At 38.9% G+C, this 72,089-nt stretch overlaps 1 protein-coding gene across 1 annotated transcript; it reads right to left on the reverse strand.

Moving 5' to 3' along the window:
* Window positions 1-2,666: 2,666 nt before the first annotated feature.
* Window positions 2,667-60,426, reverse strand: CYP2C282 (cytochrome P450 family 2 subfamily C member 282). The gene is made up of 9 exons (XM_024985947.2): window positions 60,244-60,426; window positions 45,539-45,701; window positions 42,100-42,252; window positions 34,645-34,805; window positions 21,148-21,324; window positions 20,062-20,203; window positions 16,970-17,157; window positions 5,142-5,283; window positions 2,667-3,072 (listed from the first exon to the last, which is right to left on the reverse strand). The coding sequence occupies exons 1-9, from the start codon at window positions 60,409-60,411 to the stop codon at window positions 2,891-2,893; spliced, it is 1,476 nt and encodes a 491-aa protein (XP_024841715.1). The 5' UTR covers window positions 60,412-60,426; the 3' UTR covers window positions 2,667-2,890.
* Window positions 60,427-72,089: the final 11,663 nt, after the last annotated feature.

Here is a 72,089-nt window from a genome sequence, read left to right on the forward strand (position 1 = left end):
CTCAGGAGGGTATCCCAGGTGTTGCTAGTGGTAAGAACCTGCCTGACAGTGCAGGAGACATAAGAGATGAGGGTTCAATCCCTCCATCAGAAAGATCCCCTGGAGGAGAGCATGGCAATCCAGTCCAGTATTCTTGCCTGGAGAATCCCATAGACAGAGGAGCCTGGCTGGTTATAGTCCTTAGGGTTGCACAGAGTCAGACACAACTGAAGTGACTTAGTACACACACACACGCAGTGTCTTGGGAATTCATCAGGTTTCCAAAGCCTTCCATGAGTATCTCATTCCTCAACTTTTCCTTTTAAGCTTTTTGGTTAGCGTATTGATTTCTATAGCTTCAGGCATCTACAATATTCAAAAATTGCCCCTGATTGTTTTCAACAAATGTGTCTGTGGAAAGGCTGTTCATACTGGGAAACTTCTGAGATCAATCCTGAATGTAGTCTTCCACAGTGACCACAGGCAGGTTAAATAATAATGATTCTCTGGGAACAGGGTTTTGAAGGAGTTCCAGCTCCACTCACTGCCTCCTACTTGAGGCTGATATATTGTTGATGCTTTTCACCATGATTATACCCTGTAGCTTTTCAAGGCTACCTCAAAGCTGGGAAGATAGAAGGGAATAAGGCAAAACATGACAAACCTCACTGTTATTACTGAGGTTTATCCATTTTCTTGAAGAACTCTGCAAATTGATGCACTTCTTGGCTAATGGTCAAAGATGTGAAAAAGCATATCTGATAAGTTTTACTTGTGCTTTCATTGTTTTATATCAGAGAGAATTATTAGAAGTCATTACTCTATACCACATTTGCTGACATCCTTCAGTCTAAGTTTGAAAGGAAGTAATGAAAAGTGGATACTCTTACTTTTTCAAACTTATGGGGTTCAATATTTCACCAACAATGAAAATAGTTTCTAGGATTTTGGAGACATCTTTTTTTCAGAATTTTTCTCAACTTACAGAGAATGTTTATCATTAAAAAATGTTAACCATTATCAAACTTTTACATTTACAGAGAAAGTCACTTGTTCCCTCAGCTAGGTTTGTGTCTATGCTACACATTGTACATCAAATAATGCAATGATAATCTGGGGCTCGGGGTGACATTAGTTTTCTCCAGCAAAAAGTATGTTCCAGTAAGCAGAAAATGTTTAGGGGTGAATCAATGTAATTTAAGCAATGTTTAAAATTACTTAAAGATGAACTCTAGTCTTATGACTACTCTTCAACCTCAGGTTTATTCTTAAGGCTTGTTTACAGATCTTCATAATCTTCAGGCTTCAGCTGAAGTTGGAACATTTACTTGATCCTTTTTACTTGGCAAGCTCTAGACTCCAGTTTTTTTTTTTTTCTTTGAGCCCTCAGAACATTTCAATTTTTTTGTTTGTTTCTAAAGCTCCTACACAATATTTTATAGTCAGCCATTCAGACTCTCAGCTCCTGATTTCAAATCAACAATCACTTCAAAGGTAAAATCACATCAAATAACAGGCTTCCTGATATGGATTTCCCAAACCCTCTGCTTTCTTGTCCCCAGAAATCCTCACAACTTTTAACACTCTTCCCTGATGACAAATACGTATGTACATAGGCATATGTTTGTGTGTCTGTGATGAGCCAGACAGAGGAAGAAAATACAGACATAAATATAGATGTTATATCAAGAAGTTTCTGGTCATTGCAATTATATATTATTTGTAGATGATAAAATGTCCTACTTGAAAAATCCATGAAAGGAAACTAAAGTTACTAAATCTACCAAAGAATTCTGTTCTCAGCATATAAGTGGGTTTGGTCAAATAGTCTCTATTACAGTCATGACAGAAAAGTTAAGAGATACATACTTTTTAGGGCATTATTCTTCAGTATTGATGAAAAACAAAAATGCACATACATGTGCAGACACTTCACTGCCAGCAAACTATCTCAAAGAGATAGTACAGGAATAATAAAAGATGTATGCAGGTAGGAGCATTTCTATATTAACAAAAGTTCAAAATAATCTGAATATCCTTGAACACTAAGATAATTTTTAAGATTATTATAGGCATGAAATATGGTATTATGAGAGACATTTATTTATATAGATTGTGAAAGTACCTGTTGCTATTATCTGATGTCACCAAGAAGTCAGAGATATATTATAAATAATACATACATACACACATATCCACAGAAATACACATGCATATTTCTCTGTGTGTTCAAATATAACCATAAATACATATTATTTTCCTTCTTTTTTGCTTTAATATGTCTGTATATCAGTAACTGGGTCTATGTGTGGGTCTGTGTCTAATAACTAGGGGAAAAGAGAAAGGACAGCCTTGAAAATAACCAGCAAATGTAATTTTGGTCTCATGTTATTCCCTCTAGCTGGAGCAATCTTCCTCTGCTTTCTTCCTGCATGTGTGTATGTATATATACATATATAAAAACATATACATCACACATATAATTACACTTTAATGAACATTGAAAAAAACAGAAATTATACATGCCAAACTGTCAAGAGATAATAGCAGTAAGAGATGAGTACATTATATATATATATTTTTTAACACATGTGATAATTTTCTACTCTAATTTTTTTAAAAATCAAAATATGACATTTATAAGGTACCTTTTCACTGTAGATAAGATACAGTTTAAGATCTCAGGATAGAATTACGAAAAAACATTTTATTGAAGACAAAACAGTGAGCTGTAGTTCATGAAGCAAAACTTGAACTGAATCTTAAAGAAAATCAGAAGAGACAGGGCTCAGGAAAGTCACTCCTGACTCTAAGGGAGAGGTGGACCATAGCTAACAGCAAGGGCAAAGAGCATCAGCTTGTGTAGACAGAGCTGGAGAGGCTCATCTGCGATCTGGCAGCAGCCCTTTCTTCAGACTGGAATGAAACAGACCTCGTAGAAGTGTGGTATAGATCCCACTCCTTTCAGAAGTGGTGCAGTATCAATGTTCTTCGGATCAACCAGAGGTTTCAAGGTAAATTTCTGTAAAATGCTGACCAGGAGTAAAAACAGTTCCATGCGGGCCAGGCCTTCTCCAACACAAACTCTTTTTCCTAGAAATGAGACATAAATGAAATATCCATATAATTCTCATTTGACCTAGTGCACAGGGAGGTGTAGATAAATATGAAATGAAAGAATAGAGTAAATAAATAGATAAACTAAGGAAAGACCAAATAACCAATGGCTTCTCCTATTTACACCAAAATCTGGTCTGCTTCATTCCCTCAGAACATATTTCTGTGTACATTCTATTTAATATATTTTTTTTAATCCCTTCTGTACACCCATGTGGGAATTGCTTTCCTGAGGGTGGCCAGTGACATTTTTCTACACTCACACACACACACAGATATACACAAACACACAGACATATACACACAAACAGACGTATATACACACACTTACTCATCCCAATCGGCATGAGACACACTATATGTTCTCCATCTACCTCCAACCCAAGTCTCAACAACAGGTTTATTTCTCCTCATCTGATTTCTAAAAATAATCTTGACCTTGCCATGTCCCTGTTTTAACACTATTTTAAGAGTTTACCACTATCAGCTATAAAAAGAAATGTCACAAACTAGACAAAAGTATGACTACATGTTCACCAATCCCGGACACATAAGCTATTTGAGGTGTTAGGAATTTCCAGTCATTCCTCCAACTGAAATACTCATCTCCTCAACTCTGCCAGCTGAGATTCTCTACATCCTTCTAGATCCACTGCATCTGTCATTTACTCTATACAAACTTCTTTGATCTATTCAGGTAGATATAATTTACTCCCTCATTGGTATTCCACAAGACTTATTAGTGCTTCTAATACAGAATATTTCACATGAAATTATAATTATTCCTCTGTCCCACACACTGGAATATAAGCTCATAAGGTAAAGCCTTAGATCTTGTAATGGTAGCACAGTGTCAGGACAAAAGCAATCCCACAAACTCTGTAAACTGAACAGAAATCTCGAGCAGGCTCATTATGTAACAATGGACCCAAAATTCAGGAAGAATATAAGATTAGCATTGTCTGTCCATGCGGTCACCTCTGGGCACTGTTCATAGTCTGGGGGTGTTTCTCCATCTTCCCAGATCCATTCTGTTTGTTTTTCTTTTGCACCTACTCTGTGTTTAGGAAGTTGATTTCTTTGGAACGCACAACCCCAATAGTTAGTTACCTTCTTTACTGTGAGTAAACTCAGAGGATTAAACATTGAGAAGGTTAGAGTATGCCCTCCCTCAGTCCCAGCCTGTCAGGCCACAGTTTCAGCAGTGGCTATATTCTCCAACCTACAGACCCATCTCCTGCTGAGGCAGCCATTCTCTTTGCTAAAAGTCTGCTTGAGTTTCAGCAACACCCTCCTTCTCCTGACTCTTCGACACAGGATGGTAACATCGTCCTGCTGATGCTCATCCCTGAGTACTTGACCACTCCTTGCCATGTCCCTTAATCGTGTCCACACCTCTGAAAACAGTCTCTTCATTAAACTGTCTAAAGTATCCTACCTCTTTCTTTCAAGGACCCTGACAAATTAAAGGAAGATACTAAATATAAAATGTTTCTTCCTGCAAGAAAACTTCCTTTATCTTCCAACTACTCTGCCCTCTGCTGTGTCCCTCAAAACGCAAGATTCAGGAGCTTCTCTCTCTGGATGCCCACTGAAAGAGTGGAAACACTCTGAAGAGTATTTTCTCTCTGGAGTATCCTTGCCTTTAACCTGCATTTCTCTTTCTTAGAGGAAGGATGCATCTGTTACTCACATTTGTATCTCTGGACCTGAGTGAGCATGAGTCTACTACATATAAGGTATGCAGACTACATTAAGTGAATTGACTTCATTGAGTGAATTGACTTCTCAGGGCAGAGGAGAAAAGCCGCAGTGTCTAGAAACCTAGGTATCTAGGAGGAGCTCTTAGGAGACTCAGCAGTGGGTAAGACAGCAGAAGTCAGGAAATACAGTCTCCAATCCAATGAAAAATTATCTGCACTTTGGGAGTAGTGCCTCTGGCCTCATGCAAATGACAATTTGTCCAGCCCAGACTAGCCTCCATGCAAAGCCCTTCCTTCTCTCATTTTACCACTGATGTACAGACAAAAATGAAGCATGCTTGCCTGCTGAAAAAGCCATGAAGTAGTCACTCTTCTTAAAGTTACCACTTTTATCCAGGAAGTGACCAGGATCAAACTGCTCTGGGTTGGGAAACTCCTTGCCATCGTGCAGGACAGAAGTCAGAGATGTTAATATGGTTGTGCCCTGAGATAAAGAGAAACAGATTAACTGGATTGCAAAAATGGTCACGGAGCTTGAAAAAAAAAAATACCTTGTCTAATCCTTTCCTTTTGTAGATGAGATGACTGAAGCACACATACAAAAAAAAAAAATTTATTCTTTCCATGTCAGAGAACAAGTTAATGACCAAGCCTGTGCTGTGCTTAGACACTCAAGTCATGTCCGACTCTTTGCAACCCCATGGACTGTAGCCCACCAGGCTCCTCTGTCCATGGGAATTCTCCAGGCAAGAATACTGGAGTGCCATGCCCTCCTCCAGGGGACCTTTCCAACCCAGGGGTCAAACCTAGGTCTCCCTCATTGCAGGCAGATTCTTTACTGTCTGAGCCACCAGGGAAGCCCAGTGACCAAGCCTAACAGATCTTAAATCCTACAATGCCGGTTCAGGGCACTGTTAAAACCTGACTCCAAGATAATCGTCTTCAGCTTGTAGTCTACCTACTGCACTTGCTTTCCAGTAAATTAAAGGAGCTGCGTTTTTCTTGACAAAAAACGTTAAACGTGCTGATGTCACTGAAAATCTAGCTCTTTCTCTTTGGAATCAAATATGACATCTTCTTCAAAACTACATGAGTGGCCATATTTTTGAAAACTATTTTCTTCTCCTACTAAGATGAGTAACTAGTAAGCATACCCTCCTCCTCCTATGTTTTTTCAATGTATTTGTTGAATATTCTTCTTGAAGTAGGGTGGCATTTCTGGTTTCTTGTAAGGTTTTCCTAAACTCAGAGATACCATGTAACATAACAATTTAGAGTTTAGTTTTTAGAATCAGTTGAACATTTTTCTCTACTAAATTAATCTCTGTGACTATAGGAAAGTTTTTTGCCTTTTTTTTTTTTTAACAGTTGCATGCTTCATTTTCATCACAAGTAAAATATAAACAGGGAGTTCCCTGGTGGCTAGGGTTCAATCTATCCCTGGTGGGAGAACTAAGATCCCACAAGTGGCTAAGCACACCAAAAAAAAAAAAAAACTAAACTAAAAACAAGCAAACAAAAAAAAAAATAAACAATTATTTTATTATGTAATGAGATAATATAAGAAATACTTTTTAAACAGAGGTTATTACCACAAGCTAAAACACTCAATAAATAGAAATTTTGCTGCTATTATGATAACAATAATTTTATTCACAATATCTTGGGATCACAATAATACAGAGACAAAATTTAAATTCAGATTCATCTGAATGCCTTCTGGTATACTGTATAGCCTTTCCAAATACATGATATAGTTCTCACTCCAAAACATCATGAATTGAAAGACAATCATTTCCAAGTGTGCAAATAAATAAAAGAATCAAGATTGCCTGGAGAAATATCAAAAACCTCAGATATGCAGATGACACCACCCTTCTGGCAGAAAATGAAGAGGAACTAAAGAGCCTCTTGACGAAAGTGAAAGGTGAAAAAAACTGACATAAAACTCAACATTTAAAAAACTAACATCAGGGCATCCAGTTCGATCACTTCATGGCAAATAGATGGGAAAACAATGGAAACAGTGACAGACTTTGTTTTCTTGGGCTCCAAAATCACTGCAGATGGTGACTGCAGCCATGAAATTAAGATGCTTAGCCCTTGGAAGAAGAGCTATGATCAACCTAAACAACATATTAAAAAGCAGAGACATTGCTGACAAAGGTCCATCTAGTTCAAGCTATGGTTTTTCCAGTAGTCAAGTATAGAGTTGGACCATAAGGAACATTGAGCACTGAAGAATTGATGCTCTTGAACTGTGGTTTTGGAGAAGACTCTTGAGAGTCCCTTATAATGCAAGGAGGTCAAACCAGTCGATTCTGAAGGAAATCAGTCCTGAAAGTTCATTGGAAGGACTGATGTTGAAGCTCCAATACTTTGACCACCTGATGCAAAGAACTGACTCATTCGAAAAGACCCTGATGCTGGGAAAATTGAAGGCAGTAGGAGAAGGGGATGACAGAGGGTGAGATGGTTGGATGGCATCACCGACTCCATGGACATGAGTTTGAGCAAGCTCTAGGAGATGGTGATGGACAGGGAGGGCTGGCGTGCTACAGTCCATGGGGTCGCAAAGAGTTGGTCATGAATGAGTAACTGAACTGATTGGAATAAAGGGGAAACTGAAGTTTCAGTCTTTCCTAAACCTCTTCCTTATGACACAGCAACTCCTGTGATTCATTTTCTGACCTGGGTGGGCATAGAGATGTGCCCTGCGCATGAAGTACAGGAAGATAGTATGGCCACAGTACAAAGGCTTTCATATAAAGCTAATTAATGACCAAAAAATTTATCCTGGATGATGGGACCATCTGTTGCAGTTTAGTCACTGAGTTGTGTCTGACTCTTTGTGACCTCAAGGACTGCAGCCTGCCAAGCCACTCTGTCCATGAGATTTCCCAGGCAAGAATACTGGAGTGGGTTGCCATTTCCTTCTCCAGGGGATCTTCCCAACTGAGGAAGATGGGACCGTATACTTCAAGGTATAACAGAGTAACTGCTTTTGAGTTGCCCTCACAAACCTGAAATATATATAAAAACAGACAGGAGGACTTCCCTGGTGATCCAGTGGTGAAGAATCTGCCTGCCACAGGACATGGGTTTGATCCCTGATCCGAGAACATCCCACATGCCTCGGGGCAACAAAGTCCGTGCACTGCAACTACTGAGCCCACATGCTCTACAGCCTGCATGATGCAAGAAGACAATCATTGCCATGAGAAGCCCAGGCACTGCACTAGAGACTAGCCTCTGCTCATCACAGCTAGAGAAACCCACAAGCAGCAATGAAGACCCAGTGCAGCCAAATTAAATAATACTTTCTGAAATCCTCAGGGGAAAAAACACGAAGTAACAGCTTTCCAGCATTGAACAAGAAGCAATCCAGGATTGTGATTCTTTAATAAAGAGGAATTAGGTAGGTCCTATATTCACTCCTAATATACTTCTGAAAACACTTTCCTCCTAGAGTGCAGGGAGGTGGCAGCCGAGCAAAGTGGGACCCTTTCTGAGCTAAGGAGACAGAAATCAAAACCTGATGCCTGCAACTCATGAGGAAGGACACAAGTCAGGAATAATCTATAAACAGGGAAGATCTCAAAAGTATACAAGACTATTCTCTGTACATTCATGTCTGTGGGTTGGGCAGCTTCAGGACCCCAATTAGAGTATGATTCCTGGGGAGGTGAGAATTGAAAGTGGATACCAGATGCTGTACAGTGATAGAGAAGTTGAGGTTCCAACCCAGTGAGAGTGGAAAGAACTTTCCTGTCAACTCAGATTTACTGTTATGATTGATCCCCCAAATTCTAAGTTGTTGGATTAATGAACCCACCCTGGACTAAGGGTCATGCCCTAAGATTAAATCAAAAATTGAAATTAAATCACAATGACAAACAATTATAGTAAGCTTAAGACACTAAAGGACATCTGTCAGTAACTTAGCTGCTTATCAAAATAAAATTCAGTGCCCTTAAAGAAAGGGTAATCCAGATTCCCCATAAGACATCATTCAAAACATTCACTATACAACAGAAAATTAAAAATAAATGTGAAATGAAGTAAATGTGACCCAAATTTGAAGGAAAAAGAGCCAATAGAATCCATATTAGAACCCATATTAGAACCGATATTATCCTAGATATTAGAATTATCTAAGAACTACACAAGTACTACAAACCATCCATCATAAGTATATCTAAGTTCTTAAAGGAATAATTAATAACAAAAAAAGAATAAATGAGAAATCTCAACAGAGATTCAAAACAGTAAAAATAGGAATTCAAGAAATGAAATTTTTACTGGATTGAATTAAAAACATTAGAGACTGCAAAAGAAAAGGTTAGTGAATTTAGAGACATACCAACAGAGTAACGGCTGAGAAGCCCCTATTGGAAGAACTTTCCAACACACAGTAATTATAAACTGTGAAATACACACAAACACACACATTCTGCAAGGCAGCCAAAAGCATGAAGTGTAGAAAACACTTGAGAAGACAAAAAGATACTGGGTGAGTTTTCCATTTTAATGATGTTATCATGAGGACAGGTCTCAGACAACAAAATATTGAGTGACTAAAACATGGCCATAAGCCAAGTCTCACTGCTTTAAAGAATCAATGACAATATTCAGCTGTACCCACTGCACAGAAACAAACAAACAAAAAAAAACAGGGCTGGGGGTGGGGGGGGCGGCGGATAATTCCATAAAAGAAAGAGCCAGAGAAGAGGACCCTTAAATTCCCTATATGAAATATCCCAAATCTCTGAAAATCCTATAAGCCCTGAATTACATGTGGAATAAATTCCAGATAACTACCCTAAAGTTAAAAAAAAACTAAATTTAAAACTCAGAATTTTGAGTTGAGAACAGCATAGTTAATGACCTGCTAAAACAAGCAAATGAACAAAGCTTCATGTTCCTCAAAGGATATAAATGAATCACGAGTCCCTATGATATATCATTAAAAATATGTAGACAAAAAATCCAAAATAATTAGACACACATACATACACACACACACACCAAGAAAATGTGACCCATACAGAAGAGAAACAGAAGAACAACAGTAACACTAAAATAACAATAGTGATAATGGAATAAACAAGAATTTTGAATCACAATCAAATTTTGAATTTATAATCATAGCTATTATAGTCAAGGAAATGAAAAAATGTCTCAACATTAAGTAAAATGTTAATGAATGAATGATCAAAATATAAATTGTAAAGAGAACCCAAATGGAAATTCCAAAACTAAAATTTATGGTTGATTGTATTAATTATTAAATAGACTTTACAATAGTTTGAAAGAAAAAGTTGGTGAAATAGAAGATAAATCAATAAAACTTTTTTCAGTCTGTAGAAAAGGAAAAAATTGAAAACAAATAAGCAACCAGAACCTAAGGAACCTTTTCAACAACACAATAAGGTGATTGGAGTACCAAAAAAAAAAAAAAGAAAATAATTGAGAGAGGATGGGCAAAAAAAATTGAGAAAATAATGAAGAAAATGTAGACATCTACAATGTAGACTGAGCGACTTCACTTTCACTTTTCACTTTCATGCATTGGAGAAGGAAATGGCAACCCACTCCAATGTTCTTGCCTGGAGAATCCCAGGGACGGGCGAGCCTGGTGGGCTGCCATCTATGGGGTCGCACAGAGTCGGACACGACTGAAGTGACTTAGCAGCAGCAGCAGCACAATGTAGACAAATAGAATAAATAAAAACAAAACCAGACTTAAACATAAATATATTGTAGTTAAAATATAGTCAAATACACAGAGAAAACTTGAAGGCAGTCGAAGAAAAATGGCCCATTACCTACATAAGAACAAGAATTCAAATGACTGCTGAATACTCATCAATAAAATGGAAATCAGAAAATAGTAAAATGAAATATTTAAAGTGCTAAAGGGAAAAACTTATACCCAGTTAACATAGTAATCTATATCCAGATATCCACCTGTTGTAAACAAAGTTTTATTGGAATATTTCCCTGCCTATTTCTTAAAGTATTAACTATGGCTGCCTTTATTCTACAATGGCAGATTAAGACTACATGGTCCACAAAATCTGTATCACTACGTGGCCTCTTAAAGAGATGTTTGCCTGTTTAAAGCAAAAATTATAACACTGATGGTAGCTTTATAATATACATAGATATTATACATGTGATTGCCATTTCCTTCTCCAATGCATGAAAGTGAAAAATGAAAAGTGAAGTCGCTCAGAAGTGTCTGACCCTCAGCGACCCCAGGACTGCAGCCTTCCAGGCTCCTCCATCCATGGGATTTCCCAGGCAAGAGTACTGGAGTGGGGTCCCATTGCCTTCTCTGATAAAGGAAGAGGAACAGGTTAAATTGTCATATATGATTGCAATGTTCTTGTATTTTTTAAATTTAATAGTTTAATTTTAAGAAGACTGTAAAAATTTAAGAATACATATTGTAATCTCAAGAGAAATCATTTAAAAAATAGTTCAATGACAACAGATATTTATACTCCTGGAAAAAATCTACTAATCCATAGAAAGGCAGGAAATGAGCAGCAGAGAGATATAAAAAAGAGGGACAAACAAAAAAAACAATTATTTAAAAGTACAGTTATTCCCAATAGAAGACAGTAAAGGAGGAAGAGTAGAATTATGAACTTGGTGGATAAGCAGAACACAAATGATGAATTTTCAAATATAAACCCACCATATCAGTAATTATATTGAATTGCAATAAACTAAACATTCCAATTGAAAAAGCAGAATGCACTTAATAGATCTATAAGGACAATCCATCCAAAAGCAATAGAACATGTTCTCCCCAAACACACATGAAACATTATCTAGAATAGATCATATGTTATGGCCAAAACAAGTATTAAGAAGTTTTAGAAGACTGAAATCATATCAAGTATATTTCCAAACGAAATGTTATAAATTGAGAACTCAATTATAAGAAAACTGGAAAATACACAGACATGTGGATATTAAAAAGTTTTAGAAGACTGAAATCATATCAAGTATATTTCCAAACAAAATGTTATAAATTGAGAACTCAATTATAAGAAAACTGGAAAATACACAGACATGTGGATATTAAACAATATGCTACTGAACAATCAAAGGATCACAGAATAAATCAAAAGAGAACCAAAAAGTACCTTGAGACAAAAAAAAAAAAAAGTAAACATGGCATACCAAAACTCGTGATGTCAGGAAAAGCAGTTCTAAGAGAAAAGTTCAGTGATAAATGCCTACATCAAGAAAAGAGAATGTGTATGGTGTTAGAAAGTGGTCTAGTTTCATTCTTTTACAAGTGGTTGACCAGTTTTCCCAGCACCACTTGTTAAAGAGATTGTCTTTAATCCATTGTATATTCTTGCCTCCTTTGTCAAAGATAAGGTGTCCATATGTGCATGGATTTATCTCTGGGCTTTCTATTTTATTCCATTGATCTATATTTCTGTCTTTGTGCCAGTACCATACTGTCTTGATGACTGTGGCTTTGTAGTAGAGCCTGAAGTCAGGCAGGTTGATTCCTCCAGTTCCATTCTTCTTTCTCAAGATAGCTTTGGCTATTCGAGGTTTTTTGTTTTTCCATACAAATTGTGAAATTATTTGTTCTAGCTCTGTGAAGAATACTGTTGGTAGCTTGATAGGGATTGCGTTGAATCTATAAATTGCTTTGGGTAGTATACTCATTTTCACTATATGGAGTATTACTCAGCCATTAAAAAGAATACATTTGAATCAGTTCTAATGAGATGGATGAAACTGGAGCCTATTATACAGAGTGAAGTAAGCCAGAAGGAAAAACATAAATACAGTATACTAACGCATATATATGGAATTTAGGAAGATGGTAACAATAACCCGGTGTACGAGACAGCAAAAGAGACACTGATGTATAGAACAGTCTTATGGACTCTGTGGGAGAGGGAGAGGGTGGGAAGATTTGGGAGAATGACATTGAAACATGTAAAATATCATGTAAGAAACGAGTTGCCAGTCCAGGTTCGATACACGATACTGGATGCTTGGGGCTAGTGCACTGGGACGACCAAGAGGGATGGTATGGGGAGGGAGGAGGGAGGAGGGTTCAGGATGGGGAACACATGTATACCTGTGGCGGATTCATTTTGATATTTGGCAAAACTAATACAATATTGTAAAGTTTAAAAATAAAATTAAAAAAAAGAAAGAAAGAAAAGAGAATGATATCAAACAAGCAACCTAACTTGACACCTTAAAGAGCTAGAAAAAGAAGAAAAAAACAAAGCTCAAAGTCGGCAGAAGGAAGGAAATAGAGATCATAAAGTAAATAAAAGAAACAGAGACCAATAAGAAAAACAAAACAAACAAACAAACAAACAAAAAAAAACCAATGAGACTAACAGCTGGCTTTTTAAAGCCATAAACAAAACTGAAAAATCTTTAGCTAGACTTACCAAGAAAAGAAGAAATAAGACTAAAATAAGCAGAAATAAAAGAGAAAACATTACAACTGATACTGGACAAATACATACAATCATAACAAACTATTAATACAATGAACCATACCGGAACAAATTGGAGAACTTAGAAAAAATAGATTCTTAGAAACCTACAACCTATCAGGAAAGAATCATGAAGAATTAGAAATCTGAATACATGAATCATGAGTAAGCAGATTGAACTGGCAATCCCAAAACACACAATACACTCCCAAAACACAAAGTACAGGGCCAGACAGTTTCACTGATTAATACTAACAAATATATAAAGAGAAATGGATACCAATTCTCAAACTCTTCCAAAAAATACAAGAGGAAAGGCCACTTGCAAACTAACTTTGAAAAGCCAACATTACCCTTCTATTATAACCAAAAAGAATATTACGTGAAATGAAAATTATAGGCCAATATCCTTGATATCTGGTCCCATCACTGCATGGCTAAAAGAAGGGGGAAAAGTGGAAACAGTGACAGATTTTGTTTTCTTGGGCTCCAAAGTAACTCACTGCAGACAGTGACCACAGCCATGAAATTAAAAAACGCTTGCTCCTTGGAAGAAAAGCTACAATAAACCTAGGCAGCATATTAAAGAGCAGAGACATCACATTGCCAACAAAGGTCCATACAGTCAAAGCTATGGTTTTTCCAGTTAATTATGTATGGATGTGAGAGTTGGACCATAAAGAAGGCTGAGTGCCAAAAAATTGATGCCTCCAAATTGTGCTGCTGGAGAAGATTCTTGAAGAGTCCCTTGGACTGCAAGATCAAACCAGTCAATCCTTAAGGAAGTCAGCCCTGAACATTCATTGGAAAGACTGATGTTGAAGCTGAAGCTCCAATACTTTGGCCACGTAATTCAAAGAATCAACTCATTGGAAAAGAAACTGATGCTCGGAAAGACTGAAGGCAAAAGGAGAAGAGGGCAGCAAAGGATGAGATGGTTAGACAGTATCACCAACTTAATGGACATGAATTTGAGCAAATTCTGGGAGATGGTGAAAATCAAGGAAGCCTGACGTACTGCAGTCCATGGGGATGAAAAGAGTCAGACACGACTTAGGGACTGAAAAACGACAATCCCTGATAAACATAGATGCAAAAATCCTCAACAAAATATTAGCAAACTGAACTGAAGAATACAGTAACAGGTGGATTTATGAGCAAGCTGGATTTATTCCAGGGATGCAAGGATGGTTCAACATGTGTAAATCAACTGGTGTGATAGAACTCGTTAACAAAATGGGGAATAAAAATCATAGAATCCTCTCAGTTGATTCAGAAAAAAAAAGCATTTGATAAAATTCAACATTCATTTATCATAAAAATTATCAACAAAGTGGTATAGAGAGAAGGTACCTCAATGTAATACAAGCTATATATGACAACCCAACAGTCAATATGATACTCAACAGTGAAAAGGTGAAAACTTTTCCTTTAAGATCAGTAACAAGACCAGAATCACCACTTATATTGAACAGAAGGAGTCAGGGTTTGGGAAAATTTTTCTTAAGACGCAAGAGAATTGGGTATGTTTAAATGCTAATGGAAAGGAGCCAACAGAGAAGGAGAGAATTTAAAAAAAAGAAGAAGAAGAAGAAGAAATGATTATTTGAAGAGGAACCCTGAAAAAGTGAGAGGAAAGGGATCCATGACACAAGTGGAAAGATTTACTTTAAATAAAAGGAAAGCCCTTCTTCCACAACAACAAAATGAAAAGGAAAATAAAGGGGTGTGAATGTAGATAACTTGTAAATCTAGTGGAAGGGAGTTGAGGGAGTTCCCTAAAATGGATTCTGAATTTCTCTGTGGAAGACTAGATCATTTGGGGAAAAGTCCATGGTGAAGAACTGGAAGGGAAGAATTCAGAGCTGAAAATAGTTGGTGTGCTTGTAGGAGCAAGATGAGTTCAGTTATGAAACAAGAACATTGAATAAAGTCCCTAAGAAAGACAATGCCAAAGAATGCTCAAACTACCACACAATTGCACTCATCTCACATGCTAATAAAGTAATGCTCAAAATTCTCTAAGCCAGGCTTCAGCAATATGTGAACTGTGAACTTCCAGTCATTCAAGCTGGTTTTAGGAAAGGCAGAGGAATCAGAGATCAAATTGCCAACATCTGCCAGATCATCAAAAAAGCAAGAGAGTTCCAGAAAAACATCTATTTCTGCTTTATTGACTATGCCAAAGACTTTGACTGTGCAGATCACAATAAGCTGTGGAAAATTCTGAAAAAGATGCAAATACCAGACCACCTTACCTGCATCTTGAGAAACGTGTATGCAGGTCAGGAAGCAACAGTTAGAACTGGACATGGAACAACAGACTGGTTTCAAATAGGAAAAGGAGTACATCAAGGCTGTATATTGTCACCCTGCTTATTTAACTTCTATGCAGAGTACATCATGAGAAATGCCAGGCTGGATAAAGCCTAGCAATCCAAGATTGCCATGAGAAATATCAATAACCTCAGATATGCAGATGACACCACCCTTATGGCAGAAAGTGAAAAAGAACTAAAGAGCCTCTTGGTGAAAGTGAAACAGGAGAGTGAAAAAGTTGGCTTAAAACTCAACATTCAGAAAACTAAGATCATGGCATCCGGTCCCATCACTTCATGGCAAATAGATGGGGACTTTATTTTTCTGGGCTCCAAAATCACTGCAGATGGTGACTGCAGCCATGAAATAAAAAAACGTTTACTCCTTGGAAGGAAAGTTATGACCAACCTAGACAGCATATTAAAAAGTAGAGACATTACTTTGCCAACAAAGGTCCGTCTAGTCAAGGCTATGGTTTTTCCAGTAGTCATGTATGGATGTAAGAGTTGGACTATAAAGAAAGCTGAGTGCTGAAGAAATGATGATTTTGAATTCTGTTGTTGGAGAAGACTCTTGAGGGTCACCTGGATAGCAAGGAGATCCAACCAGTCCATTCTAAAGGAGATCAGTCCTGAATATTCATTGGAAGGACTGATGTTGAAGCTGAAACTCCAATACTTTGGCCACCTGATGCGAAGAACCGACTCATTCGAGAAGACCCTGATGCTAGGAAAGATTGAAGGCAGGAGGAGAAGGGGACAATAGAGGATGAAATGGTTGAATGGCTTCACCTACTCGATGGACATGGGTTTGAGTGGATTCCAGGACTTGGTGAGGGACAGGGAGGCCTGGCATGCTGCAGTCCATGGAATCGCAAAGAGTCGGACATAACTGAGTGACTGAACTGAACTGAACTGATTGAGTTGGTCACAATAATATGATCCTGATGGGCTGCATGGTCTTCCAGAAGAGATCAGTAGCTCAAATGCAGGTAGGGAGGAAGAAAACTGTTGCATTGGACTTTTGACAAGTGAAACAGATAGAGAGGCACTTACTGGTTAAGTGGTAACAGTAATAAAACATACACTGGAAAATAGGGAGTGGACAGAAGAGTAGCCTAATGAACAGGCAGAATATGGGACTAACAATGTACTAAGAATCCTGTGGGAGTCTAAGCACTATTATATTTATTAAATTCTATCTACAAATTAAAAGGAAAGGAGTATGTGGTCTGAGGGTGAAATATCTGAGACATGACTTTGTAATACTGTAGACAATTAGGCAATCTATACATCTACTTCTGTGATAGTTGAACCTAAGAGTCTTAATGAGGAGTATAGATGAAATACCTCTCACCTTGGGAATGAGATATTCTCTGAATTTAATGTCCTGAGCTGCAGCATGGGGTAGGTTGTTGGGGACAAGGTCAATGAATCTCTGGATCTCGTGGATCACAGCATCTGTGTAGGGCATGCGGCTCCTGTCCTCCATGCATGGACTCCGGTTTCTGCCAACCACATGGTTAATTTCTTCCTGGACTTTAGCTGGCAAGGTAGAAATCAGAATTTGTGTCAAGTGATAAAGATATTTTATCTTCTTAATCATGATTACATTGTGGTAGGATATGGAGAGAAGGAAAAATTACACGTGTTTCTCTACAAGGGAAAAAATGAAAAAGAATTTCAGTGTCATGGACAAATTGGAATTTCATTAGAGACTTAAATACACATACATATAAAGCACAGTTACATCATGAAATTCATTTCTCAATTCTGATTCTCTCCTTCGTGTATTTTTTTAAAACAAACTCAGGGATGTGGGATCTCAAAGGCTCACATCGTACAGTTTAACCATTTTGTTTATGTCAGTTTTATTTTATGAAAGTTCTAAGAGAGTAGAAGTACTCCATGCAGTAAATACTTAATAAATGGACCAACTGAACAAGATGCTTGGTTGACTCAACACATAGGAATAATAAGTAAGTTAAGGGAGAATACTCAAGATGACCGAGTAGAAAGACTCTGAGATCACCTCCTCCCACAAGCATTACAAAACGATTAATACAATGATTTACAGAGCAACTATCAATAAGAACAACCTGAAGTCTAAGAGAAAGTTCTTCAACAACTAAAGATCTAAGGATGGAATCATGAATGCATAGGAGAAGCAGAAACATAGCACAGTTAAGACCTTACCCTCAGGTAGGAGACCCATGAACAGGATAATTACAATTACAGAGGTTCTCCTCAAGGAGTGAGGGGTCTGAACCCATCACTGGGCTCCCTAACTCAGGAATGCTGCACCAGGAAGATGAGCCCCCAGAGCACTTGGCTTTGCAGGCCAACAGGGCTTATTTCAGATGATCTAGTGAGCTGTGGGAAGTAGAGACTCCACTCTTAAAGAGTGTATACAAAATCTCACCCACTCTGGGACCCAGAAGCAGGAGCAGTAATTTGAAAGGAGCCTGGGTCAGACCCATTTATTGATCTTGGACAGGCTCCCAGAGAGGCACAGGACAGTTGGGGCTCACCTCCAGAACACATATGCTGGTAGCAGCTACTTTGGAGAGCTCATCCCAACACATGGACACAGATGATAGTAAGTGCAATTTTAGAATCTTCCCTGTGGCTTATTAGTGCCAGACCTTGGCCCTTCTCATCAGCCAGTTATCACCCGTTCTTGGATGTGGGAGCCCAAGTAGCTAGCTGGGCTGGGACACAGTCCTACCCACCAGCATGCCAGTTACTATAGCAGCCCTGACCCCCAGCTGTCCCTGGACCCAACTCCTCTCAACCATTGGGAGACACCAACCCCTGGTCTCCCTGGGCCCCCATCTAGACAACGCGCAGGCCAACTCCAATTCCAGGACACCTAAGGTCTTACAGCCAGAGAACACAGGATCTGGCTCTCCCCAACAAGATACCCCAGACCCTGCAGCCAGAGAAGCCAGGATGTGGCCTCATATACCAGAAGGCAGGTACTATCCTCAAGACTCCTGGGGCCTGATCCACCAACTAGCAGGCCAACCTCAGCCCCAGGACCACAGCAGTCCTGCAGCCAACCATGTCAAGATCCAGCCTACTCAATAGCAGGTCAGCACTACTAGAAGACATCTTGGGTCTCAGGCTCACCCAACAGCAAACTGACACCCAATTCTAGGAAGCCCCAGAACTCTCTGCCAGCCATCTCAGGAAGAGGCCCTGGACCCAGCTCTAACCACCAGAGGGCCAGCACTAGACTGGACCCCATGGGCTTTCATAACCAGCTGCCACATGACTCAACCCCACCCACCATCGCCCAGCAGCTGCTCCACAAGAAAAATGTATTGAATACAAATGGAAGAATAAGAAAGTTGAGGAAACAATTCTTAGACAAAATAGACTTTAAAACAAAGACTGTATGGAACAAGAGAAAAAAGAAGGACATTACATAATGATGAAAGAATCAACCAACAAAAAGATATAACAGTTACAAATCTATATGCATACGTGCTAAGTTGCTTTAGTCAACTTATGACAGCATGGAAAGTCCTAGAAGATATTATGCGACCCTTTGGACTGTGCCCACCAGGCTCCTCTGTCCATGAGATTCTCCAGGCAAGAATAATGGAGTGGGTTGCCATGCCCTGTTCCAGGGGATCTTCTCAACCTAGGGAATGAACCCACATCTCTTATGTCTCACATGCACATTGGCAGGTGAGTTCTTTACCACTAACACCCCCTGGGAAGCCCGTAAATATATATACATATAACTAGTTCACTTTTTTGTACAGCAGAAACTAATACAACATTATAAGACAATTAAACTCAAAAAAAATAAAAATAAAAGTGTCTTAATAGGTCAAAGCACAAAGCATGATAGAGTAAAGGAAATATTCTCTTAGATGAGGACTGAATAAAGAAAAAAAGGAGGATGAGAAATTACATTTTTCAGGAAATTTTGTTTGGCCAAAAGGGTGTATTTGAACATAATTTTTGTGTATAACTTTTTAATTTAAAGAGTGAGGTTTTTTGATGAAGAAAGATTGTGATTTTGTTGTGTCAATCCTTCCATTGCAAATGCATCTGAGTAGAATTAACTTTTGACAAAAGTACATTTATGTGGACTTGGAAGGCTTATCAAGCAATGTCATTGTAGAGAAGATTCTTCACCGTCTGAGGCACCATGGCAGCCCTACTGCACCTGACCTGATGCAAATCAAGGATACTCCACCACAGTAGGGAGGACAGTGACCTCTGCCCTCCATAATTCTGCTACTGGTTAAACATTTTATTCTCCTGTTTTATTATACTCTAATTTGAATGCAATTCATACAATGATAGGAATATGTACTAAGGATAGAAGTTTTTCTTGTACATCTTCTAGGCAGATGAAGAGTAGAAAAGTCATCAGTGTTGCCTGCCAATTTCTAACCAGAATTTCATCCTGTCCATCATCTGTGATACTACCTGTGACCTCTGGGTGCTTCAGCAGGAGCAGCAGTCCATATCTCAGAGTGAGGCTTGTTGTCTCTATTCCAGCAGTAAGCACATCCCATATAGTGGTGATCAAGTTGTCCATGGTAAACTCAGACTGTTTATTGTGTTTCTCCTGGCAATGATGTATTAGGATTACATGATAAGTAAAAGCAACTTACAAGTAACTTACAATAATTCCATAAAACAACATAATTGTTTAAGTTTACTTATTTGACAAATTAAGCCAAACATTAGAGAATGTTACAGATGAAGGTAAAGTTAGATGTATTGTTAGAATTTCTTCAATTAAAATATAACCAGAGTTAAACTTCCAAGTCCTTTCTGATTCCTCACTTTCTCACCCACTGGAGTATATCAGTTCTTCAGTAATTTCTGTCTAACCTGACTCTTATCAAGTCATCACTGCTACTCACCATCAGTTCAGGCATCTATTGTCAATTTCATCATATCTGAATTTCTCACTCAGGCCTTCAGAACCACCTATCCTCAAACTGAAACACTATTCCCAAATTCATCAGTCATTAAACCCACAACAGTTCCTCAGTTTCTATCAAGACAATCTCTTTAAAAATTCCACACACTTCATCACTGCACTTATCTTTCCCTGAACCAGTTTTGTCATCTCTGCTAATCCTCAAAACCTACTTCATCTGTTTTCTACTGTCTTTCCAAGAGTAAGCCTTTCTAGATTCCCATCCATTTCTGCCTTCTCTCATTTCTTACATCACCCATTCATGGAATTTATTTAATGAAAGAGAATATACCATCTATCACTTATCTTGAATGTGTGTGTGTGTTTCAATCTGTTCTCAAATAAAGAACCAGCTTTAACATGGTAAATATAAACACTTCCAAGCAATTTTCAGTGACAATGCAGAAATAATTCAAGACATCCAGTATGGTTTGCACAACAATAGGTTGCACAAGCAATGAATATATCCTTAAGAAGGAGCATTTGTTTTAATAAACCAATTCCACTGATAAGAACAAAGCTATTCCATGTATTACATCACTCCACCTACAAAGATGAAGTAGCAAGTCTGGATCCCATTTTACCTTTTCCATTTTAATCAGGAAGTAATCAATAAAGTCTTGAGGATTATTGAGGTCCAGGGATTCTTGGTGTTCCTTTATTTTCTCCAAAATAAACTTTCTTTGCTCAGTCATGTTTTTAAATAATGTGTTATGACTCCCTGGGAGATAATGTAGTAAAGAGGGGAAAGCATTGTAGAGCTGAAAAAGAAAAGAAACAGTCAATTCATTCAGCAAACATTTACAAGCCCATATTATGGCGCAGACATATTGCTATAAAATAAGTAAATAAAGATGACTAAGATATGCTCCTTGCACTGAAACCCATTTGGGATTTGAAGGAGAGGGAACTGATAAAATGGCCTGAGTGACAGTATGCACAGATTACCAACTAATTTCAAAACCATTCGAATTATTTTCATAACCACAACTCTGAAGAAATTCAGGGTCATACCACATCTTTCCAAATGAGGGCACTGGGGTTCGGAAAGGTTAGTCAACCAGTCTAAGTCACAAAACTAGTGACAGAGGTAGATTCCAGTGTTCATCCCAGTTCACACTACACACGTGTCTACAGAGAGTCACCTAAACAGGGTGTGCAGAGATCGTACACTTTTTCTACATTTATCTTTATGAAAATATATTAACTGTTGACACGTATTATATTAGTTTCAGGCGTACAAAATGGTGATTCACCATTTACATGCATTACAAATTGATTGCCATAATAAACCTAGGAATCATCTGTCATCATACAGTTATTGAAATGTTATTGACTCTATTCCTTATGCTGTATATTATATCCTTGTGACTTATTACATTTATATCTGAAGTTTATATTTCTTAATCCCTTTTACTATTTCATTCATCCTTTTACTTCTTCCTCCCTGAGGACCACCAATTTCTTCTCTGTATCTATGAATTTGTTTCTGTTTTACTTTGTTTGCTCTAAAATTGTTTTAATTCTAAATATGAAGTAAATTATATAATATTTGTCTTTGTCTGACATTCTTCTCTTAGCATAATATCTTCTAGGACTATCCATGCTGTCATAAATGGCACAATTTCATTCTTTTATACGGCAAAGTAATATTTCATTGTGTGTGTGTGTGTATTCCACTTCTTTTTTATGCTTTCGTCTATCAGTGGACACTTAGGTGGTTTTCATATCTTACCTTTTGTAAACAACGCTACAATGAACATAAGGGTGCATATATCTTTTTGAATAAGTTTCTTTTCTTCAGATAAACACCCAGAAGTTTTCTAGAGAGAATTACCGAGTTAAGTCCCAGATCATATAGTAGTTCTATTTTTAACTTTTTGAGGAACCTCTATACTGTTTGCCACTGGAGAAGGCGATGGCACCCCACTCCAGTGCTCTTGCCTGGAAAATCCCATGGATGGAGGAGCCTGGTAGGCAGCAATCCATGGGGTCGCACGGAGTTGGACACGACTAAGCCACTTCACTTTCCCTTTTCACTTTCATGTATTGGAGAAGGAAATGGCAACCCACTCCAGTGTTCTTGCCTGGAGAATCCCAGGGATGGGGAAGCCTGGTGGGCTGTCATCTATGGGGTCGCACAGAGTCGGACACGACTGAAGTGACTTAGCAGCTATACTGTTTGCCATAGCGACCATTTCAATTTACATTCCTACCAACAGTGCATATGTGTTCCCTTATTTCCACATCCTCCCAAAACTTGTTTTCTTCTCTTTCTTATAATAGCCATTCTAACTGGTGTGAGGTAAAACCCTTTAGTGTTTTTATTTGTATTTTCCTGATAATTAGTGTTTTGACCATCTTTCCATGTGCCTATTGGCCAACTTTTGTCTTCTTTGGAAAAATATCTATTTGAACCTCCTGTCCATTTTTTAATTAGGGTTTTCTTTTGGTTATTGAAGTGTATGAGTTCTTTGTGTATTTTGAACACTAACTCCTTGTCAGATGCATCATTTGCAAATATATTCTATTCAGCAGGCAGGCATTTTGTTTTGTTGATAGTTACCTTCACTGTGCAAAAGCTTTTACATTTGATCAGGTCACATTCCTTTATTTTTGCTTTTGTTTCCCTTGCCTAACAATGCATAACCAAAAAAATATCAACAAGACTAATGTCAAAGAGCACACATCCATGATTACTTCTAGAATTTTTATAGTTCTGGTTCTTACATTTAAATCCTTAATCCATGTTGAATTTATTTTATATGTGGTGTGATAAAGGCATCCAGTTTGATTCTTTTGTATGTAACTGTCCAGTTTTCCCAATACCATTGATTGAAGAGGGTGTCTTTTCTACATTTTGTATTCTAGCTTCTTTTGTTGTATATTAATTACCTACTAAGTGTGGTAAGTATCTAAGCTGTCTCTTCAGTTCCATTGATCTATGTCTGCTTTTGTGCCAGTACCACGCTTCTTTTTCTTTGCTTGTGTGGCTGGAACTTCCAGTACTATGCTGAATAAAAGTGGAGAGAGTGGGAATCCTTGTGTTGTTCCTGATTTGAGAGGAAATACTTTAAGGGTTTCACCATTGAGAATGATGACAGCTTCTCCTGTAGGGGCTTTATTACAATTAAGTGTGTTCCCTCTATATTCACTCTGAGTTTTTATCATAAATGGATGTTGAATTCAGTCAAAACATTTTTTTTTATAACTTAAAAAAATCATATGATTTTTATTTTTAATTTGTTAATGCCATGTATCACATAGATGGATTTGCAGACACTGAACCAGCTTTGCATCCCCAGAATAAATTTGGCTTATTCATAGATTATAATTGTTATAATGTATTACTGAATTCAATTTCATGCAAAGATGGGCACAATAAAGGACAGAAATCGTATGGACCTAACAAAAGCAGAAGATATGAATAAGAGGTGGCAAGAATACACAGAAGAACTATACAAAAAAGATCTTAATGACCCAGATAATCACGATGACATGATTACTCACCTAGAACCAGACATCCTGGAATGTGAAGTCAAATGGGCCTTAGGAAGCATCACTACAAATAAAACTAGTGGAAGTGATGGAATTCCAGCTGAGCAATTTCAAATCCAAAAAGATGATGCTGTTAAAGTGCCAAACTCAACATACCAGCAAATTTGGAAAACTCTGCAGTGGCCACAGGACTGGAAAAAGTCAGTTTTCATTCCAATCCCAAGAAAGGCGATGCCAAAGAATGTTCAAACTACCATACAACTGCACTCTTCTCACATGCTAGCAAAGTAATGCTCAAAGTTTTCCAAGCCAGGCTTTGACAGTACATGAACTGCGAACTTCCAGATGTTCAAGCTGGATTTAGAAAAGGCAGAGGGACCAGAGATCAAATTGCCAACATCTGTTGGATCATAGAAAAAGCAAGAGAATTCCAGAAAAACATCTACTTCTGTTTCATTGACTACACCAAAGCCTTTGACTGTGTGTATCACCACAAACTGTGGAAAATTCTGAAACAGATGGGAATACCAGACCACCTTACCTGTCTCCTGAGAAACCTGTAGGCAGGTCAAGAAGCAACAGTTAGAACTGGACATGGAACAAGAGACTGGTTCCAAATTGGGAAAGGAATACATCAAGGCTGTATGTCCCACTACTTATTTAGCTTATATGCAGAGTACATCATGGGAAATTCCCAGTTGGATGAAGCTCAAGCTGGAGTCAAGATTGCCAGGAGAAATATTAATAACCTCAGATATGCAGATGACACCACCCTGATGGCAGAAAGCCAAGAAGAACTAAAGAGCCTCTTGATGAATGTGAAAGAGGAGAGTGAAAAAGCATCTCAAAACAAACATTTAAAAAACAAAGATCATGGCATCTACTCCCATCACTTCATAGTGAATAGATGGGGAAGCAATGGAAACAGTGACAGACTTTGTTTTCATGGGCTCCAAAATCACTGCAGATGGTGACTGCAGCCATGAAATTAAAAGACACTTGCTCCTTGGAAAAAAAGCTATGACCCCCTACACAGCATTATTAAAAAGCAGTGACATTACTTGGCCAACAAAGGTCTGTCCAGTCAAAGCTGTGATTTTTCCAGTAGTCATGTATGGATGTGAGAGTTGGCAAAGAAAGATGAGCACCAAAGAACTGATGCTTTTGAATTGTGGTGTTGGAGAAGACTCTTGAGAGTCCTTTGGACTACAAGGAGATCCAACCAGTCCATCCTAAAGGAAATCAGTCCTGAAAATTCATTGGAAGGGCTGATGCTGAAGTGGAGGCTCAAATACTTTGGTCACCTGATGCGAACAACTGACTCATTAGAAAAGACCCTGAAGCTGGGTAAGATTGAAGGCAGGAGGAGAAGGGGATGACAGAGGATGAGATGGTGGGATGGCAGCATCACCAACTCAATGGACATGAGTTTGAGCAAGCTCCAGGCATTGGTGATGGACAGGGAATCGTGGCATGCTGCAGTCCATGGGGTCAGAAAGAGTTGGACATGACTGAGCAACTGAACTGAACTGAATATTCTGTTGAGGATTTTTGCAGCTAGGCTCATCAAAAATATTGACCTTAATTATTCTTTTCTTTTGAATTTTTTTTTCTAATTTGGGTATAAGGGTAATGCATCATAGAATAAGTTTGAAAGTGTTCCTTTAGACATGTTTGGAAAGGCCAGGCATTAGTTCTTTTTTAAATATTTGGTAGAATTCACTTGTGAGGCCATCTGGTCCAGGATTTTTGGTTTTGCGGAGTTTTGATTCCTGGTTCTATTTCACTACTAGCGTTCCATCTTCAGATTATCTGTTTCTTCCTGATTCAATCTTGGTATGTGTGTTTCTATGAATTTATCCATTTCCCACTAGGTGTTTAATTTATGGGTGTATGATTAGTCACTGTAGTCTCTCATGATTCTTTGAAATTCTGTGATATCAATTGTAATGTGCCTCTTCCATTTCTGATTTTATTTATTTGCACTTTCTTTTTTTCTGATGAGTCTGGCTAGAGTTTATCAAATCTGATTATCTTTTCAAAGAACTAGCTTTTATGTTCACTAATCTTTTCTATTGCCCTTTTAGCCTCTATTGTTTATTTAGTCTCTGATCTTTATTATTTCCTTCCTTCTGCTAACTTTGGGCTTTGTTTGTTCTTCTTTTTCTAGTTTTTTTTTTCTTTGTTGTTGTTTTGTTTTTTGATGTGTGTGTGTGTGTGTGTGTGTAGCAGTTTTATTAAAGTAAGAAAAGGGACAGAGAAAGCTTCTGACATAGACATCGGAAGGGGGACAGAGAGTACTCCCCTCGCTAGTCTAAGCAAGGGAGTTATATAATTTTTTAATTAGTTATGATAAATCAAAAGAATGTCTCAAGGTTGTAAAGATCTTACTAGATCCACTCCCATAATTTACATTTTAAGATAACAGGATTAGCCACAAGTTTTTCACGAAGGAGAAACTGTCCTCAAGAAGGATGTATTGTTGTTATATAATCTTTAGTACACAGTTTAAAATGAGTTGTTTGTGTGTAATCATCAGTACCAGGCTTAAGGAAAAAAACATTTTCTGTGACGAAGACTAAAGAATGTAGAGGGAAAAAAATACATTTGTCCTTTCCTCCTCCTTGAGAATTCCAGAACCCTATCTCTGCTTCATGAGCCCAGATCCCTTTCTCCTCCTTAGGGATCCCAGACTTCTTATCAACCTACCTAGGAATTGACTCTCTCATCCCCTCCTTTTCTTTTGGAGAATTATGTTGCCAAGGGAAAGGGGCATCCTTTTCATTCTATAATTACTTCCTGCTGTTGAGGGGTGTCATCCCTAAACTGTTGAGGCAACATATTCTCCTAACCCTCATATTGAGGGTCTCTGATCCATGGGCCCCAAGTAATAGTTGGGGAAGGCTCTGGCACTTGTAGGAGCCTGGACAACCATTTGTAACCTAAAAGCTTTCAGAAAGTTAGAAACAAACCCTGTTATACAGTTACAGATGTAAGGCAAAATAGTCATTAAACCAAGCTAAAACATAATCAAAATTAAAAGTACATTATGTCCATAGTTACATCAGTTCATCTTAGGATTGCTAGATGTCATCAGATCAAGAAGAGGCATCACATACAATTGTTGTTGGTGAAGACTTGAAGAAAGTCCTTTTGGAGAAACCCACCATGGGAAACCTTCAATTGATGAGGAGGTTGTAGAGCTGAAAACTGAGTCACATGGTTAATTTTAAGGCTTCAGTGTCTATAACAATGTCTGTGTGTAAGAAGGGTGTTCCATAGGTACATTCAAATGGGAACAGTCCTTCCTTTTTCGGGGCAATTCGAGCCCTCATTAAAGCTATGGGTAGAATTTAAACCAACTGTCTTGTGGTTCCTGAGTTAGTCTACACAGATGCCTGTTAATAATGCCATTAGCCTTTTCAACTTTTTCTGAAGATGGGGTCTCCAGGAACTGTGTAAGTGATATTTTATTCCTAGAATTTTCAACACCCCTTGAGTTACAGCATTTTTAAAGACAGAGCCATTGTTGCTCTGAGCTTTAGAGTTTAAGATCTCACTCACATCATGAGAAGTCAGTACAGTAAGATATTTGCCCATTAGTCAAAATCAATAGTAGCTTTAGACATTAGCAAAACAATAGTAGGAATTACCGTTAAGGAATGTGGCCATAGGCTTTTTTTTTTTTTACTAAGGAGCAAACTAAATTCTGATCCTGTGGGCAAGCTCAAAACAGAAGCGTGCAAGAGAGCAGTTTGGAGAGCCTTAAAAGCCTTTTAAGTCTCTGGGAACCTAACCAGCTTGTTGATTTGGGCCTGCTGAGTTTCAGTTATAAGTTTATCTAAAGGCCAGGCAAGTTCTCCATAACCTGGAATCCAAATGTGGCAGTAGCCTGTAATGCCCCCAAATCCTCTCAAATTGTCTAAAAGTCATATTTGGCTCATTTAGAAATTTCAGACAATAAAGTATAAGGATTAGGCACTTACTATTTGTATATCTTGAATTAGTCTCCATTTATCACTTGACATTTTTACATCCAAAATAGGAGTGTTGCATGGAATTAATAGGGAATTAATAGCCTCTGTTCCTTTAAATCTTAAAATGATGGATTTTAACCCTTCCTTAACCTCAGGAGTTAGTGGGTACTGCTTTTGATGTGAAAATAGGTGAGGATCTTTGAGCTTGATAACAGCAGGAATAGCATTTTGTGTTCAACCCTCAGTTTTTCTATCAGCCCACAATTTAGGATTATATTTTGTTCAATTAATGGGAGAGAAAGAGCAGCGTCCATATTCATGAAAACAGGCCTGGACCTTGTTCAGTATATCCCTCCCCAGGAGGGGTGAAGGAGACTCTGGCATGATTAGAAACTCAAGAAAATAGCAGAGTCCTAGTTGCAGAATAAAGGACAACTAAAATAATAACGTCTGGCTCATATGGACAGTCCCATTATAGTAGTGGATCAGGAGGAAAGTGGATCAGGAAGAAAGCGGACCAGGGGCTTCAGTGAGCACAGAGAAAGTTGCCCCAGTGTCCAAAAGAAATTGACTGATTGGCCCCCCACAGTTATTAATACCCAGGGTTCCTCGGGTGTAATTAGGATGGGAGCTTGTGTGGGGACCCCCAGGCACCTACAGTCCTGATTGTCTTAAGAGTCCAATCCCTGGGGCCTACACCTCAGAGGGCAGTCTCTTCTCTGGTACGGTCCTTTACAGACTGGACATGCAGCTGGGGTGGCTTAGATGACTGAGGGCAATCCCGCTTGAGATGCTGCTCTTCTCACAGTAATAACAAGTCCACCCTTTTTCACCTGGGTCCTTCTGGGCATTTTTCCTCAGGCTGTTTCAGAGTGGATCTAACAGCCATGCTGGGGCTTTAGTCTTTTGCCTGGTTCTTTTTTACCTCTTATTTTCCTCCTCATATTCTCTACCGTAATACCATCTGAGACACTGCAAAAGTTTTTCTAAAGACTGATTAGGTCCAAACGCCTGTTTTTGTAACTTACAGCAGATACCTGGAGCTGATCGAGTGAAAAAACTATCTTTTAAGATCATTTCTCCCTCTGTAATTTTGAGATCAACATCAGTAAACTTGCAGAGAGCCCCCTGTAGTCATTCTAGGAATTTACCAGGAGTTTGCTTCTCTTCCTATTCTATCTCAGTCAACTTAGCATAGTCTAAAGTCTTTGCACTAGTTTGAGTCCTTCAAGAATACATCCAGCAAAGAGGCTCTGTTATCAGAACTGCTTGGCTCCCAGTAGGAAGGAGGGCTATTTCATGTTCCCTCTTGCCCCTTGCCTTCAAGCCATTCATCTCCAAAAGTAGTGGCTTCCCCCAAAATTCAAGTTTTTGAATCAGGAGTCAACTCCTGTCCCAAGACATATATTACATCTCTCCAAGTAAAGTCATAAAGTAAAGTTAGTCCCATAAAGCCTTCTATGTACTTTTTGGATCTTCTAGGGCCTCGACCACAATTGGGACTGTTGGAATTTCTACTGAGACTGAGGCAGCCCCTCCTGGAAGGGTACCCTGATTCTCAGCCTGTTCAGTTGGGAGCCCCAGATACAGGAGCAAAGTAAGAAAACAGGAGACAGCTGAAGGCTTCACACTCAAATCTGCACCCTTAGGACATAAGTTGGGCATGTCTCGCAGAGAGATAAAGCGCAACACATATATCACTTCTACCCATTTCCTTTGTTTTCTACAGAACTGGTCTAGTTGTAAAGCAGTATCATAATTGAGAGTCCCTTTAAACTGCCGGTGTTCCCCATTTTCCAAAGGATACTGTGGCCATTCAGTATCACAGAAGATCAGGCGTGTATTTTTTAAACTCTGGGGATCAAACTTGTCCCAAGTTTTTTAAATACATTTTAAAGGAGTTGTTCTGGAACTGTTAGCTCCCATCTCTAACAAAGAAAAAAGCAGCATCCAAGGCCATGGCTTCTTTCCACCAGAGGCGTCCCTCCCTCCTCTAGATGGGTGTGCAAACAGACTTTCCACTGAAGCTTTCCTTCCCTGGTCAGACTTAGTCTGTTCCTTACTGATGCAGGCATTTTACTCATCCCTCCCAGTTCTACCACCAAGGCGGCATGGAGATGCACCAGCGGTAGACCTGATGACATCCCAGATTGATTTCTAGTTCCTTACCACCAAGACCTTTGTTGGATTTGCCAGAGTAGTTTCCCAGAATGTTTCCCAAGCTAGGACTACTAGAGGAAGCATCCATCTTACGTGTGCCCATGTACATTCCTGAGTACAGTCCTGATAGCAGTAGAAGCAGTGAGACATAAAGAGATGAGCAACAACCAAGATGTCCCTTCTAAGTGTCACCACGCCAGTATATGTGATAGCAAAGGTGGTAGAGGGCTGGCCAGGGAGGAAAAAAGTGATTTTTATCCTCAAGATTCTAGTTCCAATCCTTCCAGTTCCTTTCCACAGATTCCATAAAAAGAATATCTAGGGAATTGAGACAGAAGCCATTGGAGAGCTTTCTCTGGTCTGCTAATAGCTAGCACTACCAAAGAAAGAAGCCCATTGCACTTCCAATCTGAACAGATCCTGCAATTCCCAACTGATGTCCTCAAAAACCTCATAGTCACCAGCAGTGCTTTATCCCCATAGATAGGAGGCACAGCCATGACAAAGACTCACTTTTAGGACTCTGGGCCCTGAGGCAGGCAGTCAAGTGAGTGACCTCTAGCCTGAGAGACATTCCTGGAGTTAGAGCTCTGGCTTGCTCCCAAAGAAGCTCTTGTAACTTTTGCCTCCTAGCAAGGCTAGGCGCTTCCATACTTGGGGTTTAAGTAAAAGTACATAGTAATGGCATGAATCACAATGCCCTTGAAAGTCTATGATCTGACAGATCAGGTTAGTAGTTCTAATTCCCCAGGCAGTTACGGAATGGTCAAAGAGACCAGAAAAAAACTGACTGAGAAAGGAAAGCTCACTCCACACCCTTTGCCCATTTCTGGCTGCTCCCCTCACAGGGACGTTGAGTGCCTCTTGAATGGCAGGTCGGTATAAACCCCAACAAGGCTCCCCTTTTTGGAGCTCCCTTAAGTCATTACGGGGCACCTCGAAATCACAGAGCAGGGCTCATCACTTGCTTTGCACAGAACGTGTCATTCATTCACACACGCACACCATAGCGTTAGTAAAGTAAAGCAGAAAATGTGTATACTGAGAAAGCAGTGAGGCTAGAGCTCTTGAGTGTTCTTACCTTGTCCTGAAAATCCTGGATGAGCCCCCAAGATAATAGCTTATGGTAAATGATGTCAGATTGATGATATCTGAAGAAGATTTAGCTTCAGGACCAGGGACCATTCTTGATCACTCAAGAGCTTTTGTGTAGCACTTTTATTAAAGAAAGAAAAGGGACAGAGAAAGCTTCTGACATAGACATCAGAAGGGGGACAGAGAGTGCCCACTCTTTTTCTAGTTTTATGTGTAATGTTAGATTGTTTACTTCGCATTTATCTGGTTTCCTAAGGTAGACCTGTTTCACTACAAACTTCCCTCTTAGAACTGCTTTTGTGAGTCACATAGATTTTGGAATGTTGTGTTTCCATTTTCATTTCTCTCAAGGTATTTTGATTTCCTCTTTGACCTATTGTTGTTTAGCAGCATCTTATTAAGCTCCCATATGTTTGTGTTTTTTCCAGTTTTTTTCTTGTAACTGGTTCGTAGTTTCATACCATTGTGGTCAAAAAGATGTTCAATATCATTTCAATTTCTTGAATTTACTGACACTTGTTTTGTAAAATCATATGATATATCTTGGAAAATGTCTCATGTGTACTTGAAAACAAGGTGCATTCTGCGGCAATTGGATGGAATGTTGTATATAAATCTATCAAGTACATCTTATCTAATGTGTTGCTTAAGGCCAGTGTTTCCTTATTTAGTTTGGCTGTTCTGTCCATGGGGTCACAAAGGCTCAGACACGACTGAGTGACTGAACTGAACTGTTCAGTCCATTATGTAACTGATGTGTTAATGTCTCTTCAGTTCAGTTCATTTCAGTCACTCAGTCTTGTCCGACTCTTTGCCACCCCATGAACTGCAGCACCCCAGGCCTCCCTGTCCAACACCAATTCCCGGAGCCTACCCAAACTCATGTCCTTTGAGTCGGTCATGCCATCCAACCATCTCATCCTCTGTCATCCCCTTCTCCTCCTGCCCTCATTCCCAGCATCAGGGTCTTTTCAAATATGTCCACTCTTCATATCTGGTGGCCAAAGTATTGGAGTTTCAGCTTTAACATCACTCCTACCAATGAACACTCAGGCCTGATCTCCTTTAGGATGGACTGGTTGGATCTCCTTGCAGTCCAAGGGACTCTCAAGAGTCTTCTCCAACACCACAGTTCAAAAGCATCAATTCTTCGGTGCTCAGCTTTCTTGATACTCCAAGTCTCACATCCATACATGACTACTGGAAAAACCATAGCCTTGACTAGATGGACCATTGTTGGCAAAGTAATGTTTCTGCTTTTTAATACGCTATCTAGGTTGGTCATAACTTTCCTTCCAAGAAGTAAGCGTCTTTTAATTTCACGGCTGCAGTCACCATCTGCAGTGACTTTCGAGCCCAGAAAAATAAAGTATGACACTGTTTCCACTGTTTCCCCCTCTATTTCCCATGAAGTGATGGGACCAGATGCCATGATCTTAGTTTTCGGAATGTTGAGGTTTAAGTCAATGTTTTCACTCTCCTCCTTCACTTTCATCAAGAGGCTTTTTAGTTCTTCTTCACTTTCTGCCATAAGGGTAGTGTCATCTGCATATATGAGGTTATTTTTATTTCTCACGGCAATCTTGATTCCAGCTTGTGCTTCCTCCAGCCCAGCGTTTCTCATGATGTACTCTTCATATAAGTTAAATAAGCAGGGGACAACATACAGCCTTGACATACTCCTTTCCCTATTTGGAACCAGTCTGTTGTTCCATGTCTAGTTCTAACTGTTGCTTCCTGACCTGCATACAGGTTTCTCAAGAGGCAGGTCAGGTGGTCTGGTATTCCCATCTCTTGAAGAATTTTCCACAGTTTGTTGTGATCCACACAGTCAAAGGCTTTAGCATAGACAATAAAGAAATAGATGTTTTTCTGGAACCCTCTTGCTTTTTCGATGATCCAGCAGATGTTGGCAATTTGATCTCTGGTTCCTCTGCCTTTTCTAAAACCAGCTTGAACATCTGGAAGTTTGCAGTTCACGATTGCTGAAGCCTGGCTGGGAGAACTTGAGCAACTTTACTAGTGTGTGAGATAAGTGCAAATGTGCAGTAGTTTGAGCATTCTTTGGTATTGCCTTTATTTGGGATTGAAATGAAAACTGACCTTTTCCAGTCCTGTGGCCACTGCTGGGTTTTCTAAATTTGCTGGCATATTGAGTGCAGCACTTTCACAGCATGATCTTTCAGGATTTGAAATAGCCCAACTGGAATTCCATCACCTCCACTACCTTTGTTTGTAGTGATGCTTTCTAAGGCCAACTTGACTTCACATTCCAGGATGTCTGGTTCTAGGTGAGTGATTATACCATCATAACTAACTGGGTCATGGAGATCTTTTTTATACAGTTCTTCTGTGTATTTTTGCCACCTCTTTTTAATATCTTCTGCTTCTGTCAGTTCCATACCATTTCTGTCCTTTATTGAATGTCTCCTAGTATTATTGTATTACTGTCAATAACTCCTTTTAAGTCTGTTCACATCATACCATTTTTTAAATGAAGAAACTATACCAGAAAGATTAAGGAAATGCCTATATTACCTAACTTACTTTTATTTAGGCATTTTACATCTTCAGAAATGTACTCATTGCCCTTATTCATTAGGCCATCACAGTCCTAGAGTTTACAGAAACCTTTTTAAACAGTATCTTCATGACTTAATATCCTCGGTAGGTACTGAAGAAATTTATTCAGCTGCTATCTTGTATCAAACTGGATAGAGAATCAAGAAATCTAGTTTTTATATCTAACTCATTCTTCTTTTGGTTAGGTTACTTTGAAAATACGCTCAGTATTTTCAGGTGAGCTTTCTGTTACATAGACTATTTGTTCTCTAGAGTCCTTCCCAAGTAAAACATCAGAACACTATGATCCATGGAATTTTAGTTGTTAGTTATAGTACTGCTAAGTCACTTCAGTCGTGTCCAACTCTGTGTGACCCCATAGACGGCAGCCCACCAGGCTCCCCCATCCCTAGGATTCTCCAGGCAAGAACACTGGAGTGGGTTGCCATTTCCTTCTCCAATGCATGAAAGTGAAGTCGCTCGGTTGTGTCCGACAACATAGGTAATTAATTTTTTCTGACAGTTTACTAACATAAAAAATACAATGCATATACCATCCTATATATACACATAAAAATCAGAGGAGAAAAGATTTCTCCAAAAAAAATACCTTGCTATAATTGTTGCACTATTTTTTATTACTATTGTTATATTTTGTTTAAAAATTCATTTCAACACTTTCAATTGCTTTGATAACTCACTAAGTGGTAACAAACAATAGCACAAAGAGAAGTGGTAATCAATTTAGATAGAAAATTATTTCTTATTTAAAGAGAACGTTGTCCTTACCTCAATCCAGGGGGTGCTTAAAATTTTTGCGTTTTCATCAAAATACTTTGCCAAGGTCAGAAAATTTTCATCACTGTATTCAAAACGATTCCGGAATACAATGGAGCAGATCACATTGCAGGGAGCATAGCTCAGAAGGAAAGTAGGATCACATGGAGATCCTAAAAAACAATATATAAAAGTTGGGATATAATTGTCAAATAAATCTTAAGTTTACTTTTAAAATAATGGAGAAAGGTTGATTTCTAAGATTTTTTTATTATAAGAAGAACCTAGACCTGCCATCATCACTATAAATTCAACATGCCTAGAGAGTTGGACCATAAAGAAGGCTGAGTGCTGAAGAATTGATGTTTTCGAACTGAGGTGCTGGAGAAGACTCTTGAAAGTCCCTTGGAGAGCAAGATCAAACCAGTCAATCCTGAAGGAAATCAGTCCTGACTATTCATTGGTGCTAAAGCTGAAGCTCCATTACTTTGGTCATCTGATCTGAAGAGCTGACTCATTGGAAAAGACTGTGATGTTGGGAAAGACTGCGGGCAAGATAAGATGGGGCTGACATCAGTTTGAGCAAACTCTGGGAGATAGTGAAGGACAGGGAAGCCTGGCATGCCATAGTCCACGGGGTTGCAAAGAGTCGGACATGACTCAGTGAATGAACAACAACAACAACAAAATAAATTTGCATTTCCCTAAGCAAAATTATCTAATCCAGTGTAATTTATTTATTAAATTTCTCCCAATTATTCTCCCATTTATATCATTCTCCAATTAAAGCCACAAGGTAATACACAAGGAGGAGATCATTTTGAAATGTTTTTAAAACTATAAAATTTAGCTCTTGCTATTGACATTCTTCAAAATACCCAGAAGAAATTGACCAATATAACAAGAAGGTAAGGAGACTGGGGAGAATTGAAATCATATTTTGCAAAATGCATTGCAAAAGGTTGAGTGTGTGTTTCTCTCAGAAGAAAATAATGAGAGGGATTGAAGACTAGAGATCTCTTCAGGAAAATTAGAGATAAAAAGGGAACATTTCATGCAAAGATGGTCACAATAAAGGACAGAAATGGTACAGACCTAACAAAAGCAGAAGATATAAAGAAGAGGTGGCAAGAATACACCGAAGAACTATACAAAAGGATCTTAAAAACCCAGATAACCACGATGGTGTAGTCACCCACCTAGAGCCAGACATCCTGGATGTGAAGTCAAGTGGGTCTTAAGAAACATCACTACAAAGAAAGCTAGTGGAAGTGATGGAATTTCAGTTGAGCAATTTCAAATCCTAAAAGATGATGCTGTGAAAGTGCTATACTCAATATGCCAGCAAGTTTGGAAAACTCAACAGTGGCCACAGGACAGGAAAAAGTCAGTTTTCATTCCAATCCCAAAGAAAGGCAATGCCAAAGAATGTTCAAACTACCACACAGTTACACTCATCTAACACGCTGCAAAGTAATGCTCAAAATTCTCCAAGACAGTCTTCAACAGCATGTGAACCACAAACTTCCAGATGTTCAAGCTGGTTTTAGAAAAGGCAGAGCAACCAGAGGTCAAATTGCCAACATCCATTGGATCATAGAAAAAGTAAGAGAGTTCCGGGAAAATATTAACTTCTGCTTTATTGACTACACCAAAGCCTTTTACTGTGTGGATCACAAAAAAACTGTGGAAAATTCTGAAAGAGATGGGAATACCAGACCCCACCTGACCTGCCTCCTGAGAAATCTGTAGGCAGGTCAAGAAGCAACAGTTAGAACTACACATAGAATACAGACTGGTTCCAAATTGGAAAAAGAGTACATCAAGGCTGTATATTGTCACCCTGCTTATTTAATTTATGTGCAGATTATATCATGCAAAACGCCAGGCTGGATGAAGCTCAAGCTGGAATCAAGATCACCAGGAGAAATATTAAAAACCTCAGATATACAGATGACACCATCCTTATGGCAGAAAGTGAAGAAGATCTAAAGAGCCTCTTGATGAAAGTGAAAGAAGAGAGTAAAAATGTTGGCTTAAAACTCAACATTCAGAAAATTAAGATCATGGCATCTGGTCCCATGATTTGGACTTCAAATCCAAATTTGGTCTTCATGGCAAATAGATAGGGAAACAATGGAAACAGTAACAAACTTTATTTTCTTGGGCTCTAAAATCAATGCAGATGGTGACTGCAGCCATGAAATTAAAAGACACTTGCTCCTTGGAAGAAAAGTATGACCAACCTAGAGAACATATTAAAAAGCAGAGACATAACTTTGCCAACAGAGGTCCATCTAGTCAAAGCTATGGTTTTTCCAGTAGTCATGTATGGATGTGAGAGTTGGACTATAAAGAAAGCTGAGTGCTGAAGAACTGATGCTTTTGAACTGTGATGTAGAAGACTCTTGAGAGTCCCTTGAACAGCAAGGAGATCCAACCAGTCCATCCTAAAGGAAATCAGTCCTGAGTATTCATTGGAAGGACCTATTATGAAGCTGAAACTTCATTACTTTGGTCACCTGATGGGAAGAGCTGAGTTGTTTGGAAAGACCCTGATCATGGGAAAGATTGAAGGCAGGAGAAGAAGGGGACAACAGAGGATGAGATGGTTTGATGGCATCACCAACTTGATGGACATGAGTTTGAGCAAGCTCTGGGAGTTGGTGAAGGACAGGGAAGCCTGATGTGCTGCAGTCCATGGTGTTGCAAAGAGTCGGATATGACTGAGCAACTGAACTGAATTGAACTATAAGCAGGTTAACAATATAAAATAAAGAATATTACACCATTTTTTGTTTTTTGACTCCTGACAACTTTTAAGCCTTACTTTTTCTTCTTCTGCTCACACCTGGAATAATTGATGTGATTGCTTCTTTGACACAAGCAGTAAGTTTAAACCACACAAACCCTGGTGTATACATTGGAACTCCACCCTCTAACCACCGTAAAAATTTCAAGCCGGTATCCTTTTCCATAAAGAGCAATATTGCATAGGAACCTGGAATGTCAGGTCCATGAATCAAGGCAAATTGGAAGTGGTCTAGTAAGACATGGCAAGAGTGAATGTCGACATTCTAGGAATCAGCGAACTCAAATGGACTGGAATGGGTGAATTTAACTAAGATGACCATTATATCTACAACTGTGGGCAGGAATCCCTCAGAAGAAATGGAGTGGCCATCATGGTCAACAAGAGAGTCTGAAATGCAGTACTTGGATGCAATCTCAAAAATGACAGAATGATCTCTGTTCGTTTCCAAGGCAAACCATTCAATATCACAGTAATCCAAGTCTATGCCCCAACCAGTAACGCTGAAGAAGCTGAAGTTGAACGGTTCTATGAAGACCTACAAGACCTTTTAGAACTAACACCTAAAAAGATGTCCTTTTCATTATAGGGGACTGGAATGCAAAAGTAGGAAGTCAAGAAACACCTGGAGTAACACGCAAATTTGGCCTTGGAATACGGAATGAAGCAGGGCAAAGACTAATAGAGTTTTGCCAAGAAAATGCACTGGTCATAACAAACACCCTCTTCCAACAACACAAGAGAAGACTCTACACCTGGACATCACCAGATGGTCAACACCAAAATCAGATTGATTATATTCTTTGCAGCCAAAGATGGAGAAGCTCTATACAGTCAGCAAAAACAAGACCAGGAGCTGACTGTGGCTCCAATCATGAACTCCTTATTGCCAAATTCAGACTTAAATTGAAGAAAGTAGGGAAAACCACTAGACCATTCAGGTATGACCTAAATCAAATCCCTTATGATTATACAGTGGAAGTGAGAAATAGATTTAAGGGCCTAGATCTGATAGATAGAGTGCCTGATGAACTATGGAATGAGGTTCGTGACATTGTATAGGAGACAGGGATCAAGACTATCCCCATGGAAAAGAAATACAAAAAAGCAAAATGGCTGTGTGGGGAGGCCTTACAAATAGCTGTGAAAAGAAGAGAAGTGAAAAGCAAAGGAGAAAAGGAAAGATATAAGCATCTGAATGCAGACTTCCAAAGAATAACAAGAAGAGATAAGAAAGCCTTCTTCAATGATCAATGCAAAGAAATAGAGGAAAAGAACAGAATGGGAAAGGCTAGAGATCTCTTCAAGAAAATTAGAGATACCAAGGGAACATTTCATGCAAAGATGGGCTCGATAAAGGACAGAAATGGTATGGACCTAACAGAAGCAGAAGATATTAAGAAGAGGTGGCAAGAATACACAGAAGAACTATACAAAAAAGATCTTCACGACCCAGATAATCACGATGGTGTGATCAATGACCTAAAGAGTGAAAAAGTTGGCTTAAAGCTCAACATTCAGAAAACGAAGATCATGGCATCCGGTCCCATCACTTCATGGGAAATAGATGGGGAAGCAGTGGAAACAGTGTCAGACTTTATTTTGGGGGGCTCCAAAATCACTGCAGATGGTGTTTGCAGCCATGAAATTAAAAGACGCTTACTTCTTGGAAGAAAAGTTATGACCAACCTAGATAGCGTATTCAAAAGCAGAGACATTACTTTGCCAACAAAAGTTCATCTAGTCAAGGCTATGGTTTTTCCTGTGGTCATGTATGGATGTGAGAGTTGGACTGTGAAGAAGGCTGAGCACTGAAGAATTGATGCTTTTGAGCTGTGGTGTTGGAGAAGACTCTTGAGAGTCCCTTGGACTACAAGGAGATCCAACCAGTCCATTCTGAAGGAGATCAGCCCTGGGATTTCTTTGGAAGGAATGATGCTAAAGCTGAAACTCCAGTACTTTGGCCACCTCATGTGAAGAGTTGACTCATTGGAAAAGACTCTGATGCTGGGAGGGATTGGGGGCAGGAGGAGAAGGGGACGACAGAGGATGAGATGGCCGGATGGCATCACTGACTCAATGGACGTGAGTCTGGGTGAACTCCAGGAGTTGGTGATGGACAGGGAGGCTTGGCATGCTGCGATTTATGGGGTTGCAAAGAGTCGGACACAACTGAGCAACTGAACTGAACTGAATCCTTTTCCGGCTTTCTCCAGGCAATTTTGGGTTGGTTTTCTAGCCACTGTGTCCTACACAGAAAGCCTCATTATGTGAGTAATATAACTTTTCATATCCTATTGAGATGTGTGTATCTACCAATATCAACAATCAATATTGAGATATTGGTAGTGTGAACCACTACCAACCTCAACAGTTATACTAAATTTTCAGTGGGAAATCCATCCTGCCTCTGCCTGGTGACTACTACCACAACACTTTACTTCAGAATTAAAAAACTTAGTAGGGATCAAAAAGTAGAAATTACAAGAAAAAAGATTCTGCTCAACATGTGAAATAAACTTATAACAGTTAGTTAACCAGTGACAAACTGGACTACCCCAAGATGATGAGGTCTCCATAGTTAGGTGGAATCAAGCAGAGTCTGGGTGATCATAGGCAAGGAAGCTGAGAGAAGGTCATATTCACTATGGGAAAATTGAACCAGTTAATAATAAGCTGTTTAAAAGATACTTGCTCCTTGAAAGAAAAGCTATGACAAACCTAGATAATATATTAAAAAGTAGAGACATCAGTTTGCTGCAAAGATCTATCTAGTCAAAACTATGGGTTTTCCATAGTCATGAATGAATGTGAGAGTTGGATCATAAAGAAAGCTGAGTGCCAAAAAATTGATACTTTCCAATTGTGGTCCTGGAAAAGACTCTTGAGAGTCCCTCAGATAGCAAGGAGATCAAACAAGTCAATACGAAAGGAAATCAACCCTGAATATTCAATGGAAAGACTGACACTGAAGCTGAAGCTCCAGTACTTTGGCCACTTCATGGTAATAGCCAAATCATTGGAAAAGACTCTGATGCTGGGAAAGATTCAGGGCAGGACAACAAGGGGGTGACAGAGGATGGGATGGTTGGAAGGCATCACCAACTTAATGTACATGAGTTTAAGCAAACTCTTAGGGCTATTGAAAAACAGGGAAGCCTGGTGTGCTGTGGTCCATGGAGTCACAAAGAGTCAGGTATGACTTAGTGACTGAAAAACAACAGCAACTTGCTAAAACCCAATATTTACTGATTTATTAATTGCATTTCCAAAATTTTACTCTAGAAAGTAATTGGGGATGTTCAATGATTAGTATAGATTGCATTGTTTAATATTATTAACAACAAAAAACTGAAATCAATCTATGTTGCCTAAAATAAACTATGGAACATCCAAAATAATGAACTACTATTCTATTTTGTTAATAATATTCGTGATAAACATTTTAAAATTAAGCATGTGAAAATATTTATTTAATATGCTAAGTTTGAACAAAAGGGTAGAGAATAATCTATGCAGGATGAGCCTTGTTTTCTTCTTCTGCCAGATCTTCCACCCATTCCTAGATAATATGCACCAAAAGTCCAAATGATGTTCATTGACACTCTACTGCCATCTTGAGAAACTTACTCAAAAGAAGAAACCCAAATAATGGAAATATTTGTAATAATTGCATTATTTATATGAGTAACACAAAAAAATGAGGGAGAAAACCCATCTGGACCATAATATAACATTAGTAAAAAAAAAAACATGATGGTGAGTCATTGTTTAGAATATAGTGTTATTAAGTTCATGTTCTTCAAAAATTAAGCACTATGGTTTACAAAAGCACATATGTGTTAAGATCCTTATCTTTCTCCTTCCCTGTCAAGTCTCCTACTCACCCCTTTCTCTCTTATCCCCTCTTCCTGTCCTGCATGGGCATCCACACACGTGTACACTGAGCAGATGTGTGCTGCTGAAGCTCCCTCCCTTCACACCCACAGAGGAGCTGTAATACAGGCCTACTCAGAGAAGGATTTGGTGCAAAGTCCACACCTGAACCACTAATTTTGGTTCAGTTTTAATAAAATATCACTGATAGACAGGACTGTACAAGTTTAAGGTGCTGTAGCATAATGACATGACATGTATATGTTGCAAAATATTTGCAATGCTTCTCAAGAAGTTGCAAAAAGTTCTCAAGAACCTGAGAACTTAGTCTTTCAAGTTACTAGCAGATTACCACAATCCATGTTCTCCTCTTCTTCCTGTGCACACAGCTAACCACATTTTCCAGCTCCTCATACAGTAAGGTGTGGCCCTGTGACTCAGTTATAGCCCATGGGATATGAAAGAACTTTTGTGTGCCACTGCCATATCTCACCTATTAAAAACACTACTTGCTCTTTTCTTTCTTCTTTACTATCCCCTCTACCATTCAAAGAGATGAACTCTGGGAGCCACAGGAAGGCAACCATGTGCTGAAAGCATCAAAGGCCCTGGAAACCAGGTGCTTGAAAAGGCCATTATACCAGCAACTTCCCCTCCTGCTACCGTCATGTGAGCAGGAAGTCAACTTCTGTTGTATTTGAGCCATTATCTCTCTGTAGTCTACTTGTAATAGCATTTGGTCTGCCCAAGCAGTTACTGCTAATTACATAAAGAAATACCCACCATTGGTTTTTTTAATGCTTCCACCAAACATAAGGCTTCCTCTTGAATTCTGTGTTCAATAGTCCTCTTCCCCATCCCCATATTCCTCAAAACCATGAGGGAGAAACGCCGAGTTTGCTTCCATTTTTCTCCATTGCTGAAAACAATTCCTATATTGACCAAAAAATAGAGAAGAAAAATCCATTACTATGAATTACAGCTTAGTCTTTAAAACAGGAAGTGATAATGACACCTAACAGGGGTTAAATATAATGGTGGCAGCCTCAGGAATTCCCACTGAGCCCAATTTCACCTGCCTCCTCCTCTCTTAACCCAGTTTAGTGTTGTACTGTGAAGACTCTTGGTTTTACGTATTACTACACTCTTCCTCATCCATTAGCTCCTACAAAAATCAATTCAATTCTGTGAACCAAGTATTTTGTCTCCATTTTATTGATGAGGATGCGAAAGATCATAGAGGCAAATGCTTGCTCTATGATGACTCAGCTAACAATCCATGGAGTCCAAGTTATAGGTTAAGGTTTTATTTTTTTTTTAATTTTATTTTATTTTTAAACTTTACAATATTGTATTAGTTTTGCCAAATATCGAAATGAATCTGCCACAGGTATACCTATGTTCCCCATCCTGAACCCTCCTCCCTCCTCCCTTCCCATACCCTCCCTCTGGGTCGTCCCAGTGCACCAGCCCAAAGCATCCAGTATCGTGCATCGAACCTGGACTGGCGACTCGTTTCATACATGATATAATACATGTTTCAAGGCCATTCTCCCAAATCTCCCCACCCTTCCCCTCTCCCGCAGAGTCCATAAGACTGATCTATACATCAGTGTCTCTTTTGCTGTCTCGTACACAGGGTTATTGTTACCATCTTTCTAAATTCCATATATATGCATTAGTATACTGTATTGGTGTTTTTCTTTCTGGCTTACTTCATTCTGTATAATAGGTTCCAGTTTCATCCATCTCATTAGAACTGATTCAGATGTATTCTTTTTAATGGCTGAGTAATACTCCATTGTGTATATGTACCACAGCTTTCTTATCCATTCATCTGCTGATGGGCATCTAGGTTGCTTCCATGTCCTGGCTATTATAAACAGTGCTGCGATGAACATTGGGGTACACGTGTCTCTTTCAATTCTGGTTTCCTCAGTGTGTATGCCCAGCAGTGGGATTGCTAAATCGTAAGGCAGTTCTAGGTTTTAGAACCAGCTTGTGCATTGTGAGTGAATTGTAGAAGAAACAACAAAAGGAGTCAGTTCTCAAGAGAGGAAGAAACAGTACTTGTGCATTTAGAAGGAAGTTCAAGAAAATCCATTCTTCAAATAGGGGACACAGTCACAGCTCTTTTCATTTTAACATTTTTCCTTATTTGTTAAATCTCATCCATGAAATATGGTCTTAACACCAAGGAAGTTCAACATCAGACTTCCAGACTCAAGAAGAGATCAGGGGAAAAGACAATGCTCAAAAGGAACTTGTCCAAAAAGACATTAAAGAACAACATAGAGGAGGAAAGGATCCTATTCAGGCCTTGTTTCTTTTTGTAGGAACCCAGTGACTGGCCAGAGGACTGTCTGGTATTAGGCCCAGCTACAAAAACAGATGAAAGACAATTCAAGGACTCAATTTAAAAAGCTTTTCCTAATATCATCTCTAATTAATACTCCAATTGATACTTAACAATGTTTCTTAATGATCCTCTTTTCAGAGTTTTTTGTGCTTTATGCTTTGTATTCTGCTGAGTACAAATATTTCCTGTGTTGTTGTTTTTTTTTTTTTTTTAAAGAATAGAAAATTAAAGGCAAGCTTGGAAATATTCCAAACCCTTATTGGTTCTGTGCATACTATGCATGTTTCCAAAAATGTTTCTTAGCATCCATGACTTTGGCCAGAAAGCAAAATGTTTGATTAATAGGACAATTTAGTCATTTCCCTCCCTTCTCTTTCTCTTTCATTATCTTCAGTTCAGTTCAGTCACTCAGTCATGTCTGACTCTTTGTGACCCCATGGAATGCAGCACCCCAGGCCTCCCTGTCCATCACCAACTTCTGGAGTTTAGTCAAACTCATGTCCGTTGAGTCGGTGATGCCATCCAACCATTTCATCCTCTTTCGTCCCCTTCTCCCCCTGCCCTCAATCTTTCCCAGCATCAGGGTCTTTTCCATTGAGTCAGTTCCTCTCATTAGGTGGCCAAAGTATTGGAGCTTCAGATTCAGCATCAGTCCCTCCAATGAATACACAGGACTGATCTCCTTAAGGATGGACTGGTTGGATCTCCTTGCAGTCCAAGGGACTTTCAACAGTCTTCTCCAACACCACAGTTCAAAAGCATCAATTCTTTGGCATTCAGCTTTCTTTATAGTCCAACTCTCACATCCATACATGACTATTGGGAAAACTATAGCCTTGACTAGATGGACCTTTGTTAAGCAAAGCAATGTCTGTACTTTTTTTTTTTTTCCAAATGTGATTTTTTTTTTTTTTAGTTTTTTTTTTTTTAATTTTTTAAACTTTACAATATTGTATTGGTTTTGCCATATATCAACATGAATCCGACACAGGTATACACGTGTTTCCCATTCTGAACACTCCTCCTTCCTCCCTCCCTGTACCATCCCTCTGAGTCATCCCAGTGCACCAGCCCCAAGCATCCAGTATCGTGCATCGAACCTGGACTGGTGACTCATTTCATATATGATATTATTCATGTTTCAATGCCATTCTCCCAAATCATCCCACCCTCTCCCTCTCCCACAGAGTCCACAAGACTGTTCTATACATCAGTGTCTCTTTTGCTGTCTCATATACAGGGTTATTGTTACCATCTTTCTAAATTCCATATATATGCATTAGTATACTCTATTGGTGTTTTTCTTTCTGGCTTTTTAAAATGCTCATTATCTTACTCTACTTTTTAAATGTTCATTATCTTAACTGTCCATAATTTAAAATGAGCATCGCTTAATTGCAAATTAATGGAACATTAGTGATTAGATGGTTTGCTTTCACTGCATTTAAAGCTTCGTAGAGATACTGTGTCACCTTCATAATTTTAAACATGGATTGATGATCCTTCATGCTTCCCAGGTGACTCAGGGATAAAGAATCTACCTGTCAATGCAGGAGACACAGGTCCAAGAATTCGATCCCTGGGTCAGGAAGATCCTCTGGACAAGGAAATGACAATCCACTCTAGTATTCTTTCCTGGAAAATCTCATGGAAGAGGAGCCTTGATGGCTACAGTCCATGGGGTAATGACAGAGTCGGACACAGCTTAGTGACTAAACAATAACAACGATTCTTTATAGAGAAATGTTGGAATTACGATGTCGTTGTAAACTTCTCCAAGTACCTATAATTTCTCAATTCTTTAGCCTTTTTGAATCTTTCCAACCTACAATTCCCACACTCCTCAAATAAAAACATACCTAATCCCTGGTTGATGTTGTCTGCTGCTGGTAAACTGCCTCTGGCAGAAAATTCCTCACTCTGATCAATTAGGACTTGCCTCACTGCTTCATATCCATGCAACACCACAGTGGGCTTCATGCCAAAATACAGAGTGAACACAGGACCATAATCTTCTGCTAGCTGGAAAAGGAACAGGAGATGTAAGAACAGTGAGCATTTCAAAACTGAAAAAATAGATAATGTGGGAAATACTTTTAATTTTCATAATATACACTTCAATATTCATTCATCCATTATAAAAAACTTCAACTTCTAGAACCAGTAATTTAGTATGAAATCACATATTTCCAATGGTAATTACCATTATATGACTAGTAATACTGTTATTATTATCATCACCATCAATAGTTATCCCTTATTCAGCTGCTACTATGTGACAGAGGCTATAGTATGAATTCTATATTGTTCTGTTAAGCTTTTTTCTGCCAAATCTATAATTACACCAAAATTCCTCTTCTTTCTTATAGTTATAATAAATAATACATTTCTCCTCTGGTTTAAGGAAAGGTGCTTATCTCCCCCACATGCAAACTAAAAATCATTCCTCATTATCCATTCTCCACATATTTTTAGCACCAGAGACCTCTAAGCTTTCGTAATACATAAGGACATAGTCATAAACATTTTCCAGCTTCCCTGTGTAGTGATGTGAGTGAGGTCTTTCTATCATGGCAACTTATTCAATGTAAAACATGATATAGGACTTACAGTCTTTCAGCTTGTCCAATATTTCACTCCTTCTGCTACCTTACAACTTATTCTCCATACAGCAACCAGACTGATTTTTTCACAAAGCAAATGTTGAGATACATCACACTGATTTGATGCTAAAGACCAATGTTCTGACTCCTGTTTACATCTCCACACTTATCTCAGAACATGTTTTTACTTACTCTTGGAGCTATAACCAGACTAGTCTTATGTCAGGGACTCCAAACATAATTAATCTCCAAATTGAAAAAGAATGGAACAAACAAGCACTTTACCAGGTTACAGTCTTATTTTCCTTATTTCATGGCTGCAGTCACCATCTGCAGTGATTTTGGAGCCCAGAAAAATAAAGTCTGACACTGTTTCCACTATTTCCCATGAAGTGATGGGACTGGATGCCATGATCATAGTTTTCTGAATGTTGAGGTTTAAGTCAACGTTTTCACTCTCCTCTTTCACTTTCATCAAGAGGCTCTTTAGCTCTTCTTCACTTTCTGCCATAAGGGTGGTGTCATCTGCATATCTGATGTTATTGGTATTTCTCCAAGCAATCTTGATTCCAGCTTGTGCTTAATCCAGCCCAGCGTTTCTCATGATGTACTCTGCATATAAGTTAAATAAGCAGGGTGACAATATACAGCCTTGATATACTCCTTTTCCTATTTGGAACCAGTCTGTTGTTCCATGTCCAGTTCTAACTGTTGCTTCCTGACCTGCATTTAGGTTTCTCAAGAGGCAAGTCAGGTGGTCTGGTATTCCCATTCCTTTCAGAATTTTCCACAGTTTCTTGTGATCCACACAGTCAAAGGCTTTGGCATAGTCAATAAAGCAGAAATAGATGTTTTTCTGGAACTCTTTTGCTTTTTTGATGATCCAGCAGATGTTGGCAATTTGATCCCTGGTTCCTCTGCCTTTTCTAAAACCAGCTTGAACATCTGGAAGTTCATGGTTCACGTATTGCTGAAGCCTAGCTTGGAGAATTTTGAGCATTACTTTACCAGCATGTGAGATGAGTGCAATTGTGCAGTAGTTTGAGCATTCTTTGGGATTGCCTTTCTTTGGGATTGGAATGAAAACTGACTTTTTCCAGTCCTGAGGCCACTGCTGAGTTTTCCAAATTTGCTGGCATATTGAGCACAGCACTTTCACAGCATCATCTTTTAAGATTTGAAATACTCAACTGGAATTCCATCACCTCCACTAGCTTTGTTTGTAGTGATGCTTTCTAAGGCCCACTTGACTTCACATTCCAGGATGTCTGGCTCTAGGTGAGTGATCACACCATCGTGATTATCAGGGTCGTGAAGATCTTATTTGTACAGTTCTGTGTATTCTTGCCACCTCTTCTTAATATCTTCTGCTTCTGTTAGGTCCATACCATTTCTGTCCTTTATCGAGCCCATCTTCGCATGAAATGTTCCCTTGGTATCTCTAATTTTCTTGAAGAGATCTCTAGTCTTTTCCATTCTGTTTTTCTCTATTTCTTTGCATTGATCTCTGCAGAAGGCTTTCTTATCTCTTCTTGCTATTCTTTAGAACTCTACATTCAGATGCTTATATCTTTCCTTTTCTTCTTTGCTTTTCACTTCTCTTCTTTTCACAGCTATTTGTAAGGCCTCCCCAGACAGCCATTTTGCCTTTTTGCATTTCTTTTTCTTGGGGATGGTCTTGATATCAGCTCTAATTTCACTTCCTCAGAGAAACTTCTGTTAACTACCCCTCTTACCCCTAATTCTTCAAGTTACACTGCCTGTTTCGACTGTGTTTCTATTACTTGTTTTGTATCCATATGTTTACTTGCATGATTGTTTCATAAATACATGCCTGGTGTTGGGTGGTAAAGAATCTGCCTGCAAGGCAGGAGATGTGGTTTCGATCCCTGGGTTGGGGAGATCCCCTGGAGAAGGAAATGGCAACCCACTCCAGTATTCTTGCCAGGGAAAACCCATGAAGATGAGCCTGGGGGCCTACAGTCCATGGGGTTGCAAAAGAGTCAGACATAACTTGGCAACTAAACCACAACACCACATTGTATGTTTTGACCTGGGTTCAGTCCCTGGGTTGGGAAGATCCCCTGGAAAAGTACATGGCAATGCACTCCAGTATTCTTACCTGGAGAATACCCATGGACAGAGGAGCCTGGCAGGCTGCAGTCCATGGGGTCACAAAGAGTTGGACACAGCTGGGCAACTAAGTGCAGCATGATGCATCCATACATTTATGTGCATGATTGTTCCATAAATACACACCTATCATCTAGATGGTAAATTCCATAACATTAGGGTCATTTTTTTTTTCATTCATCTTTGAAAATCCCAAAATCTAACATACTTATTATTGAAATTAAAAATGTGAAGTTGCTCAGTCATGTCAGGCTCTTTGCAACCCCATGAAGTGTAGCCTGCCAGGCTCCATCCATGGGATTTTCCAGGCAAGAATACTGGAGTGGGTTTCCATTTCCTTCTCCAGGGGATCTTCCCAACCCAGGGATCGAACCCAAGTCTCCTACACTGCAGGCAGACTCTTTACTATCTGAGCCACCAGGGAAGCCCTGATAAAATTAGGCATTTAGTAACTTGTTGAACATATAATATACTCAAATAACCTGTGCAAAATAATTCTTATTTACATTTTAAAGACATGGTAATTAAAATCAAGAGATATTTTTAAAACTTAACCAGAAAAAAAAAAAGAAAAAACTTAACCAAGGCTGTGATTTAACAACTGCATATTCTGGAGTGCTAACACAATCTTCAAAACCAGATCCAAACACAAAGAAAGGAGTTTCATTGGGCAGTACTCTGACAACTAATTGTCTCAGAGAAGCCTGATTTCAGATAATTCCTTCAAGATTTAGAGTTATTGCTCTATTAAATAGCTAAGAGTAGAAGCATTATTCATTCATTTGTTGAGATAATAGAAACTGAATTTTCCTAAATTCGGTTTTACTTATTTCCTTGATTTCCATCTACTTTTTGGAAAATTTTAGTTTTGTCACTCTGTAAATGAGTAGATTTTTTACTTAAAGAAATTTTCATTGCCATTAAAATTACCAAAGGATAATTACTATAAAGGGAACCTATGTCACAATATTCAGCAGTGGCCACAGGACAGAAAAAGGTCAGCTTTCTTTCCAATCCCCAAAACAGGCAATGCCAAAGAATGCTCAAACTACTGCACAGTTGCATTCATCTCATATGCTAGTAAAGAAATGCTCAAAATTCTCCAAGCTAGGTTTCAGCAATACGTGAACCACGAACTTCCAGATGTTCAAGCTGGTTTTAGAAAAGGCAGAGGAACCAGAGATCAAATTGGAACATCTGCTGGATCATCGAAAAAGCAAGAGGGTTCCAGAAAAACATCTATTTCTGCTTTATTGACTAAGCTAAAGCCTTTGACTGTGTGGATCACAAGAATCTGTAGAAAATTCTGAAAGGGATGGGAATACCAGACCCCACCTGATCCGCCTCTTGAGAAACCTGTATGCAGGTAAGGAAGTAACAGTTAGAACTGGACATGGAACAACAGACTGGTTCCAAATAGGAAAAGGAGTATATCAAGGCTGTATATTGTCACTCTGCTTATTTAACTTATATGCAGAGTACATCATGAGAAATGCTGGGCTGGATTAAGCACAAGCTGGAATCAAGATTGCCATGAGAAATATCAATAACCTCAGATATGCAGATGACACCACCCTTATGGCAGAAAGTGAAGAAGAACTAAAGAGCCTCTTGAAGAAAGTGAAAGAAGAGAGTGAAAAAGTTGACTTAAACCTCAACATTCAGAAAACTAAGATCATGGCATGTGGTCCCATCACTTCATGGGAAATAGATGGGGAAACAGTGGAAACAGTGTCAGACTTTATTTTTGGGGGCTCCAAAATCACTGCAGATGGTGTTTGCAGCCATGAAATAAAAAGAAGCTTACTTCTTGGAAGGAAAGTTATGACCAACCTAGATAGCGTATTAAAAAGCAGAAACATTACTTTGCCAACAATGGTCCATCTAGTCAAGGCTATGGTTTTTCCAGTAGTCATGTATGGATGTGAGAGTTGGACTACAACAAAAGCTGAGCACCGAAAAATTGATGCTTTTGAACTGTGGTGTTGGAGAAGACTCTTGAGAGTCCCTTGGACTGCAAGGAGATCTAACCAGTCCATCCTAAAGGAAATCAGTCCTGAGTGTTCATTGGTAGGACTGATATTGAAGCTGAAACTCCAATACTTTGGCCACCTGATGGGAAGAGCTGACTCATTTGAAAAGACCCCGATGCTGGGAAAGATTGAAGGCAGGAGGAGAAGGGGATGACAGAGGATGAGATGGTTGGATGGCATGACGGACTCAATGGATATGAGTTTGGATAATGGACAGGGAGTTGGTGATGGACAGGGAGGCCTGGCATGCTGCAGTTCATGGGATCTCAGAGAGTCAGAGATGACTGAGTGACTGAACTGAACTGAACTGAACTGGATATAGGGTTATTGTTATCATCTTTCTAAATTCCACTATATGCATTAGTATACTGCATTGGTGTTTTTCTTTCTGGCTTACTTCACTCCGTATAATAGGCTCCAGTTTCATCCACCTCATTAGAACTGATTCAAACATGTTCTTTTGATGGCTGAATAATATTCCATTGTGTATATGTACCCTGCTTTCTTATCCATTAGTCTGTTGATGGACATCTAGGTTGCTTCCATGTCCTGGCTACTATAAACAGTGCTGCAATGAATATTGGGGTACACGTGTCTCTTTCAATTCTGGTTTCCTCAGTGTGTATTCCCAGTAGTGGGACTGTTGGGTCATATGGCAGTTCTATTTCCAGTTTTTTAGGGAATCTCCACACTGTTCTCCATAGTGGCTGTACTAGTTTGCATTTCCACCAACAGTGTAAGAAAAGGTTCCCTTTTCTCCACACCCTCTCCAGCATTTATTGCTTGTAGACTTTTGGATAGCAGCCATTCTGACTGGCATGAAATGGTACCTCATTGTGGTTTTGATTTGCATTTCTTTGATAATGAGTGATGTTCAGCACCTGTTCATGTGTTTGTTAGCCATCTGTATGTTTTCTTCGGAAAAATGTCTGTTTGGTTCTTTGGCCCATTTTTTTGATTGGGTCGTTTATTTTCCTGGAATTGAGCTGCAGGAGTTGCTTGTATATTTTTTAGATTAATTCTTTGTCAGTTGCTTCGTTTGCTATTATTTTCTCCCATTCTGAAGGCTGTCTTTTCACCTTGCTTATAGTTTCCTTCATTGTGCAAAAGCATTTAAGTTTAATTAGGTCCCATTTGTTTATTTTTGCTTTTATTTCCAATATTCTGGGAGGTGGGTCATAGAGGATCCTTCTGTGGTTTATGTCAGAGAGTGTTTTGCCTATGTTTTCCTCTAGGAGTTTTATAGTTTCTGGTCTTACATTTAGATCTTTAATCCATTTTGAGTTTATTTTTGTGTAAGGTGTTAGAAAATGTTCTAGTTTCATTCTTTTACAAGTGGTTGACCAGTTTTCCAGGCACCACATGATAAAGAGATTGTCTTTTCTCCATTGTATATTTTTGCCCCCTTTGTCGAAGTTAAGGTGTCCATAGGTGCGTGGATTTATCTCTGGGCTTTCTATTTTCTTCCATTGATCTATATTTCTGTCTTTGTGCCAGTACCATACTGTCTTGATGACTGTGGCTTTGTAGTAGAGCCTGAAGTCAGGCAGGTTGATTCCTCCAGTTCCATTCTTCTTTCTCAAGATTGCTTTGGCTATTTGAGGCTTTTTGTACTTCCATACAAATTGTGAAATTATTTGTTCTAGCTCTGTGAAAAATACCATTGGTAGCTTGATAGGGATTCCATTGAATCTATAGATTGCTTTGGGTAGTATACTCATTTTCACTATATTGATTCTTCCGATCCATGAACATGGTATATTTCTGCATCTGTCTGTGTCCTCTTTGACTTCTTTCATCAGTGTTTTATAGTTTTTTGTATATGTCTTTTGTTTCTCTAGGTAGATTTATTCCTAAGTATTTTATTCTTTTCTTTGCAATGGTGAGTGGAATTGTTTCCTTAATTTCTCTTCCTGTTTCCTCATTGTTAGTGTATAGGAGACTGACATGCTGCCTACTGCGCTAAGGAGGCAGATTGTTAGTGTATAGGGATGCAAGAGATTTCTGCATGTTAACTTTATATCCTGCAACTTTACTATGTTCATTGATTAGCTCTAGTAACTTACTGGAGGAGTCTTCAGGGTTTTCTATGTAGAGGATCATGTCATCTGCAAACAGTGAGAGTTTTACTTCTTTTCCCATCTGGATTTCTTTATTTTTCCTTTCTGACTGCTGTGGCCAAAACGTCCAAAACTATGTTGAGTAGTAGTGGTGAAAGTGAGCACCCTTGTCTTGTTCCTGACTTTAGGGGAAATGCTTTCAATTTTTCACCACTGATGATAATGTTTGCTGTGGGTTTGTCATATATAGCTTTTATTGTGTTGAGGTATGTTCCTTCTATTCCTGCTTTCTGCAGGGTTTTTATCATAAATGGATGTTGAATTTTGTCAAAGGCTTTCTCTGCATCTACTGAGATAATCATATGGTTTTTATCTTTCAATTTGTTAATGTGGTGTATTACACTGATTGATTTGTGGATATTAAAGAATCCTTGCATCCCTGGGATAAAGCCAACTTGGTCATGATGTATGATCTTTTTAATATGTTGTTGGATTCTGTTTGCAAGAATTTTGTTAAGGATTTTTGTATTCATCAGTGATATTGGCCTTTAGTTTTCTTTTTTTGTGTGGCATCTTTGTCAGGTTTTGGTATTAGGGTGATGGTGGCCTCATAGAATGAGTTTGGAAGTTTACCTTCCTCTGCAAGTTTCTGGAAGAGGTTGAGTAGGATAGGTGTTAGCTCTTCTCTAAATTATTGGTAGAATTCAGCTGTAAAACTATCTCAACCTGGGCTTTTGTGTGCTGGAAGATTTATGATTACAGTTTCAATTTCCATGCTTCTGATGGGTCTGTTAAGATTTTCTATTTCTTCCTGGTTCAGTTTTGGAAAGTTATACTTTTCTAAGAATTTGTCCATTTCTCCAAGTTGTCCATTTTATTGGCATATAATTGCTGATAGTAGTCTGTTATGATCCTTTGTATTTCTGTGTTGTCTGTTGTGATCTCTCCATTTTCATTTCTAATTTTGTTGATTTGATTCTTCTCCCTTTGTTTCTTGATAAGTCTGGCTAATGGTTTGTCAATTTTATTTATCTTCTCAAAAAACCAGCTTTGGGGTTTGCTATGGTCTCCTTTGTTTCTTTTGCATTTATTTCTGCCCTAATTTTTAAGATTTCTTTCCTTCTACTAACCCTGGAGTTCATTTCTTCCTTTTCAAGTTGCTTTAGGTGTAGAGTTAGGTTAGTTATTTGCCTTTTTTCTTGTTTCTTGAGGTAAGCTTGTATTGCTATGAACCTTCCCCTTAGCTCTGCTTTTACAGTGTCCCACAGGTTTGGGGTTGCTGTGCTTTCATTTTCACTCATTTCTATTCACATTTTTATTTCTTTTTTGATCTCTTCTGTGATTTGTTGGTTATTCAGCCGCATGTTGTTCAGCTTCCATATGTTAGAATTTTTAATAGTTTTTCTCCTGTAATTGACATCTAATCTTACCACATTGTGGTCAGAAAAGATGCTTGGGATGATTTCATTTTTTTGAAATTACCAAGGCTATATTTATGGCCCAGGATGTGATCTATCCTGGAGAAGGTTCCATGTGCACTTGAGAAAAAGGTGAAATTCATTGTTTTGGGGTAAAATGTCCTATAGATATCAATTAGGTCTAGCTGGTCTATTGTATCATTTAAAGTTTGTGTTTCCTAGTTAATTTTCTGTTTAGTTGATCTATCCATAGGTGTGAGTGGGGTATTAAAGTCTCCCACTATTATTGTGATATTGTTAATTTCCCCTTTCATACTTGCTAGCATTTGTCTTACATATTGTGGTGCTCACTTGTTGGCTGCATATATATTTATAATTGTTATATCTTCTTGTATTGATCCTTTGATCATTATGTAGTGTCCTTCTTTGTCTCTTTTCACAGCCTTTGTTTTAAAGTCTATTTTATCTGATATGAGTACTGCTACTCCTGCTTTCTTTTGGTCTCTATTTGCATGGAATATCTCTTTCCAGCCCTCCACTTTCAGTCTGTATGGGTCCCTTGTTTTGAGGTGGGTCTCTTGTAGACAACATATATAAGGGTCTTGTTGTTGTATCCATTCAGCCAGTCTTTGTCTTTTGGTTGGCGCGTTCAACCCATTTATGTTTAAGGTAATTATTGATAAGTATGATCCCGTTGCTATTACTTTGTTGTTGTGGGTTTGAGTTTATACATCCTTTCTGTGTTTCCTGTCTAGAGAAGATCCTTTAGCATTTGTTGGAGAGCTGGTTTGGTGGTGCTGAATTCTCTTAGCTTTTGCTTGTCTGTAAAGCTTTTGATTTCTGCTTCATATTTGAATGAGATCCTTGCTGGGTACAGTAATCTGGGCTGTAGGTTATTTTCATCACTTTAAGTATGTCCTGCCATTCTCTTCTGGCCTGAAGATTTTCTATTGAAAGATCAGCTGTTATCCTTATGAGAATCCCCTTGTGTGTTATTTGTTGTTTTTCCCTTGCTGCTTTTAATATTTGTTCTTTGTGTTTGATCTTTGTTAATTTGACTAATATGTGTCTTGGGGTGTTTCGCCTTGGGTTTATCCTGTTTGGGACTCTCTGGGTTTCTTGGACTTGACTTCCTTCCCCATTTTAAGGAACTTTTCAACTATTATCTCCTCAAGTGTTTTCTCATGGTCTTTCTTTTTGTCTTCTTCTTCTGGGACTCCTATGATTCGAATGTTGGGACATTTAACATTAACAAATGAGATTGTCCTCATTAATTCGTTTTTCTTTTTTCCTCTCTGATTCATTTATTTCTACCATTCTATCTTCTACCTCACTTATCCTATCTTCTGCCTCCGTTATTCTACTGTTGGTTCCCTCCAGAGTGCTGTTTATCTCATTCATTGCACTATTCATTATATATTGACTCTTTTTTATTTCTTCTAGGTCCTTGTTAAACCTTTCTTGCATCTTCTCAATCCTTGTCTTCAGGCTATGTATCTGTAACTCCATTTTGTTTTCAAGATTTTGGATCATTTTCACTATCATTATATGGAATTCTTTATCGGGTAGATTCCCTATCTCTTCCTCTTTTGTTTGGTTTTGTGGGCATTTATCCTGTTCCTTTACCTGCTGAATATTTCTCTGCCTTTTCCTCTTGTTTATATTGCTATGTTTGGAGTGGCCTTTCCGTATCCTGGCAGTTTGTGGTTCCTCTTCATTGTGAAGAGGGTGAGGTTGGACTGGTGGCTTGTCAAGGTTTCCTGGTTAGGGAAGCTTGTGTCAGTGTTCTGGTGGGTGGAGCTGGATTTCTTCTCTCTGGAGTGCAATGAAGTGTCCAGTACTGAGTTTTGAGATGTCAGTGGGTTTGGTGTGACTTTGGACAGCCTGTATATTGAAGCTCAGGGCTATGTTCCTGTGTTGCTGGAGAATTTGCTTGGTATGTCTTGCTCTGGAACTTGTTGGCCCTTGGATGGTGCTTGATTTCAGTGTAGGTATGGAGGCTTTTGATGAGCTCCTATTGATTAATGTTCCCTGGAGTCAGGAGTTCTCTGGTGTTCTCAGGATTTGGACTTAAGCCTCCTGCCTCTGGTTTCCAGACTTATTTTTACACTAGCTTCAAGACTTCTCCATCTATACAGCACCGATGATAAAACATCTAGGTTAATGATGAAAAGTTTCTCCACAGTGAGGTACACCCAGAGAGATACATAGAGTTAAATGGAGAAGAGAAGAGGAAAGAGGGAGATAGAGGTGACAAGGAAGAGAAGCGGGGGAATCAGAAGGGAAGAGAGCAAGCTAGCCAGTAATCACTTCCCTATGTGCTCCCCACAGTCTGGATCCCTCATAGATGTTCACGGAGTTACACAGAGAAGAGAAGAGGAAGGAAGGAGACAAAGGTGGCCAAGAGGATAAAAGGGGGAATCAAAAGGAGACAGATCCAGCCAGTAATTAGTTCCCTAATTAAGATCATGGCATCTGGTCCCATCACTTCACGGGAAATAGATGGGGAAACAGTGGAAACAGTGGCAGACTTTATTTTCGGGGGCTCCAAAATCACTGCAGATGGTGACTGCAGCCATGAAATTAAAAGACACTTACTCCTTGGAAGGAAAGTTATGACCAACCTAGATAGCATATTCAAAAGCAGAGACATTACTTTGCCATCAAAGGTCCATCTAGTCAAGGCTAATGGTTTTTCCAGTGGTCATGTATGGATGTGAGAGTTGGACTGTGAAGAAAGCTGAGTGCTGAAGAATTGATGCTTTTGAACTGTGGTGTTGGAGAAGACTCTTGAGAGTCCCTTGGACTACAAGGAGATCCAACCAGTCCATTCTAAAGGAGATCAGTCCTGGGTGTTCATTGGAAGGACTGATGCTAAAGCTGAAACTCCAATACTTTGGCCACTTCATGAGAAAAGCTGACTCATTGGAAAAGACCCTGATGCTAGGAGGGATTGGGAGCAGGAGGAGAAGGGGACAACAGAGGATGAGATTGCTGGATTGAATCACTGACTCAATGGACATGAGTTTGAGTAAACTCTGGGAGTTGATGATGGACAGAGAGGCCTGGCGTGCTGCGATTCATGGGGTTGCAAACAGTCAGACACGACTGAGCGGCTGAACTGAACTGAACTGAACTGAAGTGTTCTCCACAGCCTGGAACACACAAAGAGATTCACAGAGTTGGGTAGAGAAGAGAAGGGGAAGGGAGGAGATAGAGGCGACCTGGTGGAGAAAAAGCAGTCAAAAGGGGTAGAGAGCAATCAAGCTGGTAATCTCGCTCCCAGGTAAAAACGGGTGCTGCAGATTGGGTTCTTAAAGGTATAAAATTGATAACAAATACCAAAAAGCAAAGATTAAAAATCTAGAGTAGAGGTTAGATTCTCAAAAATACAATATTTAAAAAACAAAGTCACAAAAATTATAAAGTATATATATATATATATATATATGAAGTTTGTTTAAAAATAGGGTCTTTTTTTTTTTTTTCTTGGCAAGGTAATAGTAGGTTATAAATGTGGAGAAGGCAATGGCAAGCCACTCCAGTACTCTTGCCTAGAAAATCCCATGGATGAGGAGCCTGGTAGGCTGTAGTCCATGGGGTCACTACGAATCAGACGCGGCTGAGTGACTTCACTTTCACTTTTCACTTTCACGCAATGGAGAGGGAAATAGCAACCCACTCCAGTGTTCTTGCCTGGAGAATCCCAGGGACAGCAGAGCCTGGTGGGCTGCCGTCCATGGGGTCGCACAGAGTCGGACATGACTGAAGCGACTTAGCAGCAGCAGTAGGTTATAAAAATGAAAATTAAAGCAGTAATAGAGGACTTAAAATTTAAAAAAAAATTTTTTTTAATGATAATTAGTAAAAATATATCTAGGACTTTCTCTGGAGCTTTTGTGGACAGTGTGGGGTCAGTTCATTTTCAGATAGTTCCTTGGTCTGGCTTATACTTCTCAAGATCTATAGGCCCCTTCCTATGTAGTCAGTGCTAACTATAGGGTTTTTAATCTATTGCACCTGTCAGTCACTTCCAAAGCGGTTCCCTCTGTTTATTTTAGCTTCTTCTGTTTGCTGGTCTCTTCAGTGTCTAATTTCCACCCTGACACAAGGGGGCGGTGGTGGTCACTTTTTTTAGGCTCACTTGTTCAGTACTGCTGTGGGGAGGGAGGAACACTGCTAACAAATATCACTGGCATGTGTGGGGAGTGCTTGCAGTGTCTGCCACACTGGGCTTACCCCAACTCACAGCATGTGTGCTTTCCCAGTCTACACTGCTCAGGCTCTAGGTTGCTCTGCCAGGAACTGTCTGAGGCGGGCCCTGGGTTGCATGCACTTGTCAGGTCTAAGCAGCTCAGGTTCAGGTTCTTGGGTACTCCACAAAGGCACAGACTTGGTTGGACCTGCGTTTTGTGCCCTTCCCAGGTCCAAGCAGCTCAGGTGACCAGGTGCTTGGCAAGCACAGTCGCCCCCAGTTGGAGGCTGCATCTTATCACCTCCCCAGCCGCTCTTTTCTGGGTGTACAATGGGCATGCCTTCTCAAGTGTGCCGTGTGTCTCTTCTAGGGAGCTGATCTCTGGCTGCAACACTCCCAGTGGAAGTCAACCATCCAGAATCCCTAGAAGTCTTGGTTAGCAATGAAGCCTGCTTGCAGTTTGGTAGAGGATGCCTCTCTGGGGCCATAATTGTCCCCTTCTGGCTCTGGCTGCCATCGCCTACATGTCTCTAGCGGGCGATGGGCCAGTCAGCAGCTGGCTAGCTCTGCTCAGTCCTTTGTTCTGTGAGCGGGCCTGGCAGTGTCTTATGTTAGGGCTTTTTGCGGGATAGCTATCCCACAGTTTGGGTTCCTATCTCATGTTAGTTCCCTCAGATTGCCCTCGGGGCATTCAGGCCCGGTCCTTACCCTAAGCAATGCAGCCTGCACCTCCCTGTCCAGTCCCCGCTTGCTAGTGGCAGATGCGAGCATCTGGGCTGCTTCTCCACTGGGAGTTGCCATTAGGCACCTAATCTGTGGGTTTTATTTATTTATTTATTTATTTATTTATTTTTCCTCCCGGTTATGTTGCCCTCTGAGATTCCAAGGCTTGCCACAGACCCACCAGTGAGAGTGTTTCCTGGTGTTTGGAAGCTTCTCTCTTTTTTAAGACTCCCTTCCCAAGATGCATCTCCATCCCTACCTCTTTTGTCTCTCTTTTTATTTTTTATATTTTGTCCTACCTCCTTTTGAAGACAGTGGGCTGCCTTTCTGGGTGCCTGATATCCTCAGAAGTTGTTTTGTGGAATTTGCTCAGCATTCAAATGTTCTTTCCATGAATTTGTGGGGGAGAAAGTGGTCTCCCTGTCCTATTCCTCTGCCATCTTAGGATTGCCCCCCAGAAAGAGAAGTTAAGGAAACAATCTTACTTACCACTGCATCCAAAAAAAAAAAAAAAATAACTAGGAATAAACCTACATAAGGAAATAACAGACCTGTCTCAGAAAATTATAAAACAATGATGAAAGAAATTGAAAGTGACAGAAACAGATGGAAAGATAAACTGTGTTTTTGAGTTAGAAGAAATCATATATAAAATGATCATACTAAGGCAATCTGCAGATTGCAGTTCTATCAAAATACCAATGACATTTTTCACAGAACTAGAATAAATAATTTTAAAGTTATATGGAAACACAAAACACTGCAAATAGTCAAAGGAATCTTGAGGGGGCGCAGAAAAAAAACTGAGCTGGAGGAATCAGACTCCCTGACCTCACAATATACTATACAACTATATTAACCAAAAAAGTATGATACTGGTACAAAAACAGACACATCTATGGAACACAATAGAGCACCCAAAAATAAACCCACACACTTACAGTCAATTATTCTATAACAAAGGAAGTAAGAATATACAACAGAGAAAAGATAGGGAATATCACCTATATTTTATAGTAACAATAAATGAAGTATAACCTTTAAAATTGTGAATCACTATACTGTACATCTGTAGCATATAATATTGTACATCAATTACACTTCCATTTTTAAAAATGAATAATAACTAAATGATAAAATCATGTCTGGGTATTCACTGGGCAATTCCCTTTAAAACCACTCTTTAAAAACACGGTGTCTGCAGTAACAAGAGTTGGTTGATTTGCCAGCATAAATGGGTTCCATAGGAGCTAATTCTGGTAATTTAAAATAAAAGGCTAAGCATACCAAAAAATTTTAATTAAAAAAAAAAAAACTGGTGTCAAGAAAACAAACTGGGACAAGACATAGGGCTGTCTTACTCATGGCAAACAACTGGAAGAAAATCACTCATACTTGCCTTGCTTATGGATTTGCTGACATTCTTAGTATTTATCTGGAAAATATTTCCAACAACTGGGAAAGGAGTGGGCCCAGGTGGCAGCTTCCCTTTGGCATGCCTCTGATTCCACAGAAAAAGGAAAATCAAAAAAGAAAGACAGGTCACCAGAACTACGAAGAGTTCCATTGGTGTGCTTCACATGAGGGCAACTGAAAGTTTAAAATCTAAAGACTTTTTAAAAATACTAAGTGCAGGCTTATCACCAAACATGCAATGAGTCTTTGAACTTTTGAATAAATATTGTTTTACCATCATTGCACTTTGGCCTGTCAGTAGATATTTAAACAAAAACTTATCAGCCTTAATACTGATAAATATCTAAGTTTTTGATGGAAATCCCAACTAAAAAATAACTCGATTCCTCAGAGATGACCACATATTAGTAGTGAAATTGAAGATATCAGATTTTCAAAGGGCTGGAAATCATGATCATGACAAACGATGAAAGAGAGTATCTCTGTGTCAAAATTCATCATCATATGAGCAGAAAAATAAGCAATTCCTTAGAGCCTTTTCTCAGAAGATCTATGGAAAGGCCACATCAAGACAAGGAAGCAGGGCAAATAAAGAAAAGAATAGGGAGCTGGTCTTATCTTAGAAAAGAGTAGAGGGATTCCAATGGTTTTTCAAGAGCTCTTTTCTTTGTGCCAGGAGTTCTGACACCATTTACTCCCAGAGAGAATGCAGGCCGGCAGACAGTAGATAAAAAAAGGAATAACAAATACTGAGGAATCCTCAAGTCAAGGAAAGAAATCACTCAAAGACATCAGTGGAAAGTCCCTTGACTACTTATCACCCACTCCCTTCTTTACATACCCATTTCCAATAAGGATCACATAACTTGAGCAAACATTGCATATTCACACTTAGGTGAGGAAATACACTCCAGAAAATATCTAAAGACTCACAGATATGAACAAAATTTCAAGACTTAAAAGCTATTTGAGGAACTTCAATAGCATAACAAACATCTAACTTAAAAATCATAGAACTAATCCCTGAAGAATTAAAAACAGAAAAAATGTTAAATAGAACATCATCAGATAAATTTAACCAAATAAAAAGTTAATGGAAAGATGAAAAGTTTTTGGTAGTTAAGAATGTGGTTGCAAAAATGCTTTTAATAAACAGATATGCTGAGTAATAAAATAGCTTTGCCTGCAGGTTGACTTATTTTATCAGGAAGAGTACAAAATAATAATGATAAAAACTGTAAACAAAGTTGAATGATATGGACAATAATTCTAGAAATTCTAGCAACTTTATCACAGGAGTTTCAAGGAGAGATAAAAGTAATCAAATGTATTAATAAGCAAAGGAAATGGAATAAATTTTTCCTATAATGATGAAAGATCTAAAGTACCCACCAAGTTCTAAGCAGGATTAAAGAGAAAAGACCGACACTCTCAAAATTTTGTGAAATGTGAGAACATCAAGGAAAACAAAAAAAAAAGCCTAAAATGCTCTAGAAAGTTAAAAGGAAATTATAAAGAATCAGACTCAATTTAGAATAAATCTTCCCATACACAATGCTTATAAATGATAGATAATAGTCAAGTAAAGCCTTCAAAAATTCAATAGGAAATGATTTTTAAAGTATTATTCTACACCAGATAAACTAGAATTTAAATATAAGATCAAAATATAGATATCTGGGGGGCTTCCCTGGCAGTCCAATGGTTAAGACTTCATGCTTGCACTGCAGTGGGGCATGAATTCAATCCCTGGTCCAGAAACTAAGATCCCCCCTGTGTCATGGTATGGCCACAAATAAAACAAATAAATAAATATAATATAAAAAAATTTTGGACATGTAAACATTCAAACATTTTATAATATTGAAAACATTTCTGAAATAATTACCTGAAGAAAAGGTCCAACAAATAAAAATATATCCCAAAAAGGGAGCATGTGAGACACAAAAATAATGAGGTGCAAAAGGCAAGTAAAACTACTGAGTCTAAATATGACTGATAAGTGGTAGCAAAGCTTAAAGAAATTATCATTAGCTTTCATAAGGAAAAGGAAGCTAAAATTCTAGATGTTTTCAACAAAATCTGCAAACTGATACAGAATGTAGGGAGTTGCCAGCCTTTTGAGAGCTGTTGGTTTTACTCTCGTGTGTGTGTGTGTGTGCACGTGTGTGCTCAGTCATGTCCGACTCTTTGCAATCCCATGGACTGTAGCCTGCCAGGCTCCTCTGTCCATGGAATTCTCCAGGTAAGAATACTGGAGTGGGTTGCCATTTCCTCCTCCAGGGGATCTTCCCAACCCAGGGACTGAATCCAAGTCTCTTGTGTCTCCTGCATTGACAGTCAGGTTCTTTACAACTTGTGCCACCTGAGAGGCTACCAGTACTAATTCTCATCTCTGATTATATGAACAGATAAAAACAATTATAATATAAAATTTGCTAATACAACTTGATATACCACTTAAAATGAAACATCTTTCCTTTTAATAGGGAAAAGCAAAATGAAATAAAGAAAACTTGATCTCTCCAGTTAAAGACAATATAAAAGCATGAGGTCTATTAAGCATGAGATAAAAATCATCAAGTGAAGCACTATGACTTCTCATTTCCTTCAAATATTTCATGGGTTTTAAAAAGACGCACCTCCTGAGACCAAATAAATAGAAAAACTAAAGCGAATCATGTACAAAAATCAAGTGCAAAATAACAATGACGAAAATTGCAAAGTGGTATAAACAATAGTTGTAATAGGTTAGCCAAAAAGCTTGTTCAGGTTTTCCCATAACCCCTTTGGAAAAGCCCAAACTTCTGGGCCAACCTTGCTAGCAAGTACAGCAATAAGTTTTATTTTGGATAAATTTGAATACTTACTTAGGATTTGTTGTTCACTCACTCAGTTGTGTCTAACTCTTTGTGACCCCGTGGACTGCAGCATGCCAGGCTTCCCAGTCCCTCACTATCTCTCATAGTTTCCTTAAATTCATGTCCATTGAGTCAGTGATGCCATCCAAACATCTCATCCTGTGTTGCCACCTTCTCCTCCTGCCCTCAATCTTTCCCAACATCAGGGTCTTTTCCAATGAGCCAGCTCTTACCAGCAGGTGGCCAAAGGATTGGAGCTTCAGCTTCAGCATCAGTCTTTCCAATGAATATTCAGGGTTGATTTCTTTTAGGATTGACTGGTTTGATCTCCTTGCTGTCCAAGGGACTCTCAAGAGTCTTCTCCAACACCACAGTTCAAAAGCATCAATTCTTTGGTACTCATCCTTTGTGGTCCAACTCTCACATCTGTACATGACTACTGAAAAACCATAGCTTTGACTATATGGGTCTTTGTCGGCAAAGAGACATCTCTGCTTTTTAATGTGCTGTCTAGGTTTGTCATAGCTTTTCTTCCAAGGAGCATGTATCTTTTGATTTCATGGCTGTAGCCCCATTCCACAGTAATTTTGAAGCCCAAGAAAATAAAGTCTGTTACTGTTCAACATTTAGCTAATTAATTTAGTTTTAATAAATGTTCTTTAATATTTAAGTAGTCTAATTTCAGACTATAGCTATATCAATATATTGGCCAAAAAGTTGGTTCAGGTATGGAAAAACTCAAACCAACTTTTTGACCAACCCAATACAATCAGCATATAACCAGTACCACAAGATTGATTGAAGAAATATTTTACTGATTCTTCTGTGCCAGGTATTTTCCACCACCCAGTTAGCTCACTTGATCTTCAAAAGATGCCTTGAATAGAAACCTTTCAGTTAAATTACCTTGAAACGATTCAGGCACCTCCCTGCTCAGTTAATAAATGGGAGAACTGGACTACCCTAGGTAGTCCTAGGTTCAGATGTGAACCTAGGACATCTGACACATCATATACACCAATTATAACTTTAAAAAAGAAGAAAGTGAAAGTGAAGTTGCTTAGTTGTGTCCAACTCTTTGTGACCCCATGGACTGTAGCCCACCAGGCTCCTCCATCCATGGAATTTTCCAGGCAAGAACACTGGAGTGGGTTGCCATTTCCTTCCCCAGGGGATCTTCCTGACCCAGGGATCGAACCCAGGTCTCCCACATTGTAGGTGGATGCTTTTACCATCTGAGCCACCAGGGAAGCCCTAAAAAAAGAAGAATGGGTGCTCATACAACAGCAGCCTGGAGGAAATGAAGTCCCTCTCCTAAGAGCCATAAAACCCAATGCAGGACACCCAATGTTACTTGGTCATCGCCATGGCTGGTGATACAGCAGGAGAAGTCAGCCTCCGAGGAAATCAGCAGGCAGGTCCTCAGCAACCAGAGCTTCCCTACACAGCTTCTGCAGCAGCAGAGGAGCATGGTTCAGGGTGGAGGCTGGGAAACTAAGCACATCTAATAACACCCCCAGTCTGAAAAGGCCACCATGTCTATATTCCACAGACAAGAATACAATACATTTAGATCAGTGCCTAAATGTAATAAAATCAAAATTCAACTTTATACCACATAAAAGAACCAAATTTGAAAGCAGTCTTCCATTAAACCACTATTAAATTTTTTGACATATTTCATTTAATTATTTATTTATTTTTAATATAAATTTATTTATTTTAATTGGAGGCTAATTACTTTATAATATTGTATTGGTTTTGCCATACATCAACATGAATCCACCGCTGGTGTAAACGTGTTCCCCATCCTGAACCCCCCTCCCACCTCCCTCCCCATACCATTCTCTGAGTCATCCCAGTGCACCAGCCCCGAGCATCCTGTATCATGCATCGAACCTGGACTGGAGATTCATTCCACATATATTATATTATACATGTTTCAATGCCATTCTCCCAAATCATCCCACCCTCACCCTCTCCCACAGAGTCCAAAAGACTGTTCTATACATCTGTGTCTCTTTTGCTGTCTCGCATACAGGGTTATCGTTATCATCTTTCTAAATTCCATATATATGCAGTAGTAAAAGGCAATGGCATCCCACTCCAGTACTTTTGCCTGGAAAATCCCATGGACGGAGGAGTCTGGTGGGCTACAGTCCATGGGGTCGCTAGAGTCGGACATGACTGAGCAACTTCACTTTCACTTTTCACTTTCTTGCATTGGAGAAGGAAATGGCAACCCACTCCAGTGTTCTTGCCTGGAGAATCCCAAGGACAGGGAAGCCTGGTGGGCTGCCGTCTCTGGGGTCTCACAGAGTCGGACACAACTGAAGCGACTTAGCAGCAGCAGCAGTATACGGTATTGGTGTTTTTCTTTTTGGTTTACTTCACTCTGTATAATAGGTTCCGGTTTCATCCACCTCATTAGAACTGATTCAAATGTATTCTTTTTAATGGCTGAGTAATACTCCATTGTATATATGTACCACTGCTTTCTTATCCATTCATCTGCTGATGGACATCCAGGTTGCTTCCATGTCCTGGCTATTATAAACAGTGCTGCGATGAATATTGGGGTACACGTGTCTCATTCAATTCTGGTTTCTATGGTGTGTATGCCCAGCAGTGGGATGGCTGGGTCATGTGGCAGTTCTATTTCCAGTTTTTTAAGGAATCTCCACACTGTTCTCCATAGTGGCTGTACTAGTTTGCATTCCCACCAACAGTGTAAGAGGGTTCCCTCTTCTCCACACCCTCTCCAGCATTTATTGCTTGTAGACTTTTGGATAGCAGCCATTGTGACTGGCATGAAATGGTACCTCATTGTGGTTTTGATTTGCATTTCTCTGATAATGAGTGATGTTGAGCATCTTTTCACGTGTTTGTTAGCCATCTGTATGTCTTCTCTGGAGAAATGTCTGTTTGTTCTTTGGCCCATTTTTTGATTGGGTCATTTATTTTTCTGGAATTGAGCTGCAGGAGTTGCTTGTATATTTTTTAGATTAATTCTTTGTCAGTTGCTTCATTTGCTATTATTTTCTCCCATTCTGAAGGCTGTCTTTTCACCTTGCCTAGAGTTTCCTTTGTTGTGCAGAAGCTTTTAATTTTAATTAGGTCCCATTTGTTTATTCCTGTTTTTATTTCCAATATTCTGGGAGGCGGGTCATAGAGGATCCTGCTGTGGTCTATGTCGGAGAATGTTTTGCCTATGTTTTCCTCTAAGAGTTTTAGAGTTTCTGGTCTTACGTTTAGATCTTTAATCCATTTTGAGTTTATTTTTGTGTATGGTGTTAGGAAGTGTTCTAGTTTCATTCTTTTACAAGTGGTTGACCAGTTTTCCAAGCACCACTTGTTAAAGAGATTGTCTTTTCTCCATTGTATCTTCTTGCCTCCTTTGTCAAAGATAAAGTCTCCATAGGTGCATGGATTTATCTCTGGGCTTTCTATTTTGTTTCATTGATCTACATTTCTGTCTTTGTGCCAGTACCACACTGTCTTGATAACTGTGGCTTTGTAGTAGAGCCTGAAGTCAGGCAGGTTGATTCCTCCAGTTCCATTCTTCTTTCTCTAGATTGCTTTGGCTATTTGAAGTTTTTTGTATTTCCATACAAATCGTGAAATTATTTGTTCTAGCTCTGTGAAAAATACGTTGGTAGCTTGATAAGGATTCCATTGAATCTATAGATTGCTTTGGTAGAATACTCATTTTCACTATATTGATTCTTCTGATCCATGAACATGGTGTATTTCTCCATCTATTAGTGTCCTTTTTTATTTCTTTCACCAGTGTTTTATAGTTTTCTATATATAAAAAATAGAGGAGAACAACAGAATGGGAAAGACTAGGGATCTCTTCAAGAAAATCAGAGATGCCAAAGGAACATTTCATGCAAAGATGAGCTCGATAAAGGACAGAAATGGTATGGACCTAACAGAAGCAGAAGATATTAAGAAGAGAGGACAAGAATACACAGAAGAACTGTACAAAAAAGATCTTCACGACCCAGATAATCACGATGGTGTGATCACTCACTTAGAGCCAGACATCCTGGAATGTGAAGTCAAGTGGGCCTTAGAAAGCATCACTATGAACAAAGCTAGTGGAGGTGATGGAATTCCAGTTGAGCTATTCCAAATCCTGAAAGATGATGCTGTGAAAGTGCTGCACTCAATATGCCAGCAAATTTGGAAAACTCAGCAGTGGCCACAGGACTGGAAACGGTCAGCTTTCATTCCAATCCCAAAGAAAGGCAATGCCAAAGAATGCTCAAACTACTGCACAATTGCACTCATCTCACATGCTAGTAAAGTAATGCTCAAAATCCTCCAAGCCAGGCTTCAGCAATATGTGAACCGTGAACTTCCTGATGTTCAAGCTGGTTTATAAAAGGCAGAGGAACCAGAGATCAAATTGCCAACATCCGCTGGATCGTGGAAAAAGCGAGAGTCCAGAAAACCATCTATTTCTGCTTTATTGACTATGCCAAAGTCTTTGACTGTGTGGATCACAAGAAACTGTGGAAAATTCTGAAAGAGATGGGAATACCAGACCACCTGATCTGCCTCTTGAGAAATTTGTATGCAGATCAGGAAGCAACAGTTAGAACTAGACATGGAACAACAGACTGGTTCCAAATAGGAAAAGGAGTACGTCAAGGCTGTATATTGTCACCCTGCTTATTTAACTTATATGCAGAGTACATCATGAGAAATGCTGGACTGTAAGAAACACAAACTAGAATCAAGATTGATGGGAGAAATATCAGTAACCTCAGATATGCAGATGACACCACCCTGATGGCAGAAAGTGAAGAGGAACTAAAAAGCCTCTTGATGAAAGTGAAAGTGGAGAGTGAAAAAGTTGGCTTAAAGCTCAACATTCAGAAAACGAAGATCGTGGCACCTGGTCCCATCACTTCATGGCAAATAGAGGGGAAACAGTGGAAACAGTGTCAGACTTTATTTTTTTGGGCTCCAAAATCACTGCAGATGGTGACTGCAGCCATGAAATTAAAAGACACTTACTCCTTGGAAGGAAAGTTATGACCAACCTAGATAGCATATTGAAAAGCAGAGACATTACTTTGCCAACAAAGGTCCGTCTAGTCAAGGCTATGGTTTTTCCTGTGGTCATGTATGGATGTGAGAGTTGGACTGTGAGGAAGGCTGAGCGCCAAAGAATTGATTCTTTTGAACTGTGGTGTTGGAGAAGACTCTTGAGAGTGCCTTGGACTGCAAGGAGATCCAACCAGTCCATTCTGAAGGAGATCAGCCCTGGGATTTCTTTGGAAGGAAAGATGCTAAAGCTGAAACTCCAGTACTTTGGCCACCTCATGGGAAGAGTTGACTCATTGGAAAAGACTCTGATGCTGGGAGGGATTGGGGGCAGGAGGAGAAGGGGACGACAGAGGATGAGATGGCTGGATGGCATCACTGACTCGATGGACGTGAGTCTCAGTGAACTCCGGGAGTTGGTGTTGGACAGGGAGGCCTGGTGTGCTGCGATTCATGGGGTCGCAAAGAGTCGGACACGACTGAGCGACTGATCTGATCTGATCTGTTATATAAGTCTTTTGTTTCTTTAGGTAGATATAGTCCTAATGGAATTGTTTCCTTAATTTCTCTTTCTATTTTATCATTGTTAGTGTATAGGAATGCAAGGGATTTCTGTGTGTTGATTTTGTATCCTGCAACTTTACTATATTCATTGATTAGCTCTAGTAATTTTCTGGTGGAGTCTTCAGGGTTTTCTATGTAGAGGATCATGTCTTCTGCAAACAGTGAGAGTTTTACTTCTTTTCCAATTTGGATTCCTTTTATTTCTTTTTCTGCTCTGATTTCTGTGGCAAAAACTTCCAAAACTATGTTGAATAGTAGTGGTGAAGTGGGCACCCTTGTCTTGTTCCTGACTTTAGGGGAAATGCTTTCAATTTTTCACCACTGATGATAATGTTTGCTGTGGGTTTGTCATATTCCGATTTTATTATGTTGAGGTATGTTCCTTCTATTCCTGCTTCCTGGAGAGTTTTTATCATACATGGATGTTGAATATTGTCAAAGGCTTTCTCTGCATCTATTGAGATAATCATATGGCTTTTATTTTTCAATTTGTTAATGTAGTGTACTACATTGATTGAATTGCAGATATTGAAGAATCCTTGCATCCCTGGGATAAAGCCCACTTGGTCATGGTGTATGATGTTTTTAATGTGTTCTTGGATTCTGATTGCAAGAATTTTGTTAAGGATTTTTGCATCTATGTTCATCAGTGATATTGGTCTGTAGTTTTCTTTTTTGTGGCATCTTTGTCAGGTTTTGGTATTAGAGTGATGGTGGCCTCATAGAATGAGTTTGGAAGTTTACCTTCCTCTGCAATTTTCTGGAAGAGTTTGAGTATGATAGGTGTTAGCTCTTCTCTATATTTTTGGTAGAATTCAGCTGTGAAGCCGTCTGGACCTGGGCTTTTGTTTGCTGGAAGGTTTCTGATTACAGTTTCTATTTCTGGGCTTGTTATTGGTCTGTTAAGATTTTCTATTTCTTCCTGGTTCAGTTTTGGAAAGTTGTACTTTTCTAAGAATTTGTCCATTTCTTCCACGTTGTCCATTTTATTGGCATATAATTGCTGATAGTAGTCTCTTATGATCCTTTGTATTTCTGTGTTGTCTGTTGTGATCTCTCCATTTTCACTTCTAATTTTGATTTGATTTTTCTCCCTTTGTTTCTTGATGAGTCTGACTAATGGTTTGTGAATTTTATTTAGCCTCCCAAGGAGCCAGCTTTGGGCTTTGTTGATTTTTGCTATGGTCTCTTTTGTTTCTTTTGCATTTATTTCTGCTCTAATTTTTAAGATTTCTTTCCTTCTACTAACCCTGGGGTTCCTCACTTCTTCCTTTTATAGTTGCTTTAGGTGTAGAGTTAAGTTATTTATTTGACTTTTTTCTTGTTTCTTGAGGTATGCCTGTACTGCTATGAACCTTCCCCTTAGCACTGCCTTTACAGTATTCCACAGGTTTTGGGTTGTTGTGTTTTCATTTTCATTCGTTTCTATGCATATTTTTATTTCTTTTTTGATTTCTTCTGTGATTTTTTGGCTATTTAGCAGCGTGTTGTTCAGCCTCCATATGTTGGAATTTTTAATAGTTTTTCTCCTGTAATTGAGATCTAACCTTACTGCATTGTGGTCAGAAAAGATGCTTGGAATGATTTCAAAATTTTTTTAATTTACCAAGGCTAGATTTATGGCCCAGGATGTGATCTATCCTGGAGAAGTTTCCTTGTGTGCTTGAGAAAAAGGTGGAATTCATTGTTTTGGGATGAAATGTCCTATAGATATCAATTAGGTCTAACTGGTCTATTGTATCATTTAAAGTTTATGTTTCCTTGTTAATTTTCTATATAGTTGATCTATCCATAGGTGGGAGTGGAGTATTAAAGTCTCCCACTATTATTGTGATATTGTTAATTTCCCCTTTCATAGTTGTTAGCATTTGTCTTACATATTGCAGTGCTCCTATGTTGGCTACATATATATTTATATTTGTTATGTCTCTTCTTGGATTGATCCTTTGATCATTATGTAGTGTCCTTCTTTGTCTCTTTCCATAGCCTTTGTTTTGAAGTCTATTTTATCTGATATGAGTACTGCTACTCCTGCTTTCTTTTGGTCTCTATTTGCATGGAATATCTTTTTCCAGCCCTCCACTTTCAGTCTGAAAGTGTCCCTTGTTTTGAGGTGGGTCTCTTGTAGGCAACATATATAGGGGTCTTGTTGTTGTATCCATTCAGCCAGTATTTGTCTTTTGGTTGGGGCATTCAACCCATTTATGTTTAAGGTAATTATTGATAAGTATGATCCCATTGCTATTACTTTGTTGCTGTGGGTTTGAGTTTATACATCCTTTCTGTGTTTCCTGTCTAGAGAAGATCCTTTAGCATTTGTTGGAGAGCTGGTTTGGTGGTGCTGAATTCTCTCAGCTTTTGCTTGTCTGTAAAGCTTTTGATTTCTCCTTCATATTGGAATGAGATCCTTGCTGGGTACAGTAATCTGGGCGATAGGTTATTTTTTTTCATCACTTTTAAGTATGTCCTGCCATTCCCTCCTGGCCTGAAGAGTTTCTATTGAAAGATCAGCTGTTACCTTTATGGGAATCCCCTTGTGTGTTTTTGTTGGTTTTCCGTTGCTGCTTTTAATATTTGTGCTTTGTGTTTGATCTTTGTTAATTTGACTAATATGTGTCTTGGGGTGTTTCACCTTGGGTTTATCCTGTTTGGGACTCTCTGGGTTTCTTGGACTTGGGTGATTATTTCCTTCCCCATTTTAGGGAAGTTTTCAACTATTATCTCCTCAAGTATTTTCTCATGGTCTTTCTTTTTGTCTTCTTCTTCTGGGACCCCTATGATTTGAATGTTGGGGTGTTTAACATTGCCCCAGAGGTCTCTGAGATTGTCCTCATTTCTTTTAATTCGTTTTTCTTTTTTCCTCTCTGATTCATTTATTTCTACCATTCTATCTTCTACCTCACTAATCCTATCTTCTGCCTCCACTATTCTACTATTTGTTCCCTCCAGAGTGTTTTTTATCTCATTTATTGCATTATTCACTATATATTGACTCTTCTTTATTTCTTCTAGGTCCTTGTTACACCTTTCTTGCATCTTCTCAATTCTTGTCTCCAGGCTATTTATCTGTAATTCCATTTTGTTTTCAAGATTTTGGATCATTTTCACTATCATTATTCGGAATTCTTTATCAGGTAAATTCCCTATTTCTTCCTCTTTTGTTTGGTTTTGTGGGCATTTATCATGTTCCTATACCTGCTGAGTATTCCTCTGTCTCTTCATCTTGTTTATATCGCTGTGTTTGGGGTGGCCTTTCTGTATTCCGGCAGTTTGTGAAGTTCTCTTTATTGTGGAGTTTCCTCACTGTGGGTGGTAAACCACTATTAAAATTTTAAGTAATGTGCCT

This window comes from Bos taurus, chromosome 26 (genome assembly GCF_002263795.3).
Source record: "Bos taurus isolate L1 Dominette 01449 registration number 42190680 breed Hereford chromosome 26, ARS-UCD2.0, whole genome shotgun sequence".
Taxonomy (NCBI): Eukaryota; Metazoa; Chordata; class Mammalia; order Artiodactyla; family Bovidae; genus Bos; species Bos taurus.

Excerpts from the sequence above, each read along its gene's own strand:
- CYP2C282 (XM_024985947.2), bottom strand. The coding sequence starts at position 60,411 with ATGGAACTCTTCGTAGTTCTGGTGACCTGTCTTTCTTTTTTGATTTTC. Across the intron at positions 42,253-45,538 it reads CAACATCAACCAGGGATTAG|GAATTGTTTTCAGCAATGGA; the intron begins GTATGTTTTTAT and ends TGGTCAATATAG. Across the intron at positions 5,284-16,969 it reads GAGAATATCTCATTCCCAAG|GGCACAACCATATTAACATC; the intron begins GTGAGAGGTATT and ends TCTTTATCTCAG.